Source organism: Dromiciops gliroides, chromosome 4 (assembly GCF_019393635.1).
Source record: "Dromiciops gliroides isolate mDroGli1 chromosome 4, mDroGli1.pri, whole genome shotgun sequence".
Classification (NCBI taxonomy): domain Eukaryota; kingdom Metazoa; phylum Chordata; class Mammalia; order Microbiotheria; family Microbiotheriidae; genus Dromiciops; species Dromiciops gliroides.
Genome location: NC_057864.1, coordinates 386,109,385 through 386,181,473, shown reverse-complemented (window position 1 = coordinate 386,181,473; position 72,089 = coordinate 386,109,385). Strand labels below are relative to the sequence as shown.

Here is a 72,089-nt window from a genome sequence, read left to right as displayed (position 1 = left end):
AACTGCCCCCGGTCCAACCATTCTTAAAAGCAATTTAGAATTAGGCAATGAATATGACTAAAATGTCCATACTCTTTAAGTCAGAGATTCTACCAATAGGTACATTTCTCAAGTTGGTTAATGATAAAAATCAGTGCCCCATATTCACAAGATTTTTATATATGCCCTTTGAAAATAACAAAGAACTAAAAACAAAATAGATGTCCATCAATTGAGGAATATGTAAATAAGTCATGCAACATGAGTGTAATGTAATTTTGCTATACTGTGAGAAATGATAAAATATGATAAATACATAAAAGCATGGGAAGACATATGAATTGATATAAAATGAAGTAGTCAGACCTAGGAAAACAATATAAATAATAACTACAGTAATGTCAATGGAAAGAACAACAACAAAGCAATTGAAAATTAATTCTGTGGAATAATGACAAAGCCTGCCTCCCTAAAACTGATGAGAAAAAGCACCTCTCCCCTTCTTTGCAGTGGTACATGACTAGAGGTATGAAATTCTGCAGACATCAAACTATTTTGATAGGTTGGCTGCTTTTATTAATTGTTTTCCTCACTGTTATTTTTTGGTTTAAAGAATGACTTCCTGAATTTGGAAGGGAGAGAAGGCTACATATGGAGATGTAGCCAATGTAAAAACAAAAGATATGAATATAATTTATTTTTAAAAATAAAATGAAATATGAACCATCTTTGGGGGAGTTCAATCAAATCACAATTAATTTTTTTAACCCGTATGTTGATCAGCAAGCACAAGATGTCCTTGGAATTAGCATATATTATGAACATCCTGGACAACATAAAGTATCTTTTTCTAGAAATAATTTACTTCTCAATATCTCTCTCTCTCTCTCTCTGCTGGGCAATGAGAGTTAAGTGACTTGCCTAGAGGCAGCTAGGTAGCGCAGTGGATAGAGCACCGGCCCTGGATTCAGGAGTACCTGAGTTCAAATCCAGCCTCAGACACTTACCAGCTGTGTGACCCTGGGCAAGACACTTAACCCCAATTGCCTCACTTTTAAAAAAAAATGACTTGTCCAGGGTCACACAGCTGGTAAGTGTTTGAGGCTGGATTTGAATTCAGGTCCTCCTAAATCCAGGGCCAGTGCTTTATCCACTGTGCCACCTAGCTGCCCCAAGAATTTACTTCTCTTGATAATTTTCTCTAGTAGTCATTTTAGTTTGCAGTGAACTTAATGTCTTTGTGTGAGGACAGTAGTATTAAGATTTTTGGATGACAGGTGGGGGGAAGAGTAGGGGACAGAGAGAGTTTTCCTGATTTTGGGGGATGTGGTCTAGGCTAAACCTTCCTATGAGTATGAGTAAGGTTTCTTCTAGTCTTAGGACAGTAGCTCTGGACACCTCCACCAACACATACCCCACCACTTTGCCCATTTTTCTGAACCTCTGGTACTATTTTTAAGTGTCAATATCAGATACAAACAGCTATAATATAGGTCATGGCCTTGGGCAACTAATTTTCTTCCTCCAGTAAAAAATTAACCTGACTTGAAGAGACCGTGTTGGAAAAAGTGGGAGGATGCTTTTAACATTAGTGCTCCAATAACATGAGAAGGAAAGAGTCAAGTCCACTGGATTTTAACTTAAAATGCAGCCCATTTTGCTATAAAGAATAAGATTCATGGTTCATTGGAGTTGATCAAAATTAAATTTACTGTTCATTATATTAATCAAATGGTGGTAAAGAGCAACTTTAGACTATTTTTGGCTCAATGGTATTTTCACTGAAGTTTCTTTTTTTCTTCTTCTAAGTTCAACAGACATAAAAGATTATAACATTTAATCCTGCACATTAAGTAGACTGTGATTACTCCTCATTTTGCTCATTTCATTGTTTGGATCATGTCATCTTTCTAGACATTTTCAAGTGCTGCTGTGGAATTAGACATGGGGAGAGGGCTGAGGTAGGAGTAATTCTGACACAAATATGCCTGTCGCAGGTATTGCTGAGAAAAATTGAAAGGATGCTCAAGAGGGAGGAACAGAATAGCATTAACACACAAAGAGTACCCTTATTTGCTGTCTCCTTGCCTTCTCATCTTTATGGACATGCCAGCTGCAAGTTTTCCCCATCTATCCACTGAAAGAAATAATATAGTGGAAAGAATGGTGGGTATGAAGTCAAGGATCTAGGTTTGAATCCTGACTCTGCTATTCATTGCCTGTGTAACTTTGGTCAAACCTCTTAATTTCTCTTGTCTTAGTTCCTAATCTAAAAATGAGAGTTTTAGACTAAATGGTTTCAGAAATCCATCCAATTTTCCATCTGTTATGCATTCTAGACTAAATGGTTTCAGAAATCCATCCAATTTTCCATCTGTTATGCATTCTTAAGTTACTTATATTTTCATGTTCCCCTTAACTATTTCTTTTAGTAAAGACAAATTTTTGTATATAGCCCTATTGTAAAGCCCTCAAAAAGCCTCTGAGCTTTGGTAGTTATGAGGTAGCCTTTTACGTGTGTAAGAATGGTCTCCCACAGCTTTCAACTCCAATTAATGCGACAACATTATCTATGACTCAATACATTTATCAAGCAACCAAAGGTATAAACTAGGTATGAACAAGGTCTAGATATCTCCATGAATTGATCAAAGTCATAAACTAGGAACAAATTCAATGAAAACAGATGACAGCATACTAGAAAAGTCTTGTAGTTCATTGAAGAGAATCAGGCAATGCCCTGCAGGCCTTGGATTAAGCAAGCCTGTCTAGAATAGCAAATTCCAATAGAAGTAAAACCCTTATTGTTCAACAGTTCCAGCCCCAAGACTCTGAAAAGGAATTACTTGTGGAGTACCAGAGTGGAAAGAAACATATCATTTTTCACCACCCCCATATCCTACAGAAAGATGAACTTGTGAACTTGTTGAGATCAAGGACAAAGTAGACACACTGAGGAAAGGAAGCTTCAGTTAAGCTATAAGGGCTTCAACCTTTGGAATCCAATAAAGAACTACACATACCCAAGGGGAACTTCATGAGGACTCCAGAACAGGAGAAAAGGACTTCCATAAACCAGAAGCATTGTGTCCTGGATCCAGAATGTACTGGTAGAAGACTGCATCTGAGTCTTTTGGGGCAATGGTTTTAGACCAAATGTTATTACTCCATCCTGTTTCTTTAAGTCTGGCTAGTTGGTAATTAATGAAAAGTACATTGAAATGGGCTCATGAGCAACAGCAACAAAAAACCCTCAGTCCCTCAGGGTTATCCCTAAAACACCAAGGGGGAAAATAATCAGATGTCCTAGCTTAGCAAAACAAATGAGAGGAGGGAAGTAGGCCAGAGCAAGTATATTCATGTTTACAACTGTAACTAATTACTTACTATGAAGATATTTGTCCATTTCCCTTTTCCCATAGTTCCCTCCCTTCTTTTTATCTTCATGAGATCCTAAATCCATTTGGGTCTGCTTTTCTTTTCTGAGGTTGGAAAGTAGAAATGAACAACATATCAATGTTTCATATTCTCAAATGACTGTCATATACTATATATGTATATATGAACATACAATTATTGTTATAAGAACATATAATTATTTAAAATATAAATTGCACATGAGAGCATAGGAATAAATGGAGCTTTTCTTAAAATAAGTAGTATCTACCTAAAACCATCAGCAAACATTATATGTAAGGGGGATAAACTAGAGGCATTCCTAATAAGATCAGGGGTGAAAGAGGGATGTCCATTATCACCCTTATTATTTAATATTGTACTAGAAATGTTAGCTTTAGCAATAAGAGAAGAAAAAGGAATGGAAGGAATTAGAATAGGCAAGAAGGAAACAAAACTAGCACTCTTTGCAGATAATATGATGGTATACTTAGAGAATCCTAAAGAATCAACAAAAAACTACTTGAAACAATTAAAATATAAATTGGTTGAAGGAGTGGATTCTCCACTAAAACATACTCCTTTATAAGACAAGGTCAAGTAAAAGATCTTTTCCATCTTTTTTTTTTTTAATGAGGCATTTGGGGTTAAGTGACTTGCCCAGGGTCACAGATCTCTTCCATTCTTAAAAATATATAGGCAGCTAGGTAGCACCAAGGACATAGCACCAGGTCTTGACTCAGGAAGACCTGAGTTCAAGTGCAGCTTTCTAGCTCTGTCAGTCTAGGCAAATCTCTTAAACTCTATTTGCTTCAGTTTCTTCACCTATGAATTGAAAATAATAATAGCACCTCCCTTTTAGGGTTGTTGTAAGGATCAAATGACATAATATTTGTAAAGTGCTTAGCACAGTGCCTGGCACACAATCAGTGCTATATAAATATTTATTGCCTTCCCTTAAAAAAACAAGCAAATTTGAAGTAAAAAATATTGAAGCTAACAACTATCAGGGTGTCCATTAGATCCCAGATCCTGAAATGAAAAAAGCACAGATACGATTCGGGGAGATCTTGTAATGTCTCTCAAGATCATGCCCCTCACCCACTCTCCTTCCTTCCAGGATACCCTTGGAAACAACGGGATCTGTTTAAATCTCTCACTTAACAACAATGACCACAATAACAACAACAATCATTATAATACTAATTACTATTATTAATCTTTCATTCAGATCACCTGCCAGAAGATTCTTGGGAACATCAATAACTGGCTCATTTTGCTCTCCCTAAAGGGACCCTGAGCTCTCCTACAAACATAAGGCTAACAAGACATCAACTATGGGAAAATGCTTTATTTAGCCTCATGAACAAATTCAGAATAATCTTGTACTAAAGTCCCTCAAACAACAACGAAACTCTCCTCTCCTTTTTACAAGGACCTATACAGACTCTTCAATTTATAGTGATTATAGACCAGAGTCACTAGAATATGTGCCCTTCCCTCCACCATTTACCCACTCCCCGTTCTCCAGGGATTCACATAGTCCACCTGACTCACATGAAGGCATAGGTTCAGGTTGTTCCTTTGTGTATGTTTCCCTGCTACAGAAATCTCAGCAGCACCAAAGGCAAGATCCCTAAGTTCTCCCCTCCTCCTCATGACTCTCTTGCCATTTTAGCTTTCCTTTTGACTCTAACTCCTTGGTGGTTAGGGTTCCCTGAAAAGGCTACCTGAATCCACAGGTCTCTATCCTATGTGTCCTTTGAGCCTCTTGACGTCTGTCTCTTCTCCCCTTGGTTCACATGTTCCTTCTCATATTCAGAGGCAAATTGCATCTTGCAGAAGAAAGAAGGGCCTTCTTTTCATGTCCCCTAAACAACATATGGGAACATGATGGAGGTTTTGTCAGTCTGACTCATTGTCTTTAGATCTGTTGGCTTGAAACTGATAGATAGGGAAGGGAAGTAGAAAGATAAGTAGGAGTTTAATATAAAGAGACCTTATCTCTTTTCTGCAACCAGAAGTATTAGTTTAAAATATTACTCAATACTCAGTATTTGGGGACATTTATCCAAGCTAACAAGTCTGGAGTCACTAGAAAGAAGCTACACATCAAATAAGAACCTTACAGAAGTCAAGAGATAATTTATCTTTTTTTCTTTACTGTGAAATTAACTGCAAATTAAGAAAAAATATCTGTACCTTACAAGGATATAGGAAATTTCCTTTCCCCCTGTAACCTTGAGTCCTTGTATCCAAGCCAAGTGACTATTAGATCTTATCTCATTTGCATTTCAGCAATGGTTGCCAGAAAGACGGCAAAGATTCATTCTCCAGGAATTTTTAACATGATTCATAAGGTTATAGTAGATGTTCAAGTGCCTGGGCTGTCAAAATTCTGAGCTCATTCAATGAATAAATATTTCTTGAGGCAACTCCTATATGAAAGACACTAGGAGGGCAGCACAGGAGTCTGAAGACAAACTCCTGCCTGTAAGGAGGATATAGCCTAGTAGTTCCTCAATAAAATTATGGTACAATAATCCCTTCTTCAATATAGCACAAAGACGATTTAGACTTCACCTGCAGTGTAACACCAATGTGCCCAAGCTTGTAAATATATTGGTGTCCAAGCTTGTAAATATAGCACTTCTCTTCCTCCCCCAGTAGGTGAATTTGTGATAATTCTCAGACTTGGAAAAGTCATGAGTGCTTTCAATTACCTCTAAGCTTTCCCATTCTCCTAAATACCTTTAACAAAAATAAAAAGATTCTTCTAGTGATACTACATAGCTAAAAAACATAAGATACCATGATCTCCAAAGAATTCAAGTGCAGGTCACTCAAAAGACCACAGAGAGGTCTATGGTAGACATGAATAGGCTGCCACAAATATCAAATAAAGAACTGCTTAAAGGAAATGGTGTGTTAATGATATTTTCAAAGAAATATATAACTGGAAGAAAAGACGGGTTGGTCATGTTTAAGAGCAAAGTCTAACTGATGGGGCTCAGTGGATGGAATACCTTGCCTGAAGTCAGGAAGATTCATTTTCATGAGTTCAAAACTGGCTTCAGACACTTACTAGCTATGTGACTCTGGGCAAATTACTTAACTCTGTTTGCTTCAGTAAAATGAGGTAAAGAAGGAAATGGCAAAGCACTCCAGTATCTTTGCCAAGAAAATTCCAAATGGGGTCACGGAGAGTCAGATACAACTGAAAATAATTGAACACACATTAAGGTACCACTGTAGAGCTAAAACCCCACTTCAGAGGCAACATTTCACATTTTTGCTTCAATGATAAGGTTCATATTGGAGAAAAGATCAAATTTAGAGCTGGAAAGTCAATTTTTTAACCTGGATGCCTGTGAACTTTTCAAAGAAAAATACATATTTTGATAACTGTGTTTCAATATAATTAGTTTCCGTTTGTGTGGAGAAGGAAATGACAAACCATTCCAGTGTTTTTGCCAGGAAAACCCTAAATGGGGCCATGAAGAGCCAGACACTACTGAAACAACTGAACAACAAAGTTTCCTCTGTTATCCTATATATTTTATTTTATACGTTCATAAGCATTCTGAAAAAGGGTCCACAGGCTTCACCAGGCTTCACCAGGCTTCGCTAGGCCTCACCAGGCTTCACCAGGCCTCACCAGGCTTCACCAGGCTTCATCAGACTCTCAAAGAGGTCCATGACACAAACAAGGTTAAGAACACATAATCTAGTCCATCCTCATTTTACAGATAAGAAAGCTTTTTATACTTTGACACTTCTTAGAGGCTAATTATGTTGACCCAAAGCTATCACCCACAAGAATTGTACCTGATGCCCCTCATACACTTTAATGAATTTTTGCATTGGGTAAAGGCAGGAGGCAGATGGCCTGGCCACAAAAGACAAATTGGACAGGCCTGGGTTGGCTGGGGCTCAACAGCACCCAAGGCCCATATGTATGGCACTACATAGTGGGAAAATGAATTTATATTATGAAGTGGAGATAATATCAACATGAACCAACTTGCAGATGTTGCAAGCTTCTCCCTCCCTCAAAAAAGTTGCAGTTAAAATGATTAAGGAATTGACATCCTAAACAGATGCTTTGGAATATGCTTTATGTGGAGTTGAGTATGATTAGCTTAGCATGAATTGTATGTTAAAAAGAGAGCTTCATGAGAAACCTCTTTCATTCTTTCAAATATTTATTAAATGTCTTCTATTTTCAAGTATTTTATGCTATGAGACATAGCAAGGGCTATGTCTTTCAGAAGTAAAAGACAACTGTCATATAAAGCTCTGTGACAGAAGGTGTTGAGGGAACAAATAATTGTTTAAAACAGAAATTGACTGTAAGCCTAGATTCTCCTTCCACCACAACATTTTCCTCTTTAAAGCAAATGAAACTGGTACAGGTCCCCCAATAATTTTTCTATAATGATTGAAGAAACAGCTTTCATGAAATAGGACAAGAGTTCATTTAAGTTCATTCAGATTAATGTGAGCCATGTACTTATATTTATATTGATGAACATTTGTAAAAAATGACAATTTTTTCTAAATTAAGGTTTTATTGATGACATTTTTACATCAGTCATTACTACCATATATATATATGCAAGTATACATAGGGCAGTTAGGTGGCATAGTGGCTAAAGCACCAGCCCTGGATTCAGGAGAACCTGAGTTCAAATTTGACCTCAGACACTTGGGCAAATCACTTAAGCCTCAATGCCCCGCCTCCCCCAAAGCATACAGGCCAAGTATACAGGCTGAGGAGACACTTAACTCATTTTCGATCTTGGTTGGGTTCCTAACCTTGAGGCATAATGAACTAACACTCCTACTTCCTTTATTGAACTAACTCTCCTATCCAGTCAGGATTATTCTAATGAGGGTAGATCTGGAGAAATGAGTTGACAATTTGGTCTCCAGAGTTAAGAGAAAGAATAGGAGTGTTTTGATCTTTTTGGAGAATTAATGAACACATCCTATGGCCATAATAACTCCTCGTGCAATATATCCCCTGGGGCAAACCTCCTAATCTAGTGGGTTTCTTGTCTTTTATCCTTTTTTTAAAAAACTAAGAGTTAGAACCAATACTGAGTATTCAGGTATATGTATACACACATATATGTAGTATATATGTGCTATCCACAAATTAAATGACAAAAAGGCATAATAGCCTTGTTCACATGAAAATTGTTTTCATTCTAGGAAGTTATTTTCATAAGACATTTTATTTGTTGGGTTTTTGTTTGTTTTTTGCTAGAGTTATTTCCTTTCCTCCTTCCTTTCTCCTTCTCCTTTTCTTCCTCAAGAATGAAGAAATAGAAGAGGAAATTATTAATAGTAGAAACTATACTGAGTGCCTACTATGTGAAAAGGTACTATTCTAGACATTGAAGATTTTGTAGTTTGTATTTTTCTTTAGAATTTCTGTGAAGAAATGCTCTATATCAGAGACAGCTAGGTGGCTCAATGGATAGAGCACTGGCCCTGGATTCAGGAGGACCTGAGTTCAAATCCAGCCTCTTGACACTTGACACTTACTAGCTGTGTGACTGTGGCAAGTCACTTAACCCTCATTGCCCTGCAAAAAAACCAAACCAAACCAAAAACAACAAGAAAACACTCTATATCAATTCAGAGGTATACCTTCTCTGCAATAAAGTCAGAGATTTTCCAGTGGGATTTTGCCAGTAAAGTGACATGTCCAGGATCACAAAGCAGAGGCTAGAAATTTAATTCTGTTCTTCCTGCCTCCAAAGCTAACTCTATCCAATGTATCAATCTGTCTTTCAGGTGTTGAAGAACTAAAAACAAAGGAATTTAAGGTCTACTTTAAGAGAAAGGAATATAGAGAGCAAGCAAAGTACAAAGGAAGGTCAATAATTCTATCTCAGCTCTTCTGACTTGTCCCCTTGTTCTATTATGGGTCTCTAAGATCTAACCCTTTTCCCTCAACCTTCCTCAGGAATGGCGAGGGCTACTTAATGAGTTTTACCTATAGTAGTGAACAGCAGTAGGAGAAACTCACACAAAAGATGGAGCAGAGGTGAATATAGTCTTTTCCCCTCTAAACTTTGTGTACCTGGAGAGTGTACTTCTTTTGTAGCTTTCCTATGTCCACCTCTCTTGTCGGCACCTATCTCTCCCCTGTACCAGGAAAATTAGAGCAGCCCCAGTGAGTGCTGGGACCGTATCCGTGCCAAATCCATACTGTTGCCTCACTGCCTGCCTATTCTTGCCCTTAGCTACAGCAATGAGACAGTGAACTCAAATTCCAATGTTTTTCTATCGTCTCCAGGGTAGTACAAGGGCGTAGAAAATAGTTATGATCTTCTGAAGGCTTTGCTTGAGAAGCAAAACAAACAAATGAACAAGTCATGTGACAGTATACTAAGAATTGTGTGGCAGGAATGTATATTTAAGGCAAAAAGGGAGTGAGTGAAGAAAGGTGATGTAAAAGGCAACAAACACATTAGCTAGAGGAGGGAGGGATGAAGGAAACAAGCATGTATTAAGTGCTTACTATGTGCCAGGTACTTTACAGTTATGATCTCATTTGATCCTTGCAAAAACCCTGTGAGACACCTGCTATTATCCTCATTTTCTTTTTTTTCTTTTTTCTTCCTTTTTTTTTGTGGTTGGTGAGGCAATTGGGGTTAAGTGACTTGCCCAGGGTCACACAGCTATTAAGTGTCAAGTGTCTGAGGCTGGATTTGAACTCAGGTACTCCTCACTCTAGGGCCAGTGCTCTATCCACTGCGCCACCTAGCTGCCCCTGTTATCCTCATTTTCACAGAAGGGAAACTTAGGTAAACAGGGATATATGTAAGATGCCTAGGGTCACATAGCTAATAAGTGTCTGTGGCCAAATTTGAACTCAGGTAGATGGAAGAGTCTTCCTGATTCCAGGCCCGGCATTCCTACCTACCCTGCCACCTAGCAGCTTATTTAGGGAAGGGATTATTTGAATGCATAGAATTTAGAATAAGATTCTGAATATATATATATATATATATTATTTATATATATATATATATATATATATATATATATATATATATACACACACACACACACACCATTACCTTGAGCTGTTGAGGTCCTCTTTTGTAAAGCAATTAGAAGGAAAGGAGATATTAAAAGAGACATATTTTGCTTTAGGCGTTCCTGAAGCACTTGCTGAGATGTCATTTAGCCAAAACAAACAAAATAACAGCAAATACCTCAGTTTCCTCTTCTGTAAAAAGAGCTGGAGAAGGAATTGGCAAACTACTCCAATATCTTTGCTAAGGAGACCCCAAACGGGGACATCAATGAAAATGACTCAACACCAAGAAAGTAACCCACAGGTTCCCCATTCCCCAAAGATACCACTAGGAAGAAAGCATTCTCTTGAAATTCTTCTTCCTACACCAAAACTTCTCTGTAACCCTGGACTCTGAGAGAGTGACTCTGCAGGTGAGGAGAGGCTGGGTTAGGGAAGAGAATCTTCTCCTATTGTTGAGACTTTTGTTGAAGAGAGTTCCAGGCCAGAAGGAACTCTGAGTTTTGATCCTAGCTCCAACATTCTTAAAACCTGTGGGATAACCGTGAAAAGACCCTAGACTCATGGGACCTGCATTCAAAATCCTAGTTTTGCCACTTTATACTTTGACAAAGCCACCTAATCGCTCTTGGCCTTTCTTTTCTATTTATTGTAAAAATCAATCAAAAGCATTTATTAAGCACCTACAAATCTATGATCCTATGAATAGAAGACTTCAATTTCTTTCTAGGCCCATAGCTATGATCCTAACCAATTTACTTAATTTCTAAATATTAGTTCCATCATCTGAAAAAAATGTTGACAGCATGGTGTAATGGATAGGGAACTGGCCTAATACTCAGAAAGACCTGGATCTAAGCCTTGCTTCTAACTTAAACTGACTGTGTGACCTTAAACTCCCACTGCCCCAGGCTACTAAGTTTATTAGTTGCAGATAAATCACTGATCTGTATCAGGAAGTTTGCATAATTTCACAGGTCCTAATAAAAACACAATTTGCAATTTCATGAGATTGTTGTGAATCAATCAATAATTCATTAGTTAACTACAAGAGGTTTGATTAGCTCTAATATACAAAGGATATAAAGCAAGACTATTCTAGCACTTAGCTCTATAAGGAAATGTATCTCACCTGGAGAGCAAGATGTGCTGACACCTGTGGTCTCAGGACACCCGGGGCATCCATCATGTCTGAAGGGTGCTGACTCCATGTGGGTAGGCCTTTTTTATGACCTTAAGTGCCCAGAAAGAAACCCATGTCAATACAATGGGCAGGTGCTAGGAAACTACATCAAGGGAAGCATAGTTTGAGTCTTGCTCCACCACTAGGCCAATGAAATCCTGGCTTTGTCTCCTTTTCAGGGAAAATCTAATTCAATTCAAGTCAGGAAGGGGAGAATCCTGGTAGGTCATGTTCCTGTCACACCCTCCTTCCCCTTCTTTCCTTCTCTCCTCTTTTCATCCCTTTTCCTTTTCATTGTTTCCATTCAAAACTATTCCCTCCTCCCCGTTTTTCTGTTGTGACTGGCAGTGACTCCACCCCACCTCCCAATCTGTGTTTTTCAGGATGTGATCAGCAATCTCTAGTTTCACTTTTCCCTCTGCTTCTAATGGATCTGGGTAGCTTACATTTATGATTTCTTAAAATATGGTTTCCAGGCTTTTAAAATAATAGTTTTCATGAAGTCCAATAATTCCTAAATTACCTATTTTCCAAGTTAGTTGTTTTATGAGTTACCTTACCTTTTCTTCCATGTTTTTCAATCTTTTAATTTAAAAAATAATTCTTTCTGTCATGTGGACTCATTTATATCTGTTTGGTCAATTCTTGTTTTCTATGAAGATAGAGTGCCAGAGACTTCAGAGCCGAAGGCTGTCTAGGTCTAAGCACCCTCTTAATCCCCAAGGCAAATGACTTGCTGTGATTTTCTGATGCGCCCAGAGCTTCCTTGTGCCCCGGCTGCCTCTGGGCATGGAGAAAGCCCTGCAAACTACACATCTCTGACCCATTCCGGGGTGCATTAGCAGTCAAGGCTGCAAGCTTGTTTGTATATTCTGCTGCTGGTAACCCCATTTCTTTTTATGCAGTTCTGGGGTAGAAAAAGTCACTTACCATGGTTTATCATTGGTTTTCCTCCTTTAATCAATCTGGTGTAAATTTCAGGCTTTTGCTTGAGTGGATGGATGAGAGCTTGGAGGACAGACTAATCAGGCAGCCATGATGGCCCGACAGGTCACTTTTCTTTTAAACCCACCCTTTGTCCTCATTAGTTTATTCCTGTTGAGAAAACCACTGTTTTCCCCATCACCCAGATTCTCAAATTTAATATCCTCTAGTCATTTTCCCTCACTCTGCATCTCCCATCAATTGCCAAGTTTTGATGCTTTCCCTCCACGTTTCTCTAACCACATGGACACAGTCCTGGTTATGAGATCACTTCTTACCTAGACCATACCAACAGTTGCCTTTTAGTTGATCTCTCTGCCTCCTGTCTCTCTTCATTCCAATTTGCCTGTTGCACAAGCTGCTAACTTAATAGTCCTAAGGTACTAGATTGCCTGTTCTTTTCCAACTTAAGAACCTTCAATGCTTCCCCCTATTGCCTTTTGGATAACATGCAAACCCTCTGCCTGGCATTTAGAACCTTTCAAAAGGTGGCTGATTTATCCAGGGACATGCTGGTGTCAGCATGAACCTCAGAATCATTGTTAAAGGTTCAGTCCGAGCAGTTACATTTTGGAAATCAGCAAATGCCAGAAATCAGGGCTTAATTTACTATTTTGTTGGTTATTTAGACTGAAGAAAGTGATGAAGCAAAATATTAATGACGTAGATTAAACTTAAAAGTATTGAACATATATTGAGTGGGGGGAGAGCCAACTGTTAATTATTTACTGGAACACCCCTGCCTCTATATCTAGACTGATTGATTGCATGACTACCACTCATACATTTTACATTCTAGCCAAACGGGATTGTTTGTTGTTCTATTTATGTAACATTCCATCTCCTGCCTCCATGCCTTTACCCAGAATGTCCCCACTCCCTCACTCCAGAATACAATGGTATCCTTCACTTCTCCTTCTTGGAATCCCTGGTCTCCTTAGGAGTTCAGCCCAAGTGCCAGCTCTTAAGATCTTTGCTGAGTCCTCTTTTCCCCTTCAATTGTTATTGGATCCTTATAAGCTTTAAAAAAAAGAATTACTTTTTACTTGACCACGGATAGGTTTCCTCTCCCATTATATATTAAGTTCCTTGAAATCAGGGATGATTGTATTTCATTTTTTTGTATCTGAAGTGCCTAGAACCTTTACAAGCACTTAAACGCTTGTTGAATCAAAAGGCTTGTCTGCTTTCCCAAAAGAGGTATTTAGTCACTCTCAAAACCAGTTCCAGGGGCTTTATTCACCCTTCTATCTGAAAGTTATAATGATGCATCATACTTCTATCTGGCAACATCTATCTACTACTGTACCTAAATCCATAAGATGCTCTGCTACAAGAGTTAATCCAAATTGACACAGACCCCTTCCAATAAGTAATCAAACAACAGTATTTATATAGTACTTTCAATATTTGCAAAATGTTTTACTAGTATCTCATTTTATGTTCTCAAGACAATTTTAATCCCCACAACACAGAGGAGAAAACTGAGGCAGTCAGAAGATGTGATTAGCCTAGAATCACAAAGATGAAATCTGGGTCCGAATCTGAACTCAGGTTTTCCCAACTCCTGGTCCAGTGCTTTATATACTGTGCCACCTAGCTGCCTAGACAAATCAATTCATCAAGATAGATGTATGCAAATGCAAGGGGAAAAAGAGAAAGGCATGCTTTTAATTTTAGTAACTTGCCGCAGTGCAATCCTTTAATAAAGGGACATGTTCCTTTTGGAATTTTCCATTTCGGAAGGCATTCAGAAGGGATGAATTTTAATCTTTTGGCATGCTTAGGCATGGCCCTTCCAAAGTCAGAGGAATGAATGAGATAGCCCATGATGTACTTGAGTGGGAACATCTCCCTGAAGACTATTACTGGAAGGGTCATTGACACAGCTGCATGAAAACCAAGAAGTTTCACTATGAATCAAAGATGGTTATTTCCCCTTATGGAGAACAGTGAAAGATGAGTGTCATTTAAAAGAATCATATTCTATAAAGCAGTTTAGGGCACAGCCCTGAAATGTTTCTTGAAAGAAATATCCTTAAACATAGGAAATTAGATGAGACGTACTTATTGTGGTGTGATGGAAAGAGTGCTGGTCAGAAGACATGTTTAAATCTTGATTCTACCATTTATTACCTCCGACTTTGGGCAACTCATTTCACTTTTAAGCCTCAATTTCCTAATCTGTAAAGTGGGTTTGACTAAACTTCTAAGGTCCCTTCTGGTTTAAATCTATAATCATGTGAGTCAAGAATGCATGCAATATAGAAAAGATAGTAAATTCAACTACTTTATTCATGAAGCAAATATTTCTGATCCCCATTAGAATATGATCTGTCAGCTAACAAATATTTAATTTAGTAAGCCCTTACCAGACTCTATGCTAAGCTCTGGTGCCACAAAGAAAACAAAAACATGGTCCTTTACTCTTAGCAGCTCACATTCTAACAGGGGGAATAACATGCAATTAAATAATTATGTATATTTGAGAGGTAATCTCAGAGGAAAGGGGAGGGGAAGAGGGAGCTCAGGCTTTCCCAACAAGAAGGTGGGATTTGAGTTGTTGGTTTTTTTTTGGGGGGGGGGGTGCAGGGTAATGAGGGTTAAGTGACTTGTCCAGGGTCACACAGCTAATAAGTGTCAAGTGTCTGACTCCGGATTTCAACTCAGGTCCTCTTGAATCCAGGGCCTGTGTTTTATCCACTTCATCACCCAGCTGCCCCCTTGAGTGAAGTTTTGGCCAAAATGATGATTCTCCCCACCCCCAATTTACTCAGCCTTTCTTATGAGTAACTGAAAAGTATTATTTGGGTCAGTATCTAAAATTAAAATGGTTCAAGCAAAACCCCAACAAAATTAATAGTAAAGAGAATAGTCATTTTATATTTTATTAATGAACAATGTATTTATTTTTAAAGAATGTGATTCGATCACACAACAAAACAAAATTAAGGCTCTTATTACATTTTCTCTCACATAAATTTTCAAACCTCTTGCTTGGGCTCATTCCACAATTAGTATCCATTTATTTATCGGCTTCTTCAGTCCAGATTTAGGAACAACAAAATTATCTTGATAATTCTCTTTAGAAAGGGTATGTGGGGGGGAGATGGAGGGAGGAAATAGGTGGTGAAAAACTTTGTCTCAAAGGACTCTAAATATTTCTTTTTTAGGATAAAATATACTGGTGAGTAGAGAACTGTGCAGGAAGGTTATGCCCAAGATTTTTTCTTCCTGAATTCAGAAATTATCTTTAGTTTCAAAAGACAAATATAATTCTTTAGTCATATTGTCCTAGAGTCTCCATTTCATAAGTTTAAAGACCGTCCTACTTTGGCTTCATGAAATGTCAATCTAACATCACAAGTGTTGAAAGGGAGACAGCATCATAGGGAGCATGGACAGGGTGAATGGCTAGGGAGTCAGGAAGAGCCAAGTTCAGATCTGACCTCTACATGACCTTATTATTTAGGACAGGATCCCAAATCTAGAACTGCTCTCTGAGGCCATCTAGTCCAACCTCATTTTAGAGATGAAGAAACAAACTGCGGGGGTCACTTAACAGTGACATGCCCAAGGTCACAAAGGTAGTATTACGGTAGGATTTGGACGTAGGTCTTCTGACCCAAGAGCCAGTTCTATCTGCTATACTCCACCGTGCCCCCTTAGTTGACTCTTTAAGCCGCTTATGTAATATAGACATGGTTGTTGTGAGGAAAAAGTGAGAAAGTATTTGTAAAGAGCTTTGCAAACTTTGAAGTGCTATATGAATTCGAACTATTAATCAATGAACATTTTATTAAGTGCCAATGAGGAGGAGGAGGAGGATACACTGATAGGGAAATACATTCATTTTCACTTGGCTAGTTGATCTGTGTTTTAAGTGGGTTTCAGTCAGAAGAAAAACAGCGGCTTAAATGAAATGAAGGCAGCATGATGTAGGACAAGTAGTTCTAGGTGGGAGTCCGGGAAGATCTGGGTTCGAAAATAGAAGCAGTGAGACAATAGGCAAGGCTTTTGACCTTTTAGTCTTAGTTTCCTACCTCTATAAAAGAGGGATGATAAGTTGTAATAATTTAAAAGGTAGCTGCGAAAATAAAATAAAAATGCATGAAAAAAACTCTTTGTAAAGCTTAGCAAATGCTGCTCCTTTTGTAATAACAGAACAAGGAAGCAACAAAATGCATTCCTTCTCTCTCTCTTTTTTTTTTTTTTAGTGAGGCAATTGGGGTTAAGTGACTTGCCCAGGGTCATACAGCTAGTAAGTGTTAAGTGTCTGAGGTCGGATTTGAACTCAGGTCCTCCTGAATCCAGGGCTGATACTCTATCCACTGCGCCACCTAGCTGCCCCACATTCCTTCTCTTTATGAAGGCTTGACAACACTCTAAATTTAGATCTTCAGAAAGGGAAAACAAAAAAAAAAACTTAGAGGACCTTTGCTCATGTTCTTCCTCCTAAGATGCCTCCCTATGATCAATGCCCGCCCTCCCAGTCCCACCTGTGGAACTATAGTGGAAGATATTAAAAGACCCAACTCAATTATATGGAATCTTCATATTTTCAGAGGCTTCTCCCTTTCCTCAGGCTGTGATTAACGTCCTCTTCTGGTGAACTGTCATGCTGCTTTTGACCTTTGCTTAAGCACTACGCAGAGCCCATAATAATGGAGTATGGCTAGTGTTTGTTGTTGTTCAGTCATGTCTGACACTTCATCACCCCATACTGGACATGGGTTGGTTTTTTGGTTTTGTTTTTTGGGCAAAGACACAGCAGTGGTTTGCCATTTCCTTCTCCTGTGGATTAAGGCAAAATGAAGTTAAGTGGCACGCCCAAGATCACATAGCTAGTCAGTGTCTGAAGTTGGATTTGAATTCAAATTTTCCTGACTCCAGGCCCAGTGCTCTCCACTGAACTGAGACACCTAGCTGCCCAGCTAGCAGTGACATAGAGTTTTTAAGGTTTTCAAAGTGCTTTACTTATGGTAAACAGCTGCTCTTACTATCACCATCATTTTACAAATGAGAAAACTGAGGCAGAGATAGGTTAAATGCAGTGCCTAGGATCACAGTGTAAGTATCTGATTCAGGATTTGAACTCAGGTCTATCCTGATTTCAAGTCTAGCACTTTATATACTTCATCCACTGTACCACCCAGATGCCCACATGCCTTACTTCCCCGACTTATGTTAAGCACTGCAATAGCAAGGCCTTGCATAAAAGAAATGCTCAAGGAATGGAAACACTCAAAACCCACAGATATTTCTAAATGCTGTAGAGGACTGAAAGATACTACCATGCACTCTGCTGCATTCAAACACTATACAAAAACACTGTAAAACAAATATTAAATTAATCCATCCTCAAACTCTGGAAAGACTGCTGCTATTTTCATATAGGGTAAACTGAGGCATAGAGAAAGCAGAAGGTTCAAATTGGCAAGAATAAAATAAGGATCTGGAAAGATCACAGGTCACTTGATTCTCAAGCTAGTATCATTATTTTAGTCATGCTGAATCTTTCTTAAACAGATACACATCTGAAGCAATCACTGTATTGAGTGGCTATATCTATTAAGATAATTCAGATCATTTAGTTATGAAGATCACTATCAACATTAACATGCACTTCAGAGCATTTCTTGTCTAGTGTGGACGCGTCTTTGAGATTCACTTGAGACCCCTACTTGTCTTTAGAAGACAAGTTTTGAGAAACTAAAAAGCTCTACAGGAAAGTGTTGTGGCCTATTGTTAAAATGGAAAATGTTACTTGGTTAAAATCCAAAGATTCTTTTCTATTCTGTTAACTTGAGAATCAATTTTGATATCATTGATACAGGCCTTAAAAAGTTCACTGTCAAAAAAAAAAGGGGGGGCGGCAGCTAGGTGGCGCAGTGATAAAGCACCAGCCCTGCATTCAGGAAGATCTGAGTTTAAATCCGCCCTCAAACACTTGACATTTACTAGCTGTGTGACCCTGGGCAAGTCACTTAACCCTTGTTGCCCTGCAAAACAAAAAACAAAACAAAACAAAAACAAACAAACAAAGTTCACTGTCTTTGGTTTGTGCTCATGTTCTTAAAGAACTTTCAGGTTGTACTAATGACAGACAAAAGCTGTTACACAAATTGAATTTTATGGCCTCTGACAACTGAATCCTTTTCCCAGGAAAACTGAGGCAACCCAGAAGCCGCCTTTTCCATTTCTAATCTCTCTCTCTCACACACACACACACACACACACACACACACACACACACACACACACACACACCCCTCTTCCTCTAAGTGTTCTCTCTAAAAATAATAATTGCCAACATCAATATAGGGTTGTGAGGTTTGCAAAACACTTTAACATGTTTCCTCACAATAGCCCTATGAGGTAGGTTTTATTATCACCAACTAAGAGATGAAGAAACAGAGGCTGAGGATGGCTAATTGACCTTGTCCAGGGTCATATGCCCCAAATAAGTGTATGAGGCAGGATTTTAATTCAATTCCTAACTCCAATTGCAGCACCACCTGTTACCAAGCTACATAGGGTGCACTTTAAGTTGTAACTAAGCAATGGTTATGTTACACAAGAATTCAACGACTGAACAGTATTTAAACTTCTCTTAAATAAGGCAGACATGTCTATCACAAGTCAGTTAATACTTTAAAACAAGATACTTTAATGTAAGTAGACACCAAGAAGATTTTAAAAGCCCACTAATACTTCCTTGTCACAGAACAACCATATTAACCAAAGACCTTAACTGTCAAAACATTTATTCTTTTCCAATAAGTGACAATTTCACTCAAAAAATAGGCATGTACAACAATGTGTTTTGGCCTTCAGTTTCCCTACAACTGTGTTTTAAATGACAACACAGTATTTAGGGTAGGGCTTACTTGAAAGCTTATAATGTAGAACATTTCAGTTCATTTACCAATTAATTAATTCTCCACTGACCACAATTTTTAACTTTGTCACCAGGATATTATTAGTGGGGAGGCTTATACCATTGCTCAAATCTGAAATGAGACATTTTTAGTAACAACACACACACAAGACATAGGAGAGTGAAAGAGAAAAGTCTGTCTAAACTTAACTTAAAAGTTATCCACTGGAAAGGTCTATATCCCTAGGAAGTCATCCATGATCAAGCCCAGATTGAGGAATTAATGAATACTTAACTATATTAGAAGAAGCTTGAAAACAGAATCACTGACACAAAGTTAAAATTATAGACCTTTAAAAGGTTTAATAAGTAATGCAAAACTTTTGAATATATATACATATATATGTGTGTATATACACACACACATATATGTATGTATACACACACATATATACATATATATGTGTGTATATATATATATATATATATACACACACACACACACGCACACACACAATTTAAAAAAATCTAAACACTGTCAAACAAGGAAAATGACCCCTTCTGTGACCAATGTAAGTTATAACGCCTAAATCAATGGAATAAACTACCAAAATATCCTTCGAAAAAAAATATACATAAAAACTGCTAGCAAAGTCAGGACTTTTCAGTTTTCTTCTATAGCAGTAATCTTAATAAAATAATTCAACACAGAAGTCTTTCCAAGCATGGAAAAATTATCAGCTTATATTTAAAAAAAAGAAATACAAAAAAAGCATAAACATTTTGACAGTTTAAAGAACAAGCCAAGTTTTGAACACATGTTCTACACCCATGACATGGAACAATTTACTATACATTCCATTTCCAATCAAGAAGTTCAATCATCCAAGGATACCACCATTTTAAAGAACTATCCATATGAAAAGTCCCAATAGAGCAATTCATCTGGAATGCAGTCTCAGTTTAAGTCTTCATAGGTATAAAGTCAGCCATCATTCTTTTTTTGTTGTTTTTGTTTTGTTCTGTTTTTTGGTGAGGCAATTGGGGTTAAGTGACATGCCCAAGGTCACACAGCTAGTAAGTGTTAAGTGTCTGAGGTCGGATTTGAACTCAGGTCCTCCTGAATCCAGGGCCAGTGCTCTATCCACTGTGCCACCTAGCTGCCCCGAGCCATCATTCTTATACCAAAAAAAAATAGGGGAAACATTAACAACACTGGGATTTACTCTCTGCTCTCAAAGGGTCTTGGTCCAGCTTTATTTTGTCTACATCATCTTCATTAGGAAAATTTTTATGGTTTGCAAGAATATTCTCCACCAAGAATCGAACAGCTTCATCTATGTTGATATTATCCTGAAATAAAGAAAAATAAAATTAATATTCTAGCCTTCAAAGAGTACTAAAGATGTTCAAGAGAATCAGAGAAATTATTTTAAGAACAGAATTAAGGAGACAGCTAGGTGGGGCATTGGATAAAGCCCTGGCCCTGGATTTAGGAGGACCTGAGTTCAAATCTGACCTCAGACACTTGACACTTACTAGCTGTGTGACCTTGGGCAAGTCACTTAACCTTCATTGCCCTGCCCCCCCCCCAAAAAAAGAACAGAATTAGAAGCATTCTAAGAATTTAAGACTCTGTTGAGTGCTCCAAGGGTTCCTTGTTTGAAACATTTCTTAGGTGTATTTCATTACTACAGGGAATACAGTGCTCTGTTACCCAGAAGAAGAAACCGAGTTTTGCTAACATGATCTGGCATGGCACGTATAGTTTAAAAGAGGGGATCAAATACACACACATATACATACATATACACATATGTATATACTTGCACATGTGTGTGTAGCTCAAAATGCATTTTACCATTTCCTCTAAACACTCATTAAAATTTCACATTAATGTTATTCTGGGCCCTTTAGGGTAATCTTTCTTTTTTCCAGCTCTCCCAGTTCAAATATTGCCAATGCATCTTGAAGTCCTTGAGAGAGGCTGTGACATAGAGACAAAACTTTTATTCAGACCTTTTATTTTCTGCTTACTCTTCACATAATTAAGTCACTTGTAACTCTTGGTTTGCAATCTAAAAAGAAAGTTGATCGAGAAACCTATGCTGCACTGGAGATGAATCATTAACCACTCCAACAGTTGGCATGTGCCTCTGAAGATCTTTCCTTGTTTTCTGAGTATTACTCTGTTTTGCAACAATAGTTTGTAAATTCTTGACTCCCCCATTCCCCCAATACATTTCTTAGCACTTCAGTGCACTTGACCTTTTACTTCATGGTGGGCTTGCATGAGGGCTGAAATTCTTGAATTCTCTATAAGTACTCTAATTATTCATTGAAATGTACTTTTTAAAGAACTAAAACTTTTACATATGTCCTTGGAGTAATAGTTATTTTTGTGGTAAAAACATAACAAACAAGAGCCCTGTAGAAGAACATTTACCAATGAATTGACAAAAGAGTTAACTAAAGGTGGACAAACCAGCTCAATCTGGTTTTATCAGGTCAAGATCAGATGTTCCAAGTCATTCAGTAGGAGCACATGATGAAAGCATGTCAAATTATAGTCTAATCCAATTAAATTCACACACTACTGCAGCTCTTAAATTCTATGATTTGAAAGAAGTCAACATCACACTGATTTTAGTCTTCCTATGAGCCTACTCTAAGTTTGTTGTTGTTCAGTTGTTTCAGTCATGTCCAACTCTTTGTGACCCCATTTTTGGGGTTTCCTTGGCAAAGATACTGGAATGATTTGCCACTTCCTCCTCCAGCTTATTTTATAGATGAAGATACTGAGGCAAACAAGGTTAAGTGACTTGCCCAAAGTCACGCAGCTAGTAAGTGTCAGAGGCCACATTTGAACTCAGGAAGATGAGTCTTCCTGACTCTAGGTCTGGTACTCTATCCACTGTACCACCTAGCTGCCCACCCCTCTAAGAGACTCACTTAAAGCAGAAGGAAAGAGTTCAGACAAATGCTTCATTGTGAGGCTCCCTTTTGACCTAAACATTGAGTATATGGTGTGAACCATGAGTGATAATATTTCCAATGGTCTCTTCACTGAAGCATGTAATGAGTTCTACACATAGTCACTTTTATTTTTCCCCTTAGTACAGACTGTTGTTTTTGGGTATTATGCACAAATTAGTTAATTTTGAACAGTATGATACCCATGGAGCTTTGTTTAAAAACATCCTAAGGAATTAATAGCTATCACAACATTCTCCTCTGGGATTTATAAGTTGTCATTAGAAACACAATGGGTAGTATAGAACAGTAGCTAAGCTGTTCATTCTTAGGTACCCCTCAAAGCATCAGCACCAATTACCTTTACTCATTCCTCCAATTGCAAGGAAGTAGATAGTTTTGACTTAAGTAATAGACTTGGAAAACATGCTTTCAGAATGTTTAGCTCAATGTGATGGATTTTTCTTCTGCTATAACAAATGCTTTATATTAAATTTGGCATATCAAATACCTATTAACCTCACATAGTAAAAACTAATTTCTGAAGTCAAATTATTCATGAACTTCCTGTCCTAGAGAAATCATTCATCAATAATGAGTTTCTACAACAACTGTTGCAATAATGTCCTTTTAACTAGCTTCCAAGATGGACAATGAATATTCCTCTTTTCTACATCTCCCACAGCACAAGTTTCAGGAGAAATGCCGGCAAAATACCTCATGTTTATGTTTAGGCTTACTGATTCTATTAATCAAGTCCCTATTCCTATAAGGAACTGAAATCTACAGAGAAGGATTGTTTTATTATAGTCTTACCACTTAAAATTGGTCAATGAAACCATTCTGCAGCATGTGCCAAGAATAATATATTTTCTTTTTTCTATTTGTTAGAACAGTGGGTTTTATGAAGGAATCATACATATCTGTTAGTTTACAGAATCTCAGAGAGTAAAGGGACCTCAAAGGCCACCCAGTCAAATCTATACCTGAAAAAGTATACTTCCTAACAGGAAATCCAGCGTCGTATTCTTTTTCTTTTTCTTTTTTTTTTTGGTGAGGCAATTGGGGTTAAGTGACTTGCCCAGGGTCACACAGCTAGTAAGTGTTAAGTGTCTGAGGCTGGATTTGAACTCAGGTCCTCCTGACTCCAGGGCTAGTGATCTATCCACTGAGCCACCTAGCTGCCCCAATCCAGCTTCTAAAAAAATTTTTTTTAATTAAAAATTTTTTTTTAATTAAAAAAAGAAAAGTGCTAAAGAAATCCAGCTTCTGCTTTTGAATATTTCTAATGGTTTAAAAAATTTATTTTTAATATTCATTTAAATATTTTTTGAGTTCCAAATTCTCTCTTCCTCCCCTCCCCTACTCCCACCCATTGAGAAGAGAAGCAATATAATATCAATTATACATGTGAAATCATGCAAAACATATTTCTATATGCCATGTTAAAAAAGATAAAAATAAAAATCAGGAAACACGAATGTGGAAAAAAAGTATGCTTCAGTCTTTACCCAGAGTTCCTCAGTTCTCATTGCTTTACAGCCACATAAAGATCCAGACTCTTACCTTTGCAGATGTTTCAAACCATCCTATAAAACCATTTTCTTTGCAGAACTGGTCCATCTGAGAAGGGCTATGGGCACTGTCCTTGTTCTGGTCACATTTATTGGCTAGGAGAACCGCAGGGATCCGGATGCCATTTGGAAGCTGCACCTTACTGTCCAAATCACTTTTCCATTTGAGAACCGCCTCGAATGTGGACCCTCTTGAGATGTCAAAGACCACAAAGGCGCCCACGGCTTCTTTGTAGTATACTCTTGTCATGTTGCCAAACCGTTCTTGACCTGAAAATACATTTACAAGAAAGGATCTTCAGGACAAAAGAAAAATACATCCGCAATTCAAATGGCTGTTGTTTTTTTTTAAGATACTCAAATTAAACAAATGTTTATGGAATATCTACTTTTCAAGGCTTTGTTCTAGCGAGTCAAAATAAAACAGACGCAATACTTGGCTTCAAGTAGCCTGTATTTTACTGGGAGGATAAAAACGTGTATGCAGATAAGCAAGTGCTAGGTACTTTGAAAAGGAAGAGAAGCAGTAATAACTGGCACGAGATGGGAGAGAGGGAGAAGGTGGAGTGGGGGAAGGCTGGGAAGAAAATTCAGCAAAGACTTCCACAGGAGGCAGAACCTGAGCCCTTAAGATAGCAAGTCTGTGCCTAAGAGGCACAGGACTCATTCTAATCATGGAAAACAGCCTATGAAGCAAAGGGATAGAACAGAGGTGAGAGATAGGATGTCACACACAGACAAGAGCAGACTAGTGGGGCTAGAATGTTCAGTAGGGGAAGAGAAAGGAATAAGAATTTATAGAATGCCTATTATGTGCTCCTTTATCTCATTTGATCCTTACAACAACCCTGCGATGTAGGTGCTATTATTATTCTTATTTTATAGTTGAGGAACCTGAGGTAAACAGAGGTTAAATGACTTGTCCAGGGTCACACAACTAGTACATGTCTGACACTGTATTTGAACTCAAGCCTTCTTAGCTCCAGGCCCAGTGTTTTATGTATTACACCACCTAGCTGCCTCAGTATATAAAGGGGTATTATATAAAATAAGTTTGGAAAGGTAGGTAGAAGCCAAATTTGTGATACCTTTAGATGACAGGCTGAGTTTATATTTTATATTTGATAACCATTAAAAAGATTTCCTCCCCCCATTGGAATATAAGCTTCTTAGGGGCAGGGATTATTTCAGTTTTGTCTCTGTATTTCCTGCACTTAGCATAGTGCCTATCACAAAGTATCAATCAATCAATAAACATTTATTAAGCACCTATCATGTGCCAGGCACTGTGCTAAGTAAGGGGGATACAAAAAGAGGCAAAAAACAATCCCTGGGGCAGCTAGGTGGTGCAGTGGATTAAGCACTGGCCCTGGATTCAGGAGTACCTGAGTTCAAATCCAGCCTCAGACACTTGACACTTACTAGCTGTGTGACCCTGGGCAAGTCACTTAACCCCCATTGCCCTGCAAAAAAAAAAAAAAAACAATCCCTACCCCTCAAGGAGTTTACAATATAATGTGGGAGAAAACATGTAAACAGTATATTCAAAGCAAGCTATAAATAGGACAAATAGGAAATAATTAATATAGGGAAGGCAATGGAATTAAGAGGGGTTGAGAAAGGTTTCCTTTAGGAGGTGAGATTTTAGTTGGGACTTAAAGGAAGCCTAGAACAGCTAGGTAGTGCAGTGAGTTCAGTGCTGGGCCTGGAGTCAGGAAGACTCATTTGCCAGAGTTCGAATTTGGCCTCAGGCACTTACCATCTGTGTGACCCTGGGCAAGTCATATAACCCCGTTTGCCTCAGTGTCCTCATATGTAAAATGAACTGGAGAAGGAAATGGCAAACCACTCTAGTATCTTTTCTAAGAAAACCCCAAATGGGATCAAGAAGAGTTGGCCACAACAGAAAAACAGCTGAATAACAACATCAATAGGACTACACAGTCTCTGGATTCCCTTCCAACTCAGACCTACCATACCACAAACCATATGAACTATAAATTTGTGATTCCATAAGCACTGGATAGAACACTCGGCCTTAAGTCAAGAAGACCTGAGTTTGAATCCTGCCTTAGATGCTAATAACCATGCGATAAGTCACTTAACTGCTTCTTGCCTCAGTTTCCTTAAATGTAAAACAGGAATAATTATAACCTGTAACTCCTAGGTCTGCTGCAAGGATAAAATTACAGAATATATGTACACATACACAAATATAAAATAAATGCTAGCTATTTTACGATTCATAATCACTCTGGACTAATCTAATCTGAGCACACAGAACAAGAAGATTCAAATCATACATGCCTGAAACAGTGCCAGGAACAACTGCAAATGGGAACAACTAACTGCCTTTTCTGAGATAAAGAGACAAGAGTCCTGGGTTAAAAATGAAAAGAACTCCAATAATCGCACCAACTGAACCTTTCAGAAAGATGATAAAAGTAAGGGACTGATAAACCTCGCCCGAAGATTAGAGAAGGAAATTCTGAAAAAAAAAAAATAGATATTTCTCCCCTTCTAACCCATATTCTTTAGTCATCTTCCTATCACATCTCGTCCCAGTCCTCTGGGGTTTTGCGTATTTGCTTTTTGTAAACTATGGCATAGGGTTCTTTTACTCTAGAAGCCGAGTTGAAAAGCATATATTAAGGAGCTATATTTGCATTTCAAAGTGATTCATTGCAGAGTCTCTTTAAGCAGCAAGAGTCTGTCATAGAGAGAGGGCACCAGTTCTGTAGCACCTACAGGATAATAAAGACCTGGCCTTTTATTTATTTATTTATTTTTTAACAGTGCTTTGAATTACTTTCATATCACTTAACTCATGTGATCTTCACTCTGGGGTAGATAGGGAACTATCCTCATTTATAGGAAAGCAAAGCGAAGTCACCCAAGTCACTGGGCTGCTAGGCAGGATCTTTGCTTGAGCCCAGGGTAACTAACTCTCAAGCAAGTGCTTTCCCTAGTGGTAGGTAGGTAGTGTGGTAGCTAGAGTGCTGAGGCCAGGAGTCTGGGTGATTTGAATTCAAACCTTGCTTCAGACACTTACTAGCTACATTACCCTGGTCAAGTCTCTTCACCTTTGCTTGCCTCAGTTTCCTCAACTATCAAATGTGAATAATAAGAGCCCCTATCTCTTAGGGTTGTTGTGAGGATAAAATGAGATAGTATTTGTAAAGTGCTTAGCTCAGAGCCTGAGGCAAAGTAGGCTCTCAATAAGTGTCTGTTTTCTTCCTTTCTCCATTAGAGAATGTTATCTTTTGGATTTAAACTCATATTTTTCCTTTACAATCTTATGAAGTTTTTAGTATAAAAATGTGCTGGTTAAAAACTATGCATGCTCTAAATCTGGGGTCCTTAACCTGAGCTCTATGACCTTAGGTGTTGGTTTTTTTTTTTAATTTGATAACTGTATTTCATTATAATTGGTTTTCTTTGTAATCCTATGTATCGATCACTATAATCCTATGTATTTATGTACTTGCAAATATTATTCTCAGAAGGAATCCACAGACTTCAGACTGCCGAAATGGTCCATGACACACAAAAAAGTTAAGAACCTCTGTGCTAAAGAAAATCTGCAACATACACTGTCCACAGGGCCATACAGCCTTCAAAAAACAGAGTATCAAAGCAGTTCAAATTCTTTAACAATCGTTCAGGCTAATTAAGTCTAGTTATCAGTTACATTTTTAACTGAACATTTGGACCTCAGTGACAGAAATATTTTATAAATTAAGCAGGCTAGGACAATAAACAGCTATTGAAAATGATGAAAGACCAAGACCAATGGATGCAAAGTTAAGATGATACTTAATAAAAGGACTGTTAGATGGCACTGTTGATAGAGCACTGGCCCTAGAGTCAGGAGGACCTGAGTTCAAATATAACCTCAGATCCTTACTCTCTGTGTGATCCTGGGCAAGTAACTTAACCTCAGTTGCCTACCCCAGCCCCCCCAAAAAGATGATGATAGTTAATAAAGTCTGACCCTGGGTTGTTAGCACTGCCAAAAAAATCCAAAATGCATAAATGTCCCAAATTTATAAACCTCTATATAACTTTCATACTCTTAAAAGTATTTCATAGTGGAATAGTAGAAAAAAAAAGGGGGGGCCTAATCAAGTGTGAGATTTAAAATTGGATATTAGATCATAAATCTCACACAAGCTAAGATGGCTGATTTTGATTACCTTTTGACAAGTCCCTCCTTCCGGGATTATTTGAAGCTCTGCTTGCCACAGTTGGATCCAAACCCATTATAGTAATCGGTCAAATATGTCTAATCCCTATACATGAGTATGGTCTCATTTTCATGTTCATATTTTATTACTAACTTAAATCTGGGCAGCCAACTGTTTAGTGTGTGATTTCGCTACATATGCTGACATTTTAAAACGGTGGAATCATTCCATTTTCCATTAACATTTAATATGTACCCACAGCGTATGCTGAGCTTGACACAGAACACAGCACTCAGATCAAAGGCAACTCAACTTCTCTGCAAAGTCTTACTGGTATTCACCTCTAATTCCTTCTGAAAAGGCTCACCCTACTAGCTTCATTATAGGCTATGTTTTTGAGCCTCTAATAATGGTAGAAACAAGATTTAAACTTGCCTCATTGAGAGGCCATTCCAAAATATTAGCTATCTGAAAGATTTATCTTTTATTTAGCCATTTAATGAGAGGCACATAGTAAAAAACCCAGAGAAAAGGGATAAATGTGAACCACAGAAGGTATCCAAGGCTATTAAGTCCCCATCCAGTGACTGCCATTTCACCCCTTTGGTGAGTCACATGATTGGCCTTCACACTGATGCCTTTGAACAAATTATTGCAGCTATTCAACCATCATTTAATAAGACTAAAATACTGTTTTATGTAATGGTGGAGAAAGAAAGATAATTATGGCATACGTCCTGCCTTCAATGAGCTTACTTGTTATGCCATACATGGTTAAAAAAATAACAGGTAAGGGGGGCAACTCGGTGGCGCAGTGGACAGAGCACCGGCCCTGGATTCAGGAAGACCTGAGTTCAAATCTGCCCTCAGACCCTTGACACTTACTAGCTGTGTGACCCTGGGCAAGTCACTTAACCCCAATTGCCTCAGAAAAATAAAATAAAAAAAAAACAGCTAAGGAACAAAACAGAATGAGAGCAGGGGAGGTACAAAACACTATGAAAAGTAAGAGAATGGAAAGATGATTTCTGACTGAGGAGATCACAGATTGGTTCATGGAGGACGGAGAAGTTAAACTAGACTTTTGAAGGATGTGTAGGATTTGGAACAGCATGATGGAAGAAAGAAAAGCCTATAAATAGTTGACAGTATGGGAGGAAAGGTTGGGTTTTTAATTGGAGAGTAAAACCCATACAGAAGTGGTTAGTAAGGGAAATTTGAAAAAGCTAGGTGGCACACTGGACCCCAAACTAGGAAGATCTGAATTTGAATCTTGCCTCGGACAGTCACTAACTGTGTGACTCTTGGGGAAGTCACTTAATCTCTGCCTGCCTCAGTTTTGCCATCTGTAAAAATGGGTATAATGGTAGCACCTCCCTCCCAGGGTTGCCGTAAGATCCGATGAGATAATATTTGTAAAGCACTTTGAGAACCTTAACTATTCAAAAGGTAATTATTTATGCAAGGCCTCAAATGCTGGACTAAAGATTTGAACTTCATTTGGTAAACCATGGGAAGTCACAGAATATTTTTGAGCAAAGAAGCAATGTGAATAGTTTTAAGTAAGGAAGGTTACTATGGCTGTGGTGTGAAGAATGGATAGGAGAAAGGAGAAAAGAAGTAAGATCTATTAGGATATTGCATTAAATAAGCCAGACAGGTGGTAAGGAAGAACCTCTACTAGGGGGGTATCAGTTGGAATTGAAGAGCTGCTACAGCTTTGAAAGATATTGGGAAGGTGGAATGGAAGAGAATTTAGAAGCACTTATATTTGATACCCTCAAATAGAACACCACCAATTAGCAACTTTATTACCAGTTAGGAATGATTAACATTACAGTCAGCAACTGGTTACCACCTTAAGGGGAGGTAATAATTTTTCTGAATGTATGTCTTTGAAAGCATGCCTTCCTATAAAATTAAATTGTTACCTTTTATCTTGCTATTTTACAGATGAGAAAGCTGAGGCAGAGAGCGATGAAGTTATACCATGGTCAGAAGCAGAGTCAAGAGTTCCAAGCTCAGCATTCCTGATAGTAAAATACCCTATACACCTACAGGACCTAGGTCTGATTTTTTGGGGCTAAGCCAAAATAAGTTGGCTACATTGTTGTTTGTCCTTTATTCTCAAAGAGGACCATGACACCAGGGGGTGATGTCATGACTTGCATTGACCTGGAGTTAAGTGAGAAGGGGCTATGCAAGGTCACCAACCCCACTCTCTCCTCCAGAGCCATATGGGTCCAGTGGCAAGATATACATTAGGACAACAGGAGATAGTCCCTGATGTTTTTAAGGCAATTGGGGTTAAGTGACTTGCCCAGGGTGACATTTAATGAGGTGAGATTTAAACTCAGGTCCTCCCAACTTCAGGGCCAGTGTTCTATCCACAGCACTACCTTGCTGCCCTGGTACATAACTATCAATGGCTGTTACTGACACTCTGCCTCCCCACCAAAATCTTCTCTTTTTTAGGCTCTACCTCCCCAGGTTCTTTCAAACATATCCACCGATCATTAGCAAATGAGTTGCTTGGGAGCAGTTCACAAGTGAAATCAAATGTTTCATTGATATTGTTGGTATTTTCATTAAAGCTGTTGGCAAAACAAGATTCTGAGTCTGGTAGAGACTGCTCAGTGTATACAGTAAAAATAGGCAACAAGGGCAGTAAGGTAGCATAATGGATAAAGCACCAGCCCTGGATTCAGGAGGATCTGAGTTCAAATGTGGCCTCAGACACTCGACACTTACTAGCTGTGTGACCTTGAGCAAGTAACTTAACCCTCATTGCCCCGCCAAAAAAAAGGGCAACCACTGGAGCATTTTTCCTAATGTTTCCTCTAATCATGTTATTCCTCTAATCATCAACCTCTGATATCTCCCTACTGTGGAATGAATAAAGAGTCAACTCCTCATTTTGGGCCTCCAGCATCCTGCTCCAGTCCATCTCTCCAGCCTTGACTGATGCTGTTTCCCTTCATGCATTCTGTATTCTCCCCAGTCTAGACTACGTTCTCTCCTTAGTCTCCTTCTAACATCTCCTACTCTCTGTGCAAGCCATTCCCTATTGCTAGAATAGATCACTGATTACTACTAACCTGGGTGTGCTGAAATCCCTTCCTTGTTTTATGACTCAGCTTGGATCCCACCTAATTAAACACACCTTTAAATTAAAAAACAAAACAAAACACTAACCATCTCTTTAATTATGTGTTAAAGAATATTGCCAGGAATCAAAGTCTAGCATACCTCTTATAGTTTGATTTAATTATCTTTCCTCTTAGGAAAACTGGGACATTTGTCAGTCTCTAGTGCTAAGGTACTTATTGCATTCATTTGCCAAGATCTTTATTATTTTTTAAAATTTGTAATTCAATTGATTTTATTTCAGTTTTGAATTCTCTCTCTCCCTTATCCATTGAGAAAGCAAAATAAAATAAAACTCATTACAAATGTGCATAACACATATCAACATGAGTCCTCTGGAACATACTTCCTTGACATTATTTCCTCTCCATCTCAAAACAAAGGGGTGCTTTCTCACCTCAAATTTCTTAGCACTTAGCTGGGACCTATCTTTTGTACTTTACTCTCTCTGGGATCAATTAATGGTATATGGCTCCCTGCTCCCTTATTAGACTATCAGCTTTGAAAGCACGGGCTGTATTTTGCCTATTCATGTATTCCACCAGGGCATGGCACAGTCCTCGTTACATAGTGTTTAATAAATTCCACTGAACTAACCGGGGCACTCTTCCTGAAAACTGCACGAGGTAAAAGATGGTGGGCATAAGGAGCCCCAAACTGTGTGAGTTTGGGGGAAAGGGAGGGAGTGAGCTACTATTTCCCTGAGTGGGATTCAAATACTGGCTGTGATACTATCCGTGGCCTTAATTTTTCTGGGGCCCAGTTTCCTCATCTATGTAATGAACGGGCTGAGCTTAAATTACCAAGGTCCCCCAAAACAAACAAACAAACAAACAACAAACAAATAAATAAATCACAAAGGTCCCTTCTAAAGCTAAACCCCACAAGCCTATTTCAATTAAATCCAAGATGACATTTATACAAACAGAATTTACAACTTCTGCCATCAAAGCATTTTTCTGTGTATGTTTTAAATGCACATGCATACTCTACCCGGTACCAGGAAAGCTGAAGGTCAGAACTGTACAGTGAACGGCTAACATAGTACAAATTTGATAACTAATGCCTGATTGGAAAGAGGATGGTAGAGTCAACTGGCAAAAGGTAATCTTTTAATATGGATTATGGTTTAAGTAGAACAATCCCCCCCCCCCATGAATTATAGATGCTAATTGTTTGTTTTCAGTGGTAATCCACTTAGAATACTGAAATACAGAACACTGGACTCGAGTCAGAACAGCAGAATTTGGATTCTGCTTCACTCAAAAGCTATGTGATCTGTTCCTGGGGTGAAGTTACTTAGACTATTTCAACCTCGGGTTCATCATCTGTGACATGGGGATAAATTATAGTATCTAATTCACAGGGCTGTTATAAAGATCAAATGGGGGGAGGGAGGAGAGGAAATTAACATTAATACAGAGCAGAGGACATGCAAGGTTCTATGCTAAGTGCTTTACAAATACTATCGCCTTTGATCCTCACAACTCTGTGAGGTGGGTATTATGATTATTTTTATTTTATAACTGAGGAAACTTAGGCAGATAGCAGTTAAGTGACTTGCCCAGAGTCACAGAGCTACTAAGTGCCTGAGGCCACATTTGAATTGAAGTCTTCCTGATTCCAAGCCCAACATTCTATCCACTGTACAGACTTTAAAAGGAATGCAGGAGGGGCAGCTAGATGGCACAGTGGATAGAGCACCGGCCCTGGAGTCAGGAGTACCTGAGTTTAAATCCGGCCTCAGACACTTAATACTTAACTAGCTATGTGACTTAAACCCAATTGCCTCGCTAAAAAAATAAAAAATTAAAAAAAAAAAGGAATGCAGGTAAGCAAAGACAGTAATCAAGAGCTTTTAATAAATGGTAACAACAGCTAATATTTATATAGTGCCTACCATGTGTCTGGCACTGTGCAAAGTGCTTTACGAATATTATCTCATTTGATCTTCACAACAACCCTGGGAGGTAGGTGATCTTCCTTTTACAGATAAGAAGACTGAGACAAAGAGAGGTTAAATGACTTGCTCAGGATCACCCATCTGGTAAGTTGCTGAAGCTAGATTCAAACTCATGTCTTCCTAACTCCAGGCTCAGCACTATATCTAAGATGCCACCTAGAAAAGGAAAGCACTTGAGCAAACCTGGGAGTACTTGAGCCAGGAATCAAGTGCTTTTATTACTAATTTCAGGTACAGTGATAATGTTTCTCCCCAAAGGTGGGCAGATTATGGCAAAAGAAGGACTGATTTTTTTAAAAAAATTTAAATTTATTTATAATAGAATTAACCGTGCAACATTTCACATAAAAAAACTTAATAGGCAATGTGTCCTCCTTGCTGTAATCTCATTTTATACAATCTGGAAATAAGTTTACAATGTTTTAAAAATGTAACTTTGATTTTACTTTTTTTCATTTAAGAAGCATTTATTTATTTTTTTCTCCCTTTTCCCACCCCACCATATGGTTAGGGGAGTTGTAGGGAGAGACAAAACCTTGTAACAAACACATAATTACTGCCCATGTCCAAATATGTATGTCTTACGCACTCTCTCTCTCCCTCTTTTCCACAAATATATATATACACACACACATCCATATATACATGGGTATGTGTGTGCATTTTTAAATGAACAAAAAAATGTCTCTCCAACCCACCCCATCAAACCACCTCAAGGACTGATTTTTCTAAACAAAATTAACAGTAATACATCTGCTCTCCTCTAGTTCATCAAAACAGGCCAAGGGCTAAAGCTTAAAAGAAAATTAGAAAGTCAAAGGAAAAGAGGAAAGAGATGTTTGTACCAAATTCAGATTATCTAGCCCGTCAAAAAACATTTATTAAGCACCTACTATGTGCCAGGAGATAGGCTAAGTAAAGGGGATTAAAAAAAAAGTTCTCACAGTCTAATGGGGAAGCAACATGCAAATAACTGCATACAAAAAAAGCTATTAACAGGATGAACAGGAAATAATCATCAGAGGGAAGACCCTAGAATTAAGGGGGGTTGGGAAAGGTTTTCTGGATGGGCTTGAAGGAAGTCAGGGCTGCCTGTAGGCAGAGATGAAAAGGAGGAAGAGCATCATTCCAGGAAGGGGAGACAGCCAGTGAAAATGCCTGGAGTAGAGAGATGAAGTATCTTGTGTGAGCAAGAAGGAGGCCAGCGTCACTGGATCAAAAAATAAGTAACTGACCACAAAGACCCTTACTTCCTTATCTAGAGGCAAACTGACTAGTTTTTGAAGTTAAGTACTTTTATTTTGATTCAGAGCTATTGAATACGATGAGGGGACAGCACAATTTAGAAACAGATCTAGTCCAAGGTTTCTTAACCTTTTCCCACTTGAGACCCCTTTTTACCTGAAATATTTTTACTCGACCCCCAAGTATGTAGGTACATAAAATAGGTATGCGCAACCTTTAACTGTTGCCAAATTTTTCACAACCCCTGCATACAGTTACTCGGATCGCAACCCACAGTTTAAGAAGCTTTGATATGGTCTAACCTGTTCACTTCACAGATAAGTAAACTGAGGTCCAGAAGACAAGTGCTTCTCCCAAGGTCAGAGCAGAAACTGCCTAATGGAGAGCTATCCTATCAAGTGGGGAGGGAGATGATTGATGTAAGCTTTACACATGCTCGTTCCATAGCTAACGGCAAGCCAAGGAACCAAATGTTATCCACAGCAGGAAGCCCCTTAATTTTCTATTTCGGACTTTAATTACCAAGCCTATTTTTGTAAACTTAGAACTTCTACCTAGGTTACAGGCCACTGCCAAATGAAACTTGCTTGGATGCCATATGAGCATCACAGGGCCGTGACTAACAAATCTACTTTCACAGCATCAACTATTCTGTAGGCAACTTCCAAATCTCTCCATATCCATGAAGCCTAGTCCTGAATCTCCAAATGCCAAAAGGACAATAAATGTCTCATTGGCTCAAAATTAACCCAATAAAAATGGCCATCTACTCTCCCAAAACGGCTCTCTCCACTGACAAAAGAAAAGTGCTTGGGATAGACAAAAAAGAGAGACAGTCTCTGTCTTCTGGGAACCTACAATCTATCAAGGGCAGACTGTTACACATAGAGGCAAGTACATGCTTTGTGGTCCAGTCATTTTTCAGTCTGTCTGACTCTTTGTGATCCCATTTTTTGGGGTTTCTTGGCAGAGGTACTGGAGTGGTTTGCCATTTTCTTCTCCAGCTCATTTTACAGATGAAGAACTGACTTGTCCAGGGTCACACAGCTAGTAAGTATCTAAGGCCCAATTTGAACTCAGGAAGATCAGTCTTCCTGAATCCAAGCCCAGCACTCTATCCATTGTGCCACCTAACTACCCAAGTGTTTGCAAGGAAAGGGTAAGTTAAAGTGTAATCAAATGGTGCAGAAGAAAGGGTAGCATTCATTTGATTTTATTCCACATTGATCAATCTGTTTCCAGAGCAAGGGGAGGGAACTGGCAGGAGAGGAGAAAAAAATGGTACTTCCACGGCAGCATGGCACGGAAGTGGTTTGAGAAGGGGCTGAAAGGGGCAGCTAGGTGGCGCAGTGGATAAAGCACCAGCCCTGGATTCAGGAGGACCTCTACAATTGCCATGTCCAGTAGACATCTTAAACTCAGTATGTCCAAAATGAAATTCATTTTCTTTCCCTTTAAACCCTACTCCCCCTCCTACCTTCTCTGTTATTATATAGGGCAATGCCACTCTCCTAGGCCCTCAGGCTCACAGCCTGAGTTATCCTCAACTTCCCATTATCTCTCACCCCTCCCTACCCACACTATTGCTGAGGCTTGTCGATTTCACTTTTCCAGTGTCTCTCGAATATGCCCCCTTCTCTCCTGTGATACCCCGCCCCCACTCTGGTGCACGCTCTCATCATCTCACACCTGGGCCATGGCAATGGCCTGCTGGTGAGTCGGTCGGCCTCAAGCCTCTCTCCACTCCAGTCCAAACTCCATTCAGCTGCCAAAATGATTTTCCTAAAGCACAGGTCCAACCATGCCACTCCCCCACTCAATAAACCCCAGGGCTCCCTTCTATTTCCAGAAACAAAAACAAAATCCTCTGTTTGGCATTCAAAGCCCTCCACAACCTATTCCTCTCCTAACTTTCCAGCCTTCTGACATCTTCTATCCTGGACTCCTGGATGTGCCACAAACAACACCCTCCATCTCTCAACTATGGTATTTTCAATGGCTGTCCCCCCATGACTGGAATGCTCTCCTTCCATTCCAACAACTGACTTTCTTGGCTCCTTTTATGTCCCAACTAAAACTCCACCTTTTACAGAAAGTCTTCCCCAACTCTTCTTAATTCTAGTACTTTTCCATCTCTTTATTATTTCCTTTTTATCTTGTATATCAATTGTTCGTACATTTTTGTTTGCTTGTGATCTCCCTGATTAGATTGGGAGTTGCTTGAGGCCTGGCTGGGACTGTCTTTTGTGTCTTTTAAATATTTAACACAGGGTAGGCAATTAATAAATGTTGACTGATTGAGAATGCACATAACCAAAACAGTGCTATATGAATGCTATCTATCATAACATATTCAACATCTATTTTTGAAGAATTATGAGCATAAATAGTTGTAACAGACCTTTGAATTCGAGTCCAAATGCCCTTATTTTCTTTATAAATTTGGAAACAGTCACATAACTGTTAAGTGACTTGGCCAAGGTCAGAGATCTGGTTAAGTGGCAGAAGTTGGACCCTAAGGCCTAACTCAGATCTGGTATTGTTCTCTGTGTGACGGTGTGCACTAGGTGCCAGAAAGAATACAAAGAGGAATGTGACATAGGACTTGCCCTCAAAGAGCTTACAATCTGGGAGAGACAAGACATGTACATTTCTTCAGTTTTAAAGGATCTATGATTATGTTGAAAGAAATTCAGTGATCACAGTCTCTTCCAACTTCACAGATGGTCTCAGAGAGTTGCAAAGGTCCATAAATGAGTCACTTACAACACTTCTTTTCTTAAAATAATAAGCATTTTTATTTATAGTTTTGAATTCCAAATTTTATCCCTCCTTCCCTCCCTGAGGCAGTAAGCATTATACACGTGCAATTATATAAGGCATTACCATATTTGTCATTTTGTATAAGAAAACTTGAATAAAAGAAAAAAATGAAAGAGTGAAAAATGCCATGCTTAAGTCTGTGTTTAATCAATATCAGTTCTTTCTTTGGAGGTGGATAGTATGTTTCATCCATAGTCCTTTGGGATTGTCTTAGATCATTGTATTGTTGAGAACAGTCAAGTCATTCAGACTTTTTCATCAAACAATACCGCGCCTCTGTGCACAATGTTCTCTTGGTTCTGCTCACTTCACTCTACATCAGTTCATACAAGTCCTTCCAGGCCCTTCTGAAATCATTCTGCTTGTCATTTCTTATAGCGCAATAATATTCCATTACCATCATATACCACAGCTTGTTTAGCCATTCCCCAATGGACGGGCATTCCTTTGATTTCCAATTCTTAACCACCACAGAAAGAGCTGCTATAAATATTTTTGTACAAATTGGTCTTTTTCTCTTTTGGGGGGCTGTTTGGGGATATAAACTCAGCAGTGGCATTGCTGGATCAAAGGCTATGCACAGTTCTATAGCCCTTACTTACAACAACAATCCTTTCAACCTTGGATAGGTTGATCCTCAAACACACATTGCCTGATACTGAGCCTACTCTTACTCTTAGCCCTTTCTGCTTAGTAGGACCAGCCAGCATTTATGATATGATGCCATGGCCTGGATGAACCCAGGGCCACCCTCCATTCTGTGAGGAAATATGGAAATAAGACATGAGATGGCCAGGTGGTGCAGTGGAAAACATGCTGGCTATCCTGTCTCAGACAATCACTTGCTGTGTGACCCCAGGCAAGATACATAACCTCTGTTTTCTCATCTGATAAATGGGGCCAATAATAGCACCTACTTCACAGAACTGTTGTGAGGATCAAATGAGATGACATTATGTATTTTGCAAACCTTAAAGCACTCTATAAATGCTTGCTTTTATTATATAGGTATTAAGTACAGAAATAAAATTTATGTATAAGACTGAGTGCTAACTCTGGCTCTGATTCTTTGAACATGCACCTTTTACACATGAAGAAACTGAGGTTAAGTGGTTTGTCTAGGTTAGCATTTCCCAAGCTAAATTTAGCCATAGAACAATTTGGGGCTTTAAACAACCTATAAGAAATCTGGAGAATTACCTGTCTAAAAGGAAACTGGGGTTAGGGGAGAGGAAGGTTGTATTGGAAAATATTTGCACAAAATATGAAAATAGATTTAGTTTGGGGGCAGTTAGGTGGAGCAGTGAATAAAGCACCAGGAGGACCTGAGTTCAAATCCGGTCTCGGACACTTGACACTTACTAGCTGTGTGACCCTGGGCAAGTCACTTAACCCTCATTGCCCTGCCCATCCCCCCCCCAAGAAAGAAAATAGATTTAGTTTGCTCTACCAGCAAGTATTATGGCTTGGCTACAACATAATGTACTTTAAGTAAGTTGTAGAACACTAGGTTAAAACAGTAACTTGGGAGTAGATTATTGAGAGCCTCAAATGCCACACTAAGGTATTTTGACTTTTCTTGTATAGAAAGCAGGAAGTGACAGAGTAAGTCATAATTTAATTCTTTTTTTTTTGTTAATTTTTTGAGGCAGTTGGGGTTAAGTGACTTGCCCAGGGTCACACAGCTAGTAAGCGTCAAGTGTCTGAGGCTGGATTTGAATTCAGGTCCTCCTGAATCCAGGGCCAGTGCTCTATCACAGCGGCACCTAGCTGCCCCCATAATTTAATTCTAATGGTAGCACAAGCTGAATCAGAAGGTTGGAGAGATTAGAGGAAAGGATACCAATTAAGAAGACTACTTCATGTATGAAGTACTGAAAAGCCTCCCCTTACTATGATCACTGTAAAAAATGAAATGGATAGACACCAGCAACAGAAAAGGTGAGGATGGATTGTTTTTATAGGATTTTTTCCTCACTATCCCCCACGATTCTATGTATTGATGAAAAAATATAGCAGATCATTATCTTTTCAAGTCTAACACAGTATTTGGCAAACGACGATCCAAAGTCTAAAATGTGGCCCCAGCACCGATTTTTGAATATTTTAAACTAAAACTTAATGCATTGTATTGTATTGTATTGTAAAAGCCATTCTTAGTTCAATGGGATATGAACTAAAAACAGGTGGCAGGCTATATTCTGGGCCTATAGTTTGCTGACCCCTAATCTAACACACAGAACTTCAATTGTAAAGATACAATTTTAAGTGTACAATATATTGCTCTTAAGAAGGGCCTCACTTAAATCCAATTCATGCAGGAGTCAAGACACCGACATGTGATGTCATTGGTCAAGGACAAACAACAAGAACAAAAATAATTTTGAGTAAACACTCTCTGGAAGAACTAGACATCTGCATAGGTAGGGGCAGGATAAGGGAGGAGGCTACCTTGATGTTTCAAATTCACATGACTTTATACTGTACACCAAGAAGCCAAAGCCAGGCTAATATTTTTGTCAACACCACTATTTAGAGTAAAATTCTTTCTCTTTAAGCAGCTTTGAGAATAGGGATAAGCAAAAGGATAACTCCTGATTTTACTACTTTGTTCTTACCTCCTGTGGCCCTAGTACATGAAAAAGAACTGAAATCCCCAAAAGTTAGACCATGCCCTTGCTGACAGAGTACGTAAGTTACTACATCATTTGGAATGAAACATGGACACAGTATGAGAAACAGGAGAGATGTGCTAAAAGAACTACAATTATCCAGGATGAAAAGGAAAGGGGCCCCAGGTGGACTCCCAAATCCATATAGAGGAGACTACCAATTCAAATCACCTCCAGTGTCACTGAGACAGAATGAGTGCCCAGGGATCTTTGACATTTTGCCATTCAGTGAATATGCACTCATTTTATTTAACAGCCATGTGACAAAAGGAGCCTACTTCTGCCCAAACTTTCAAGTACTTTTGATTTCAACTCATTTAACCCAAATAAGAAGTAGGTCATGTGTTAAGTAGGTTTCAGAGGATTCACAGTTATTAAGTAATTTTTAATCTAAATGATTACAAAGTTATAATAAGCTATCACAGTGCTACACAAATCATCAGTATATCACTAGAATGATGGCTTTAATCTAATTTTGAGATCTGGAGGAAGGTAGTTGCAGGGGGGGAAAAAAGAATAAAATTTCACTTTTCCTAAAACTTAATAAACTTCCCAATTTCAATAGCTTGAGCTGGGCAATTATCCCAGAAAAAGATACTCTCTTTCCCTGAAGTAGGGGAGCAAAGTTTGTTGTTGTTGTTGACTTGTTTTGTTTTTTAGAGTCCCACATTTCCAAGAAAGTCAAGCTCATTAACAAATGACTTATCTCAACACTGAAGCTGGGTGGGAAGAAGAGGATTTTGCTTAACTAAATCCAACTCAGTAGAAGAAAGGCCTGTGCTAATAATGCACACCTGCTGGGTGCTGAACACTGCAAATATCTAGTTAATGTGTGCTCCTTGCCCATATGGAACGTACAGTCCATTAGGCCCTAGCTTCTTAAACCATGGAAGGTGACCCCATATGGGGGCTTTTGTAAAATTTGACAACAGTAAAAGTTTATGTATACCTATTTTATATAACTATATAGCTGGGGCTGTGTAAAAATTTCTCAGGCAAAAAGGGGGTTGTGAGTGGAATAAGTTTAAGAAGCCCTGCTTTAGGCTAGGGAATGTGACACATATAGTTAACCATGATATACAACTTTACACTATAGGTATAAAAAAGGCCATTACCAATCTAATGTGGTAGGGGTAGGGAGATGGAAAATTAGGGAAGGGTTTATGAAAGAGGCAGCATTTGGACTCAGTAGGACAAATTCAAAAGGTAAAACAAGGGGAAGGAAAACATTTCAGTTATATGGAATAGCATGAGAAGAGGCAGGGAGGTAGCATAGTAGGAAGAAAGAAAGGAAACACCCATTTAGTGTGTGAAGCACTTTACAAATGCTGTCATTTAATCATCACACCAAGTCAGGGAGGTAGGTGCTATAATCATCATTCCCATTTTACAGATGAGTTAACTGAGGCCAAGAGGGGTTACATGACATGCCCAAGGTCATACAGATAGTAAGGGAATAAGTCTGGATTTGAACCCAAGTCTTCTTGATTCCAGGCCCAGAGCTCTATCCACTGAGTCACCAACTACCTCTATATAATAGCGTTTATCTGAGGGACAGCTAAGTCCAGTTTGGCTGGAGCATACAGAGCACAAAAATGAATAATGAGAAATAAAGAAGCTAGCTATAAAGAGCAGACTTTTAGGTTCATTTTGCTTAACTTTCTTTTCTCTTCCTCATTTTTCTTCATTATCGAGGATGGCACTCTTGGGGAGGAGGCAGGGAGATATACCGGGAAACATGAGTGATGTCCAAACAACAAAAATTTGTTTTTCTTCTTTTTTAAAGAGAAAGATAGAAAGTTAAGCTGATACCAGGTTATGGAGGGGGTTGATGGTTTGACAAAGGAGGTTGTACTCATCAGGCAAGAGGCAGGCAACCATGGCCAGCCAAGTCTATACAGAAAGAGGATTAGTTTGAGAAAGGTTAAGACAGGATAGAAAAAGGAAGCCCTAATGAGACAGTTCAGATCCCTGTTTTTTGTTTTGTTTTTTGGAGGGGGGGCAATGAGGGTTAAGTGACTTGCCCAGGGTCATACAGCTAGTAAGTGTCAAGTGTTTGAAGCCAGATTTGAACTCAGGTCCTCCTGGATCCAGGGCCAGTGCTTTATTCACTATGCCACCTAGCTGCCCCCAGTTCAGATCCCTGGTAATAAGGACCTCTATTAGACTGGTGGCAATGGGAATAAAGGTGAAGAGAGAGGATGCATAGGAAAGACACCGTGGAAACACCAATAGTAGGAAACAATATTGGTATTAACTTGCTGGATATCATAGGTGAGGGACAGGAAAGCATCCTAGATAAGCTAAAGACATGCAGACTTGGTAGTCATCAGGGGAGAGGTGATATATAAAGCTACAAGAGGGAACGACTATTAACAATACCAAGAGAAAAGAATGGAATTAAAGAGTCACGAAGGATTGGGAGAGGGGAGAAGGAGAGACCAAAGGAAAGAACAATAATTCAAGTGATAAGAGAACCTAGTTCGAATCCTGTATCAGATGCTTCGTGACCCTGGGCAAATTACTTAACTTTTATCAGTCTCAATTTCCTCATCTGCAAAATGGGCACTAAAAATAGTATTTCCCTCTCAGGGTTGTTGTAAAGATCAAAGAAGATAACAAATATAAAGAGTTTTGCAAACTTTAAAGTGCAGGCTAATATTGCATTATTATAATATTATATTAGAGGCAGCTAGGTAGATAGTGTGCCAGGTGTGGAGTCAGGAAAAGTCATCTTCCTGAGTTCCAATCTAGCCTCAGACACTTAGTAGCTGTGTGACCCTGAGCAAGTCACTTAATCTTGTCTTTCTCAGTTTCTTCATCTGTAAAATGAACTAGAGAAGGAAATGTCAAGCCATTCTTTGACATATCTTTGCCAAGAAAATCCCAAATGGGATCATGAAGTGTTGGACACAGCTGAAAACAACTAAAAAAATTATTATTTCACAAGGGAAGAAATAATATCCCAAAGATGGGGTGGTCATGGTCTATTATTAATATAAGGATAATGAGGACTGGGGGGTGGGGGGGAGAGAAGAGGCCATTAGATTTGATGGAGTAGAGGTAGTTTGGTAACCGCTGCCCCAGTGGTTGATGTAGAGTCATAAGAGGAAAAAAAGGTCATTGTGAAAAGGCGTTGAAAAGATAAGAGGTGATGAGGAAACACAGCAGTCAGACTTTTCCCCTCAAAAATTGCCAGTGAGAGAAGGGGGAAACAGGGTTGTAACTGGACAGGAAAAGAGGCCAAAGGACTTCTTAAAACCAGGTTTTAGAGAGCTATACATGTTGACAGACAGATGGAAAAGGAGCCAGTAGACAGAGATGAGATTCCTGCTGGGAAGAGGTTCTAGGAGAGGCAGGAAAACATGAGGTCAAAAACACAGACAGAAGGAACTTTAGATGACGTAGAGATGTTTGGGGCAGCTAGGAGATGCAGTGGATGGAGCCCTGGGCTTGGAATCAGGAAAACTTATCCTTCTGAGTTCAAATCTGGTCTTAGACAAGTTGTGTGACTCTGGGCAAGTCACTTAACCCTGTTTGCCTGTTTCCTCTCCCATAAAATGAGCTGGAGAAAGAAATGGCCAACCACTGCAGTATCTCTGCCAACAAAACTCCAAAGGGATTCATGAAGAGTGGGGCACAACTGAAACTAGATAGAAGAGCATCTAAGAAGTTCTAAAGACCAGAGGAGAGGAGATGAAGGAGCTCCCAACTGAATGATGACTTCAATAGCAAAGCAAGAGGGCAAATTATCTGTTGGGAGTGGAGAGGTTGAGGGTTACAGTTGGGGGCTACACGAGAGAAGAAAGGCTGAAACCAGTTATTTGTGGAAAGTAAGATGGGGAACGGATAAATATCATAGAAGAACTACCAAGAAATATTTTAAAAATCCAAAAGAGGCTCACTGTGATAACTAAAAAGTCACTTAATATGCCGGAAAATCTTTGGTCAGCAAAAGTAGTGTAAAAGATGTAGGATCAAAAATAAAATACCTCATACATAAAAAAAAAAAAAGATGTAGGATCAGGACAGTTAGGTGGCGCAGTGGATAAAGCACCAGCCCTGGATTCAGGAGGACCTGAGTTCAAATCCAGCCTCAGACACTTGACACTGACTAGCTGTGTGACCCATGGCAAGTCACTTAACCCTCATTGCCCTGCAAAAAATAAAATAAAATAAAATAAATTTTTAAAAAAGGGGGCAGCTAGGTGGCGCAGTGGATAGAGCACTGGCCCTGGAGTCAGGAGTACCTGAGTTCAAATCCAGCCTCAGACACTTAACACTTACTAGCTGTGTGAACCTGGGCAAGTCACTTAACCCCAACTGCCTCACTTAAAAAAAAAATGTAGGATCAGGAAAAATGGGCTGGTTATGTAGGAGAATAAAGGACAACACACTCCCCTAGAATCCACACAATAAAAAACAAATACAAACAAGGTGCCCGATGGCAAATTGATAGGAAGACTCAGGAGTCACACAGGACTGCCATGCATAGAAAAATTATCATCCGCATAATTAGAGAGAGTTCCAACCTTGATGAGATCCAAGATCCCTGGAAGACTTAAGTCTTCCAGCACTGACTGACCTCACCTTTATTTCCAAATATATCATTCTCCCTCCCTTACAACAAAAATTTAAAAAGAAAAAGAAATCAATTCTGTGAAATTAATTCATACATCAGTGGAATCTGAAAGAATAAGCAACAAACTGTCCCCTACATCACTGAAAAGAGGAGGTAAGCACCAAATCCTTTCCAAATAGAATCCTTGGCTATGATGATACAAAAAAAACCCCCAATTCCCAACCCAGCATGCTATAGTGGAAAGAGCTAACTCCTGAGTCAAAGCACCTGGTTTTAAATCTGCCTTTCATGCTTATTCTCTGTGTGATCTTGAGCAAGTCACCTAACTTCTAAGGTATCAGTTTATTCACTTACCAAGTGAGGAGGGTTGGACTGGATATCCTCAGGATAGATCTTCACCTTTAGAACTATGATCTTAAGAGCACCTGACAAATTTTGTCTCATTTAATCCTTATAATAACCCCAGGAGGTAGGTGCTATTATTATCCCATTTTACAGTTGAGGAAACCGAGGCAAATCTAATTTGCCTCAGTTATACAGGTAGTAAGTATCTGTATAACTTGGACCTTCCAGGCGCCAGGCCTATCATTCAAATCACTGCATCACCAACTGCCTCTACCTTACAGGGTTATTGTGAAGACTAAATGAGGAAAATAAAAATGTACAAACCATAAAGCTTCAAATGTTTGCTATTATTATTTTTGGAGTACGAAACACAGATGCAGAGTTAGTCAGTTAGGCTGCAACACACTGAGTACACAGAAGGGAAGTAGTTTGAGAAAACCAGTGAGGTGAGTCTTAGGTGACAAAATAAGGAATTTATACTTCATGGAAATTAGAGAGAATCCACAAACAGGGGCATGAAATGATCATAATACATTAGGAAACAACCAGGATCAGGCAAGACACTAAGAAATGGAAGGGAGGTCATCCAGTCCAACCTCCCTCCCAATTTTATGCTTGAGGAAACCGAGGCCCAAAGAGGTTAAGTGACTGCTCAAGGTCATACAGGTAATACATGGCAGAGCTAGGGTTTTAAATTAGTTCTTTCAATTCCAAATCCAGTGCCACTTGAAAAAGCAGATGAAATGATTGCTGCTTGAAATACCACTTGGGGTCAGCTAGGTGGTACAGTGGATAGAGCCCTGGGCCTGGGATCAAGAGGGGATCTGTATTCAAATCTAGACTCAGACACTTATTAACTGTGACCCTGGGCAAGTCACTTAACCCTGACTGCCTCAAAAAAATCCAAACATTATAGATTGTATATACCTAACCTTTATCAGATTGCTTTCTGTCTTGGGGAGGGGTGAAGGGAAGGGAGAGAGACAAAAAAAATAGAACTAGAAATCTTATAAAAATGCTAAAAACTATCTTTATATGTAACTGGAAAATAACAAAATACTTGTATTATTTTTAAAAAAAAAAAACATCACTTGCTCTTTTTTTGGGAGGGAGAGACGAAATAGCTTTAAAGCAGTACCATCAGAGATCAAGGCACTTTAAGAATCTTTTAATTAAGATGGCGTTCATTTTTCAGCCAAAAACAGCATTTTAATATTTGGTCGATTTAGGGTTTGAGTTACAAGTTGTCAAAGACAATGCTAAAGACTCATCTTCATATTTTTGTACCAAGATAGAGTTGGGAAGGGAATAAGCATTTATTAAGCTCCTCTTACCTGCCAAGTATGGTTCTAAGTGCCTTATAAATATTATTTCATTTGACTGCTATGTTTTATGTGAACAATTTTTAACATGAGCGATTTTTATACTTAAGAATGGTGACCAACTAAAAATGAACAAAAAAGCAAGATAAAGTGTTGGAAAGGGAATGCTGTAGAGCGCTAAGACATTTCTTCCTCTGTAGGTACTGGAAGCAGAGTGAAAATTCCCAAACATCAGCAAGGATACGCAAAGCACAGATGGGGGCTTGTCTGTTGCCTATGTGCCAACTGGAGAGCCAATATGGCATGGTAGATGGCATACTAGACTTCCTGCCACAGATGCAGGCTGCACAACCATGGGAAAGTCCGCTGGTTTGAGGCACTATCTGAACACTTTCAGCCCTCTCCAGGGGGCCCTATACAGGAAGATGTGGGTTTCTAGCATTTGCTTATAAATTTAGACCCTATTATTTACTGAAATTCTGTCTCTCAAAACTACCGTGTCATGCCTAAAAAGTTCACAATTAGGCTTCAACAGAAGAGGACATTTGCAAGTAGAGCTTTCAAAAGAGCAGCATGCTTATTTAAAAACATAAAAATTAGCCAATGCTCATCCTTTATACATGCACATGTAAGGACATCCCCAAACCTGCTAATAAATTCACAGTAGTTATTCGAATTAAATTTGTAAGTTTCTCTCACATACGGTGGTGACACTGCAGACATTTGAGTTTGGGGCAGGTACAGCGGAAATACTACAGAGTCTGGAGTCCAAAGATCTGGGTTCACATTCCTGCTTTGACCCTTTCTATTGTTGGATAGATCATTTGAACTCTCTGGGCCTTAGTTTCTTCATCTGAACAGTCTGATGTGTTGGATTAGATGCTTCTGTAGTCTCTTGGAGCTCACAATATATGAACCACATAACCACAGCTGAAAGGGACCTCAGCCGTCATCTATACTGGCATATGAAGAAAAGGAATCTCTGACAAGTGGTAGTCTAGACTCTGCTTGAAGACTTCCAAGGAAGAGGCACCTATCACCTCTGACATCAGCCCCTTTCACTGTTTCAAAAACTCTAATTGTTAGGAAGTGTTCTCCAACAAAAGCATAAATTTGTCTTTTTGTAACTTCCACTGGATGCTACAGGTTCTGCCTCAGGGTCAAACAACAAAAGCAAACATAAATACTCCAGCAGAAAAACAATGAGGGCAGAGTACAGGGAGACCATTGTCCCATTATTTCTGATCCTCTAGCTTAGAGGTAGCTAGGTGACGTGGGTCTGGAGTCAGGAAGGTGAGTTCAAATCCAGCCTCAGTCACTTAACTGTGTGACCCTGGGCAAAAGTCACTTAACTTCTGCCTAAATTTTCTAATTTGTAAGATGGAGAGAATAATTGCACATACCTCCCAGGGTTGTTGTGAGGATCAAATAATATAATAATTGTAAAGCACTCTGCACCATGCCTCTATATAAATGTATAAACTTTAAAAATATTTATTATAAATATAAACATTTATACAAATATAAATATTGACTATATGAAATATAAATATTAAAATATCCATATGAAATATAAATATTAACATATTGCCATAACATCAATATTGAAATGGTTATAGAAACATTATAAATGCATAAAATGTATAAACATTAGCTATTATTATTAAATACTTTATAAAAATCTCAATGTATTCCAAGATTAGCATTTCTTTCTTTTTTTCCTGGATTATTAAACTAGTAGATGAGAGCAATGCTATGGGTATAGTTTACTTAGATTTTAGCAAAGCTTTTGATAAAGTAGTTCATGCAATTCCTTTTTTTTTTTTTTTTTTAGTGAGGCAATTGGGGTTAAGTGACTTGCCCAGGGTCACACAGCTTGTAAGTGTCTGAGGCCGGATTTGAACTCAGGTACTCCTGACTCCAGGGCTGGTGCTTTATCCACTGCGCCACCTAGCTGCCCCAGTTCATGCAATTCTTATAGAAAAGGTGGAGACAGAAGGATTGACTATAGTAGATGGATTCAGCATTGGATTGGAAGGCCTGACTCAACCAATGGTTGTTCATGGTTCTCTTCATGGTTATGGCAGAAGGTATTCTGTGAAGTACTCCAGGGTTCGGGTTCTGTGCTCAGCCCTGTGTTTTAACATTTTTGTCAATTACTTGGGTAAAGGCCTTGATGTAATCTGCAAATCTGATGGGCTCAGACAGCTAACACTGGATGATGAGGTAAGGATCCATAAAAGGTCGTGACAGATTAGACCATCAGGCTGTTTAAAAAAGTCAGTAGCGATAAATCCAAAGTCTTAGACGTAGGCATAAAAAACCATCTTTGTCTGGCACACAGTTGACAAGCTCAATATGAGTCAGTTACATGATATGGAAGTCAAAAAAGCCAATCTTGGACTACATTGAGTTTTGTTTTTTTTTTTTAAATCACATCAACCTATTCTTTCAGGGCCCATCTGATCCAGTTAACCTGAATTCATAAGAGGCAGCTAGGTATTCTCTTACTATCTCCTCACTTATCTTGGGTAGCAAGTCCCCATCATTTTTGTTTGTTACACTTAATAGAAAGGCCATTTTCCTTTACATAGCAGAGCAAAATAAGAATTTAGTAGCTTGTCAGTTATCATCCCATTTGCTCCAAATTGAGGTCCTGTTCCTTTTTCAATCCTTTTTCTCTCTTTTGCTTCCTATTCTACTTCACTTTATTCGCAGCTTTAGCATTCCTGAAACTTTTTACATGGTGATGATGATGATAAAAAAGATTAGCTAACATTTATACAGTGCTATGTGTCTTACAATTATTATTTCATTTGAGGCCACATTTTGAACTCGGGTCTTCCTGACTCCAGGTGAAGTACTCTCTCCACTGAGACACCTACCTGCCCAAATGACCACATCAACATGCCTCAGAGTCATCCTCTGTCACCTAGTTTTGCTAACTATATACTTCTTTGCTATCTATATACTTTTTTTTTTTGTAACTCAAAGTTGGTGGGCGAGTTACTTGTATATCCACAATGGTATCTTCAGACAAATCTCATTTTTCCTCCTCACTGGAATTGTTTCCTTTTGGCTCTTCAAAATTCTATTGTTGAAAACATCTCCCATTCTTGAAAAGGAAGGAAATAAGTATTTATTAATTGCCTATTATGTGCCAAGCATTTCACAAATAATTATCTTATCTGATTTTTACAATAACCCTGAGAGGTAGATGTTAATGTTACCCCTACTTTATAGCTGAGGGAAGTGAGGCAAATAGAGGTTGTGACTTGCTTAGGATCACACAGTTAACATGGGTCTGCTGCCAGATATGAACTCAATTCTTACTAACTCCAGGTCCAGAGCTCTATTCCATCAGAACACCCATCTGCCTTTTGGGCTAAATTTCCCCTGATATATTTTACTCCATAGGATTTTTCCTCTGAACTCTCTGAAATCCACTTTCCCAAAATCTAGGGTACATGACATATTAAGCCCATATTTCTTCTCCTCTAATACAAACTTTAGGATGGAACTGTCATCTCGCACCAAGATTCCCATCATTTCTGCCCCAGCAATAGGTTTCTCGCTATCAGTAATAATCAGACCCAGAATAGTACTAATTATGTTATATTACTATATCTGGCTTGGGATGTTTCTCAAATTCCATTTCTTCTTTCTGTTCAGGTGGTTTATAATATATACCACTGTCAAAATTACTTATGTCTCTCTCTCTCTGAAGATCTTCACCCATCTGCTATCTCTCTCTGGGTTCTGGATTTTCGTGTGAGTCTACAATCTTAATTTATGCTACCCCACCCCACCTTTTACCAATTCTGTTTCTTCTGAATAAGGTATATCCATCCCCTGCATAGTCTTATTATGGTATACCAAGTATACCAAGTATACTTACTTCTTCCTTATGCATCTCTGCTTGTCTTCAAAGCTCACCTCAAAAATAACCCTTACATGAGAACTGTCCCAGTCACCAGTTGTTAGTATCTTTCCCTGTAAACTACTTTCTACAGTCTTGTGACAGGGACCAGTTCATTTTTTTGTCTTTGTATTATCACGCTTAGCACAATGGAAGTCCTTAAGAAATACTTGTTGGGGGCAGCTAGGTGGTGCAGTGGATAAAGCACTGACCCTGCATTCAGGAGGACCTGAGTTCAAATGTGACCTCAGACATTTGACACTTACTAGCTGTGTGACCCTGGGCAAGTCACTTAACCCCAACTGCCTTACTAAAAAAAAAAAATTAAAAAAGAAAAGAAAACCCCTTCTGATTAAAAGAGAAATTAATTTAATTTGGTTTACAAATACATTGAAGGTTATACTTAGTTTGAATAGAAACCACAATAGCATACATGCGTGAAAAATTAAAACTTGACCTTGATATGGAGATTTGGCTGGCTGAACTAGCTCAGACAAACCAGAGCAGCTAGTCATGTTTTCAGAAGGCAGAGCCATTCAAAGTAACAAAACCAAGGGAACCCTTTGATCAGAAGCCGGGGGCCTTCTGCCCTAATTTTTCATGTTTGGAACACTGTCATTGCTCAAGAAATACAATTTAAAATATCAAGTCCACATGTCACCTATTTTAGCTGGGTACTCGAAAATGGTCAGTGATATTTGCAGGTCAGTGAGGAAGAAGGAAATATGCTTAGTCACATTCTAGAAACAAGGAATATAGTATTAAAAAAACCAGTAAGCTAGCTAGCAAGCATCAAAAGCAAGCACTAGAAGCTTGTGTTGACACTTCAGTACTCCCCAGTGGCTGCTTAAAATAACACTTCCCCCTCCTCCAAATGAGCAGGGCATCTTACTTTGCCTTAAAACTAGAACTCTTAAATAATGGCTGAAATACTATACTAAATAACATGGTACTGACCTGAGTACTGCCTACCTCCTCCTCCAGAAACTTGTATCCTTGGTACTTTGGAGAAGAAGAAAGACAGGGAGGGAGGGAGGGAAGGAGGGAAGGAGAGAGAGGAGAGACAGAGAGTGTTCCTATTACTAGTAAAGAAGGAAGGAAGGAAGGAAGGAAGGAAAGAAGAAAGAGAAAGAAGGGAAGAAAAAAATGAAAGAAAGGTTTGTGTCAGGCATGGGCCATATTAAAGTAGTAGAAGAAATTTCTACCCATAGAGTTTAAACCAATATTTAAATACTTTAAAATGTTTAAATCCTAATTATGAAATGACTTATAGTGGTCTGATCAGCCTGGATTAAGATAATTGGATTTTTTTTAGATTTAATAGTAATATCTTTAATTCCAAGGAGTGAATACATCACTTTGACTATTATAAATACCTAAATTAACTAAAAAGTACATATGAAGGAAGATACTATCTGCATCCAAAGAAAGGACTGATAAATAGAAGTATTATAGAATGATGTTTATATACACATACACATACATATATAATTATGCATATATATGCATGTGCATATTTATGTATATATATTTGTGTATATATATATGTATATATATACACACACACACACACACACAAACACAAGGGGAAAAAGAAATTTATACAATAACTTTATTAAATATCTAAAAGGAATAGCAAGTTGGACATAAAAGATTTGCAGTTTCATGTGTAACCGTATTTGTTATTATACTGTTATAGAAATGCTTCTTTTGTTTTATAAATTAAAAGTAAGGTAAATTTTTTTTAAAGGATACTTCATTTAGAATAAGAGCAGACTGTCCCCTGATCAATGCTGGATGTAATATAATCTTACTCTCCAATTTGAATGTTTCAGAGGAGATTTTGAGAACTATATCCTGGCAAGTCTCACTCCCTAGTAAGGTACTAGAATCTATAATTTAAAAAGACCCTTTGAACACATACATAAGTCATTTCATAATACCATATACATACATACATATAACTTGATCAAAGTATATTATATATAATTTGATATATAATCTGATCCAATTATATATAATAAATATAAATATCTATAAAATTTGTTATACATATAATTTGATCAAATTATTCTAAACCAGGCTGATCAGACCACAGTTATTTCATAATATACATATAATTTGATCAAAGTATATTATATATAATTAGGTATATAGTTTGATCAAATTATATATAACATATAAACATATATATTTTGATCGAATTATTCTAAACTGAGATGATCAGACCACTATAAATCATTTCTTAATTAGGATTTAAACATTTTAAAGTATTTAAATATTGCTTTAAATTCTATGGGTAGGAATATCTTCTAATAGTTTAATATGGTCTGTAGTCAGTACAAACATTATTAGCAACTATATGTCAGGAATGTTTTCTGAATTAAAAAGCTTAGCAGTTCGATATTCTAAGAGTATAGTACTCATTTTTAAAGACATTTTTATTTACTCTGGGGAATAAAACGTGATATCAAAAGAGACCATGGGGCTCATATTAAAGATTATATTGAAAAGCTTCCCCCTTCCATAGGTTTTGCTATTTGTAAAGTACCAAGTTAGTAAGATATCACTTCTAGAATATCAAGGGAAATGATGAAAAGAAACGGAGCTGAAGGAGGACTAGCACTTCTAGGCCTCAAACTATATTGTAAAGGAAGAAAGACACAAACACTGTGCTTAGCGCTTTTTTATATTATCTCACTTTATCCTCACAACAACTCTGTGAAGTATCATTATTACTATCTCCATTTTTTAGTTGAGGAAACTGAGGTCAACAGAAGTTAAGTGACTTGCCCAGGGTCACACAGCTAGTTAAGTGTCTAAGGCCACATTTGAACTCAAGTATTATAACTCCAGGTTCAGAGCTCTATCCTGTGCCACCAGCTGCCTCTAGAGGAGCAGTCATCAAAACCACCTGATATTTATTAAAAAGCAGAGCAATCTATAGATCAATGGAACAGACTAGACAATGGAACTTAATAAGCCAGTATTTGATCAAATGGGAAACGTAAATTATGTAGGAAAAAACTTCTTATTTCATAAAAATTGCTGAGGAAGCTGGAAAGGAGTCAGCAAAAAATAGGGTTAGAGCAATACCTTATATCACACAATATAGTGGATACTGGAGATACTATGATGACATAAAAAAACAAAAGACATAAATAAAAGCTTACTTTATTTGTTTGGGGTTTTTTGTTGTTTTTTGAGGGGTTTTTTTGCGGGGCAATGAGAGTTAAGTGACTTGCCTAGGGTCACACAGCTAGTAAGTGTCAAGTGTCTGAGGCCAGATTTGAACTCAAGTTCTCCTGACTCCAGGGCCGGTGCTCTACCTAGCTGCCCCCAAAACTTACTTTAAAATGACATTATATTGCTATTTTATGAAGCTATTATTAACTTGAATTCAGCAGCACACTTAAATATGTAGCATACCAAAATTATACAGGTTGTTAGAATGAAAACAAGTGTCTTAAGCTTTAAGGTATCATGGCATTTCAATGGATTTGGGATCTCATCAGTGAGGATGCCCCCTCCATTGGAACAGATTCTATCCTGTCCATGCCTTTTTTTTGGGGGGGGGGGGTCAGGGCAATGAAAGTTAAGTGACTTACCCAGGTCACACACACACATCCAGTAAGTGTCAAGTGTCTGAATCTAGATTTGAACTCAGATCCTCCTGAATCCAGGGCTGGTGTTTTATCTACTTTGCCACCTCATTGCCCCCCATGCCTTTTTCATAACGTCCAAATTCTTACAGGTGTCCACCCAATAAACTGCCTTCAACTTTCCTCTCATCAAGCAGATGGAAAGCCATTATCTTTCAGGACAGAAAAGCAAGTCTTGCCAAAGAACTTTTTTGTCTTTAAAGGGATTCATATTCTACCACGAATATTTAAAAGATAATTCCTGCAACAGCCCCATCCTCCATTTTAACTTGCCTCCTACAAATGTATTATTATCTATTTGAACTGTAGCAGTTCAGGTTAGATATGAACACATTTAATAGCTCGATTATACTTGCAATGAAATGGGTAGGGAACAACCATTTATTAAGCACTTACTATATGCCAGGCACTGTGCTAAGTGCTAAGCAACTATTATCTCATCTTATCCTCATAATAACCCTAGGAAGTGGCTGCTATTATCATCCACATTTTACAGCTGAGGAAACTGAGGCAGACAGAGATTAAGCAACTTGCTCAGGATCAAACAGCTGTGCCACCTGAATCTGACTGAGGCCTGAAGAGTTAGGGAGCTAGATGGCACAGTGGATAAAGTACAGGACCTAGAGTCAGGAAGATGAGTTCAAATCTGGCCTCAGACACTTATTGACTCTGTGACTTAGGCAAGTCACTTAGTCTTTGCCTCAGTTTTCTCAATTGTAAAATGGGAATAATAGCAGCACCTATCTCACAGAACTATTGTGAGGTTCAACTAAGATAATATTTGTAAAGCTAAGACTTAGCCTAGCATGTTATCAATGCTATCTAAATGTGAGCTATTATTATTACTGTTATTATTATTGTTCTCTCATCAAGGCAGGCCTCAACATTATACAATTCTAGCCTTAGATCAATCCATTCTGGATTGTTTGTTATTGATTTGAGGGAGTCAGATTTTGTGACCTTTGGAACATGACCTAAATTCCTCCATATTCAACTATTTATGTCTTTCGGGCTGAATGTGGAAGGAAAACTGGATTTGAAGAATATGACTAGAAAGGGGAAGGAAACTGAGTTATTGCCTTAGTTATTGTGTCCAAAGTCACAATCTTCGGAGGGATTTACTTGTTGATGACTGCAAATAAAAGCTGACAAGAGGCTTCTCACACCCTATGAGTAACAGGGGTACAGACTTCTCATACTGGGAAGCCAAACACACCCAGTATATCCAACAAGCCATGCTCACACAGTAAAGCATGCAAGGAAGCAGCAGTAGCATTGTTAATAAGTGATATGTGTAAGGGCTTGGAAACAGGAACTTGTGGGGGATGGGGCAGTTGTTCAGTTACAGGACTAGCACGGTGGCTGGGGGGGGGGGGGAATGGGTCAGTTGGTAGGAGGCCTTACAGTTTATAACCAGCTTACTCTGGTTGAAGAAGTACCAGTTTTTAGAGTTCAAAATTGTATTCTCCTTCCATTACAGAAGAAAAGATTGCTGGGTTTGTATATGAGGGAGGGGGCAGCTAGGTGGCACAGTGGATAGAGCACTAGGCCTGGAATCAGGAAGACTCATCTTCCTGAGTTCAAATCCAGCCACTTACTATCTGTGTGACCCTGGGCAAGTCACTTAACCCTGTTTGCCTCAGCTTTCTCATCTGTAAAATAAGATGGAGAAGAAAACGGCAAACCTACTTCAGTATCTTTGCCAAGAAAATACTGTCACAAAGAGTCAGACACGACTGAAACAACTCAACAACAACAAAGTGTGGGGGAGAAGGGCAGGAAAGACTTGGGGAGGAATAGAGATTGGAAAGAGGAAGGTAAAGGGTATTATAATTTTGTAGAATTAAGGATATTATAACTTGTACAGACTTGTAGAAAATAAAGCAAAAGTGTAGATATGAGAATATGCTGGGAGAACTGGGATCTGGCAATTCTAGAGGGATCATGACAAAATAGGCAACCCATCTCCCAAAGAAGAAGTGACAGGCTCAGGATGTGGACTGAGGCATGTTTCCTGATCATGGCCAACGTAAGAATGTTTTATTTGACTATGCACACTTATTGTAAAAGCTTCTTTCTTTCCTTCTTTCCTTCTTCCTTTCTTCCTTCCTTCTTCCCTCCTTTCCTTCTTCCTTTCTTTCTTCCTTCTTTCCTTCCTTTCTTCCATAATTCCTTCCATCCATCCATTCTTCCTTCCTTCCTTCCTTCCTTCCTTCCTTCCTTCCTTCCTTCCTTCCTTCCTTCCTTCCTTCCTTCCTTCCTCCCTCTATTCTTCAATGTCAGGCAGAATAAGAAGTGGGAGGAAAAAAGTGGATTTTGTTAACTGAAAAAAAATAAGTTAAAATCTCCCAAAAGGAAGAAAATAAGAGAATTGGAATCAAAAATGCAAAGGCTGATATATCATTTGCTTTCAGAGCTCGAAAGAACCTTAGAGACTGTCTAGTCCAACCCATTTTTTTTTTTTTAGTGAGGCAACTGGGGTTAAGTGACTTGCCCAGGGTCACACAGCTAGTAAGTGTTAAGTGTCTGAGGCCAGATTTGAACTCAGGTACTCCTGACTCCAGTGCCGGTGCTCCATCCACTGCACCACCTAGCTGCCCCCCCAACCCATTTTTACAGACCTGGAAAAGGAGGCCCAGTGAAGTAGAATTACTTGTCAAAGATCACATACTGAGAAAATCCTAGAACTATGATGGAGAAGACAAATTTTCTGACTCATCATTCAGTGCTCTCACTAAGATTTATTTAGCCACCTCTAGGTGCAATGGATAGAGTGCCCAGCATGTAGTCAGGAAGACCTATGCTCAAATTCAGCCTCAAACACTTACTAGCTGTGTCAACCTGGGCAACTCACTAAACCCTGTTAGCCTCACTTTTCTTATCTATAAAATGAGCTGGAGAAAGAAATGGCAAACTACTCCAGTATCTTTGCCAAGAAAACCCCAAATGATGGAGTCATAAAGAATCAGACACAAATGTGTGTGTGTGTGTGTGTGTGTGTGTGTGTGTGTGTGTACACACACACATATATAAACCAACCCACTAAACAAAAAAAGGCAACTAGCTGAAAAAAGGGAAGACAAAGAACAGAGTGACAATAATGAAGACGTTCAAAAAAAAGGAGAGGACTTGACAATGGGCTGGCTCTGAGTTTTAGATGTCAGATACTTTACACACCATAAAAAATTCAAGGAGAGAATGGCATGCTATGGAGATCTTTTCCTGATTTCTTCATCACAGTGATGTTCAGAGCATGTGTCAATACCTGGTAGAACTGGCTATTTATATTCATCTTCTCTCGTGTTAGTTTGGCAGCTCCTTGAGGGCAGGAGGCATATGTCTTATTAATGTCTGGCTACCATGATGTTTTCTCCACAGTTCTCCTGTAGAGCAGACGTTCAATAAGAGTTTGTTGAACGAGTGAAAGCAAGGTCTAGACATGCCATTTTAAAACTGTCCTTATACTACCAAAGTGATTTTCCTTGAGCAAAGATCTGTCACTTCCCACATTCCACAAACTAAAGTGACTGCTACTGTTAGAATAAAATACCAACTCTCCTACTGAGCTGTGGAAGTCTTTCACAAATTGGATCCCAACCTCTTCGTACATCTCTTCCCTTCTAGCATTCTTCAGTCCAGAAAACTTGGTCTTTTTTTCCCCTTTCATCATATGCAAAAAAGCAGTCAATGACTCTGTCATAAATGGGTTAATGGGAATAAAAACCCAAACTTTGAAAACATTTTTGTTCTTTTAAACCTGTTTTTCAATAGCAATGTAATGAGTGTACTTTAATGGTAGCTTTTAAACTGTAAATTTTAGAGTTCCATGAAGCATCTTTTGGGGTTCCCTGAAGGGATAGGTGGTCATGATAAACATTAACTACTCTTCTGGCAAATTACCAAATTCTATTCTCATAGCTCACATTTATATGTTAATTTGTTGTTGTTTGTCCTTCATTCTCAAAGAGGACCAATGACATCAGGAAGGTGATGTTATGACTTGCAAGTGAATTAAATTTAAGTGAGGCAGGGCTGTACAAAGTCACCAGCCTCAATCTCTCTGTGTCCAGTGGCAAGATATAGATTAGGAGATGGCCCTGGATGGAGTGGGAGACCTTGGCCTTTTTTTGCGTGGAAATGGGGGTTAAGTGACTTGCCCAGGGTCACACAGCTAGTAAGTGTCAAGTGTCTGAGGCTGGATTTAAACTCAGGTACTCCTGAATCCAGGGTTGGTGCTTTATCCACTGTGCCACCTAGCCGCCCCCAACCTTGGCCTTTTTAAACTAAGGTCTTTCCCAAGACTCAGTTTGTCAGAAAAGACATCCATTCAGTGATTAAAGCTCAGTAAGAAATGAAGCAAACAACAGCTTCTTTTACCTACTCAAAAAAAAAAAATCAATCTGGGAGGAAAAGATGTTCAGAGTTTCTGGCCCCATCAGAAACAATTGCTATTTACATTCACTCTGAGCCATAAAAACCCAAATAATGACCAACAGAGGCATTTACTAAGGAAGATCCCACTGCTCCCTTTCACACCCCCACCATCCCCACAGACAGAATCTGAACAGTTGCAGGAAGTTATCTTTACTCAGCTGAACCAAATTCCCATATTAGAGTTTTTATAGATACTTGACCTTTCTTCTCATTTAATTCTCACAGTAAACCTGTCAGTAGATGGTGAAAATATTATCCCTAATTTACAGATAAAGAAACTGAGGCTAGAGGTTAAGTGACTTGCCCGAGTTCACACAACTATTAAGTATCACTGCTATGATTTGAACCTCAGTTCCCTGTGTTAAGGGCTAAAATTCTGGCTAGACTGACTAAAATCTAATGAGTGGTCGCCAATAAATTATAAGCTTTAGCAAGAGTTAGACTTTTAAGCATTTATTAAGGAGAATAAGAATTTGGTAAAGAGAGAGAGAAAGGCCTACATTCATCTATCTATTAAAGGGAGAGCACATTTCTAGCTCCGCTCTCCACCAGAGTCCAAAGGGAAGAGAGCGAGACAGAGCGCTAGTCCCTTCCTTCTTCCTCTCACTAGCCAACGTCACTTCCTGATGCCCAAGAAAAGACTCCTGGTCTTGCCCTCAAAGACCTTTGCTTCATGGGCGGAACTCTTCTACAGTAAGTCTCCAGCAGGTGGCGTCATTCCGATTGTTACACCTGATGCCATCCAATATATTTAACTAGTATCCAGTAATACCATAGCAGGAATTTCAGCATTTTATAGTCTTGAGTGGGGTAAAAAAGTTTCACAGGGTCATCATTTAACATAGTCTTGGACTATTGATATAGGAAGAAGAAAAGGATGTTTCTCCTCTTTTTATATGAATATCTAATAAATTTCTTGATGGTCATTTACTTTCCCAGAAAAGTAGCATAAAGAGGATATAACTGCATAGCATTCTGGGCAATATAATATGGCTTCCTTTCTGCAAAATTAATCATTTAATCAAAGGCCAAAACTACCATCTCAAAACTGCTTGTATCATCTTCTATTTAAAAACAAACAAAAACCCCTTTCCCTGAGGTCATCCCTGCACCTTGGCTTTTCATAATTCAACACAGAATTTCTATATTAGTAGCATTGTAACACTTCAACCCAGTTGTCAGCTTCAACCCACTCTCTCCCACTTTCCCTAAGTTTACTGATTGGATGTGAAGGCGTATTCTTTGCTACTTTCAGGAGGCGGCCTAGGAACCACACAATATAAAGCTTTCAAATTCTCCTCCACATCAGAAGAGTTCTGCAAACATAGCTCTAAAGACAACTTCCTCAAAGTGCTCCTGAACATTTTGCTTTTGGAAGAGGGCTTGTTAACCTCTTCTGAGTCACAGACCCTTCTCGCAGTCTGATGAAGCATACGGGATCTTTCTAGGAATGTTTGCAAATGCATAAAATGCATAATAGATCTACAGAGGAAAACGTTCATACTGAAATACAGTCATCAAAATATTTTTTTTAATAAAGATCCTGGGCCCCAGTTTAAGAAACCCCTTCTTTTATTTTGATAACAATTTGTCTTTTTATTTATTTAGCACTTCTATAAATTATGCCTTAACAGCAAATTCCCGAAGAGGGTACAGGCGTTCCTTCCTCTGCTGTTTTTTGGTCTTCAGGCTTTCCTCGTCCTTATTAAGCCTGTGGCGCATGGCGGGTCTTCTTGGGCCGAAGGTCCAGGGACTTGTATTTCTTTCCCTTATAGAATTTCCTGTGTCTGGTTGATGACAGCTAGGACTCGGGCAATAGATTTTCGGACAACTCAGATCTTAGATAGGTTGGATGCAGTTCCTCCAGTGACCTTAGCCACTCTCAATTGGGAAAGTTCCACCTTTAAATCATTTGTTTAAGTAGCTCCTCCTTCTTCTTCCCACGAAGATGCCTGGCCTTGATTTTTGCCATGATTGAAGATGCACAGAACTCCTTCTTTTAAAAGAATGCTAGGCACCAAAGAATGCTAAAATTTAAATCCAAAATTGTTTGAAGATGTAACGTATTCTGGGGTAGCTAGGTGGCACGGTGGAAAGAGCACCAGCCCTGGAAGTCAGGAGGACTTGAGTTGAAAGATACTTGACACTTACTAGCTGTGTGACCCTAGGCAAGTCACTTAACCCCAACTGCCCCCCCCCCACATATAGTCTCAGGCCTGTATGAGTAACTGGCTTGCTCTTGAGGTTTCTTTATTCATTTTTATATGTGTGTGTGTGTGTATACACACGTATATACATATATCTACATATACATACATACACATGCATGTGTATGTGCATGTATTCATTAATATGTATTTGTGTGTGTTCAAATATACATATGCACATACCTACATGTGTATGTGTATATATGTATATCTATTTACCTATCTACCTACCTACCTACCTATCGATCTATCATCTAGCTATGTACCCACCCCCCCCCCATCCATCCATCCAATGTGAGCTATGAAAGTAGAATCTGGTTCTTATCAGGAACAATGCTTGCCCCAACCTATGAATTAGTCCATAAGGTAACATTTTAAGGTGGTCTCTAACAACAATTAACTAGCAAATCACTCAGTTACCTTTAGGTAAGCAGGTAATTTTCCCACGATTGGTCTACAGTCTCTCAATTATATTATACTAGATCAACAACCAGAAGGTAATAAATGTTTGTTAGTAGAAAGATCAATATAAAATCTGTTGGATGGATGGAAAGTAAAAGAAAATCAACAGCTTTATGTAAATCAAAGCTTGCAAAACCTCTGGACACTGCCACCAAGCTGTAGACTGGCTAATTAACATGTGAATTAAAACTCTTCTTTGTAGGCCTGGAAGTCAAAAGATGTGGGTTCTAAATCTACGGCTTCCATTAACTTAGCTTATGATTCAGGGGAAATTCTTCATTTGTTTGCCCTCCGTTTCCACATCTATAAAATGTGGGAGTTGGAACTCTAAGGTCCCTTTCAGCTCTAAGAAATTCTGACAAGGCAGGAATGGCTGAGATCAGGGGCATGGAAGGATAGTAGAGAAAAATTAAGTAACTCATTTATATATCCCTTTCCTCACTTCTTCTGGGTGCAGATTTTATCACTCCTGTTTTATAGATGAGCTGACTGGGACCCACAGAGGTTAAGTGAATTGCACAAACATGTACAGCTAATAAATAGCAGAGTCAGAATTTTAAACCAGGTCATCTGACTCCAAGTTCCTTCTTCTCTACAAATACAAACACCAGTTTCTATGACTCAATGAAGAAATCATGTTATAATGGTCTGTGTAAAAACATTCAAGCTAAAAAATAAAACAACAAAAACCACACACATTCAAATACTTGGCCAATGGGTGTTGGCTCAATCTACTAGAATCATGGCCAGAGTCCAGTTAGTTGCATTATACCTTAAAGAGATGAAAGGTGGTAGGCCAGACACCATAATGTTCTATTTGCTTTAGGCCACAAAGGCTTTTTTCCTAGAAGATTCATAAGCATAATAACTAGCCAGAAACAAACATATAAGACCATGCCTCAATCTAATCCTTGAGACAATTCAAAATTGAAAAGGCAATATTTCATATTTGCTCTTCAAGTCTAACATTGAAGTTGGGTAGAAAATTCATTATACAGGAAAATCTGTAGTGTTAAGACTAGGGAACACAAAAGACTGGTACAGAAACTTAGCAAAGAATTTGACATGTTGTTAGATAAATGCTAAGGAAATTGATAGAAATGCAAGGCTATTTTTAACATACTTATGGGAATATTTTTAAAAAAGGTCATGATTTAGTCACCCCAAAATAATTGAGATATATGTACTTTTACATTTCATTAATATATTTCTTACTCCGTTTGTGTGCACAAACACACACACACACACATATCTCACAAAAGTTAACCCCACCTCCACTTCCCATCTTTTATAATTTTTTTCCAATCTGACCCTTTTTCTTTACACAGGTAATGACACTTCCTCAGTGTACTACTGCAATGGTGTTCTGATTGGTCTACCTCACGTCCTCCCTTCACCTCTTCAATCCATTCTCCAGCTACCACAGTGATTTTTCTTAAGCACAGATCTGACAAGGTCACTCTCCTATTCAACAAATGCTATTAATGCTAGGGTCAAATACAAACTTTTCTGTTTTGCTGTGGAACTTCTCCACAATTTGGTCCCAACCTCTCTTTCCAATCTCATTAAAGATTACTCCCATCAACTGGCAAAATTGGCCTTTTCTCTTTTCCTCACAGGCAACCTTCCATCTCTCACATCCATGCCCCTTTATCTAGAATGTACTTCCCTCCTCACTCTTGCATTAAGAAGCCCTCATTTCAAGACTCACCCCATGCATCACCTTCTACATGCAATCTTTCCTGATCTGTCCTCTGCCTGACTGCCAGCACCCACCCTCCCTCCCTAGCACAAAGGTTTCTATTTATTGTGCATATACTTATATATGTATGTGTTCTTTCCCAATAAAACTTCATTTGGTGTCTTTTTAACCTCATTACCTGACATGTAAGCAGGTGTTTAATAAATACTTGCTGACTGATTGAACAGTAAGCTAAATTCTATTTCTTGTAAATAAGGAAGCAGCAAGAAATGATTAATTGGGCTTTTTGGTCTATAAAGCACATCTTATACCATCTTAATTTAGTGGGCATCCCTATAAGCTCACCCCCCTTCAAGATAAAGTACCCTCAGGCTTAAGAATCTCTCTACAGGCTATGTGCTGAATGGATTAACCTATCTAGTGAGAAATTATTTTGTGGTGTAGACACTGCCCATGTTTCTACAGCAAAAACACTGTCCTCACTTTAAAATTCCACACCAATATTCTCTGCCCAAACTGTTAAAGGCTAGTAGTGTTTTCGGCAACTGGATATCTATTTAGCAATAGTCAATTGCTCTCTTGGCAGACTGAATTCCATAGAATAAACAATTTTGCTGGGGAAAATAAAGAACCTCTCTATATCCTATGGAGTGGATAGCTCTTACCTTGTGGGGAATAAAGACCTCAAATAAAATGTAAGGTACAGCAACAGCCTAACAGGGGATTTAAATTTACATTATAAATCTAGGCTCTTTTGGATGCAGTGGGGAAGAATTTACAGGATTCATATCAGAATGACTCATAACTTTGTTTACCCAAATTCTTTCCTGCCTTCTTTCACAGGAGTTCAGATTAATCAGCTCTGATAGTTTACAGAAAATATTAAATGCTGAAGCTCTGCCACTCAGCATTAAAGCTTTCAAAGACAAAAAAGCTTCTTGCCACTTGATTTCGTTAAAAAAAATCCCCCCTCTCCCCCCAAAAGACCTAGATCGTAGGAAACTCCAAAACTAGTCCCACTGCCCCCTTCTGTAGATTAGTCACTGTTTCCGTGGCAGACTCCACCTACCTACCCTTTTGCAATCCAATCCACACTTCTTTTGAGGGAATCAATCAAGCATCTGCTTCATACACCACAGGGGCCCAAAATTCAAAACTTGAGGAGTCCCAGGTATAATCTGACACAGCAGGAAGAGCTCAGGACTTGGCTATTAAGGGACCTGGGTGCAAACCCTTCCTCTGATACTCAATGAGTATAACCATAGGGAAGTCCCTTCACTTGTGAAGTCACCACCCATCTGCACAAATGAACTATTACTTGGACAGCCTACAGGAAGGGCCTTAGTGGAAAAAGTGCTTTGAGATCCTTAAAGAACTACATAAATGGGAGCCATTATTACTACTCCATTCAAGTGGCCTGTAGTCAAGTGATTTAGTACAAAATGTCTTGGGTTCCAGTAAGTTTTGTTTTTGTTTTTTTTTGCAGGGCAATGGGGGTTAAGTGACTTGCCCAGGGTCACACAGCTAGTAAGTGTCAAGTGTCTGAGGCCAGATTTGAACTCAGGTCCTCCTGAATCCAGGGCCGGTGCTCTATCCATTGTGCCACCTAGCTGCCCCGGGTCCCAGTAACTTTTGCTTCTCCATTACCTTGCAAGCAACTGAGTGCCTCACTTTAAAGTGCATACACACACACACACACACACACACACACACACACACACACACACACACCTATCAGTCTCAATGGATCCAAGCATCTCAGGGGCAGGACTGTCCCACTTTCTCATTAGTATCACTACCACAGTGTCTGACCCATAGAAAGCTATTGCTTTTTAATTAATTGATAGAACAAAACTAAATTAAAGTAGGTATGGCCCATATTAACAGTAGCCAATATGGCACAACTGTATCGCCTGCTATTTCCATTTTTCCACTTAAAATATAACTGAAAACCTGCTTTCCTTTCCAACAAAGTTCAAGTTTATTGATTTTTAAGGACTGTCCTTAAGATTCAATTTCAAGTCTGATTAAAATTTAGCCTCCTCCACCTCAGGTTAATAATATTGAAGGAAGACACCTTAAAGCTTGGTATGGATCACTGAAGGCCTACTATGTATCTCTTTTCAAATATGAGCAATATACTATGAACCTTAATAACAGCTAGCATTTGTTTAGTACTTTTCATTTTATTTCATTTGATCCTTACAATAATCCTGGGAGGTAGGTTCTATGACTATCCCCATTTTGCACTTGAAGAAACCGAGGCTGAGAGACACTAAGTGCCTTGTGCTAGTTCAAACTCAGAAATCAAGCTCAAGTGTTTCAGAATCCAAGTCCAGCACTCTGGGACTATACCACTTTTAAAAAAAAATCTAGTTATGTATGCTAAAGTTACTCCCAATAGTGGTAAAGGAAGGCTTCCCAATTTTACTTCTAAAAAGGGTCAATCAACAAGTTTAAATTCCATTAGACAGAAGACCACAATTGAAAAGAAGCCTCAAAAAGAATGACAGTCACATGCTGAAGCATCATTTAAAAGGCCAGATTTTGTTAGGAAGCAAGGCAGTTATTGAGTTCTGGGCATCCATGTTCTGTGCAATCACAGGAAGTGTTTCAAAAGAGAAATATCTGGCTTACAAAGACGACTCTTCAACCGATGGCTTCAGAAAAGCCACTGACAGGAAGGCTGAGCCAAGGTCTGGAAACTTCATTTCACCTTAATCATTGACTGACTCTAAGCAAAGCACAATTTATACAAATGTTTCTATAACCAAGATTTAAAAAAAAAAGAAAATGTTTCTTTAACAAAAAGTATCTTTAGGCTCAGACTCTTAAACCATACAGGGCAGGGGCCTGAAGTTGTTGCTGTAGTTAGCTGTGTAACCTTGGAAAAATTATCTCTATGGGCCTCAGTTTACTTATTTCTATGAGTAAGATGGCACAGCAATTGACAGATAAAGACCCACTCAACTCTATCAATCTCCAGTTCTTTCCTGTTGTTAAGTGTTAATGTGCATATAAAAAATGTTTACCCTCCCCCCAAAATATAACTTCTTCTTCCTTTTTTTTTTTTTAGTGAGGCGATTGGGGTTAAGTGACTTGCCCAAGGTCACACAGCTAATAAGTGTTAAGTGTCTGAGGTTGGATTTGAACTCAGGTACACTGACTCCAGAGCCAGCGCTCTATCCACTGTGCCACCTAGCTGCCCCCAAAATATAACTTCTGAAAAGAATTCCTGCACCACTTCAACCCCCAAAAGTTCACTTTAGAGCACTCTATACATTCAAATTGTGTGACTTAGAGTTAGATTAAATTTAAAGTTATTTGTTCTTGCCTCCTGCTCCTTCAAAAATAAAAAAAAATTAAAATTAAAAATCCAACCAACCTATTCTACCAAGAGTGTCTCTGAACATATTTAAACAGGTAAGCCCCTTGAGGGCAGGGACTGTCTTTTGCCTCCTTTTATATTCCCAGTGCATGGCAAAATGCCTGGTAAAAAGGAGACACTTTAGGAACTTTATTGATTAGCTGTTCTGTTACGGGCAATGAACCAGGAAAAGAGGATGTAAATGTAATGAAAATGGAAGACAGTCACAGCCCTCAAGGAAGCCTGCATTTCCCTCTCTTCAGTTATCGTTCCTGCCTGGCACATTTTAAAATCCCATTAAATACTCAATTGTCACCCAGTTTTTCTAAATTTGTGAAGAATTGCTATTTAAAAGGGCCAGATGACTATCGATTTGCTGCTGATCCTGTACTGGTCAACTGCCAGTCAACAGGTATCTTAAAGTACTCTATTTACTGTTTCCTTCTTCTACCTCGTACCTGGCAGGAAGATGGGTATACTTGGCATGGCGATTTGACTGATTCCCATTTGAAAAAGGTGAAGTTTCAGTATATTAAAAGTGTGGTGCTTCCCTACCGACCTGTGATTATTGTCGTTTTATCGACTAATAAGACTCCTAGGGATATAGAAACTCAGCATTGATTTTTATTTATTTATTTATTGTTGGGGGTGGGGAGGAGAAAAGGATTGTATTTATGATTTCCTTCGCACCGTGAACACCCAGTGAGAAAACTCTATCAAGGCAGTTCACTGAGCACTAGGGCTGCAACTTTTGTCTTAGAGAACTGACTTAGGCGCTAAGGTTAAGTGACTTAAGTGATTTTAAGTGCCCAGGGTCACACGGGCAGTATGTGCCAAGCTCAGAATTTGAACCTAGGTCTTCCAGACCCCAGGCCGCTATATCAAGCATTAATTAAAGTCTTTTAATTTCAAAACTTGGAAAACTGAACATCTGCAGCCAACTCCCTTCTGGGTCCAAGTCCGCAGTGGATGCCCCCAACCAAGCTGATTTTCCCTGAGGGGAAGTACTTCAGACAATCAATTAATCCATAATCAATCAATACACATTTATTAGGCACTTTCTATTCGCCAAACACAGTACTGAGCGCTGGGGGATAAAAAAAAAAAAGAGGCAAAAGACAGTGCTTGCCCTCATGGAGCTTACAATATAATGGAAGAGATAATATGCAAACAAATATATATTAAGAAAGCTATATACAGGATAAATAAGAATTAACAGTGAAGGCAAGGGAATTAAGAGGGGCTGGGGAAGGCTTCCTGTAGGAGGTGGGATTTTAGTTGGGACTTAAAGGAAGCCCAGGAGGTCAGTAGTTGGGGGTGGAGGAGGGAGGACCCTGGTAGGGTCCCCCATCCCTTACCTGCAATATCCCAGAGCTGCAGCCGGACCAGGGTCTTGCTGTCCCAGTTGAGGACTTTGAGAGCGAAGTCCACCCCGATGGTGGCCCGGTAGTGCTGGGAAAAGAGCTGGTGCACGTATCTCTTGATGATGCTCGTCTTGCCAACCCCAAGTTCGCCGATAACGAGCACTTTGAAGAGGTGCTCCTGGGTCTCGGGCACCGCGGTGCCCGCAGCCGTCCCCGGGCCGGGCTCCCCAGACGCCCCACCAGCCATCTCCGCCGCCGCTCGGAGCCCCCAGTCCAGGGTACCCTCCGGGAACCTCCTGTTTCCCGATCCAGACCAGAGCGCACACAGCTCCCCCGCCGGGCGCGCAGTGCAGAACTCTGTTCTAAAGCTTTCAACTTTCTCGGGACAACTTTCCACTCCCACCCCAGCTCCTTACTTACCACCTGACTTGAGTCACAGGACCCGGAACCTTCTGCTTTATAAAGCACCCTCAACGGGGCGGGGAAGGGGCCGGTTGGGGGAGGAGACAGCCCCTTGGCCCCTCCCTCCTTGTCCAGGCCCTGGTCCCGGACCACTGAGCTCCTCTGCTGCAGTTTTCTTTCCCCTCCTCTCTTCTCTCACCCCTTGGGTGGTAAGTCAAGTTCTGAGCTCATTTGGAGACACTGACACTGTGCCCCGCCCGCCAACGCACCGCACCCCACCCCTTCTTCTGGGCAGGGCAGAAATTAGTAAATCTGCAAAACCGTGCATTCGGTTCCCACTCTAGGCAGCCTCGCACTTCCTACCTGATGTACCCCCGAGCCGTCTGGGCTATACTGTGAGCATGTCCACGGACAGACCGGGCTCAAAGCCGTTCGGGGATTTGCATTTTGTCCCCAGGGTTGCTTAGAGTCCCCATGGGGTGCAATATGTAAAGAAAGGGGTGCCTGCCTCTCTGCCGAAAGAGCAAGTAGGTAAAACTCTCTGCTTCTAATCCAACGTTAAGGAACTGACCTCATCCCCTTTCAGCCCTGGACCCAGACGTTGGGTGCAAATGGAGTTGAAGGCCCAGGGGAGCCTGGTCTCTAATGAGAGAAAAGTTAGTATGTCTCTCATTCTTGCCAACTCCTTATTTGCGGTCCAGGACAGTTCAGGGAGAGATTATTTAAAGATTGGGTTCAGGACTCTAGTCTAAGTAATCCCCAAAGGGAGGAATATAAAAGCACTCAGTTTACAATATGATTTAAGTATGAGACAGACATTTTATTCCTCCAGGCAAAAGAAATGCTAAGCACAGTTGAGTTCTCAGCAAGCCTATGCTGAACAACTTCAAAACAATTCGGCCACACTTTTAAGTATTATTTTGGCTGGGAAGCCGATACTTCAATGTCATCTGAATCTAAAACAGTTTGCAGGATTGTTGATTAGACATTTTACATTTCCCCTCAGCTCTGCTCAGCTTCCCTCAAAGCAAGCCAAGTCAGGAGCTTAGTCTCCCCTTTTCATGATCATTTTCTTCAGTTCAGAAATTCCAGTCAGCTTCTTTAAATGGACCCTGGACCTCTCTAACTCTCTTCCTCCAAGCTTAGATATGTCCATCTTGATGCTCAGTCAACTACTCCAGTGAAAAGAGACACAAAGGCAGTCAACTAGCATTTATTAATCACAGTACACAGAGGTAACCAGAGGCCTAGCTGCAAGCTTCCCTAGTGGGAGTCCCCTTGCTCGAGTTGCCACAAGGGAATGGTAGTTGTAACTCTGAAAGAAATCTTTGAGTTAGAGGATGCTGCCTGGAGGGTCTCAGGAGAGCCCAATACAGAACTTTTCTCTCCTTTTAAAAGGATCATTAACTCATCAGTTCCTCCAGCTCAGCATCCAGTAAAGGGATGGCTTTATCATATCAAAGCACCAAGTCTTTTAGCCTTTTTGGCCTAGAGCCTCCACTTGGCTGGAAGCAGCCAGGGTGTTTATGTTCTCTGATGAACCAAATGCTGTGACTGTGTTCCTGGAGTCTCCAGAAATTTCCAGAGGATCTCTGAGCACATGTTGGCTAAGATAGCCATCATAGGCCTCTGATAAACTGATTCTAGCAACTGTTTTAAGAGGGAGGACAAAAGACAGAGGAGACTGAGATCATTAGTTTTAACAAAGCTTTATTGTTCAGCTAAGTTGTTTTTGCAAGTGTTGGACTCTTCCTGATCCCACTTGGGGTTTTCTTGGCAAAGATAATGGAGTAGTTTGTCTTTTCTTACTCCACATCATTTTACAAATGAGGAAACTGGGGCAGCTAGGTGGCACAGTGGATAAAGCACAGGCCCTGAAGTCAGGAGTACCTGAGTTCAAATTCGGCCTCAGACACTTAACACTTACTAGCTGTGTGACCCTGGGCAAGTCACTTAACCCCAATTGCCTCATCAAAAAAAAAAAAAAGGAAAAAACCAAATGAGGAAACTGAGGCAAAGTGACTTAAACTGAGGATTAAGTGACTTTCTAGGGATCACACAGCTAGTAAGTATCTGAGGCCTGATTAAACTCGGATCTTCCTGACTTCAGGCCCAAGCGCTCTCTTTACTTCACCACCTAGCTGGCCCAGGCCCTCATGCACAAGCTTACATGGGAGCAAAGAGGTGCTAAAATTTAAGCAGAAAACGTCAGGGTAGGGGGGAGGAAGAGATAGTTGATTTCTTTTATAAGGATGTGGGGATTAGGCACAAAAAGGTTACCTGGCTTTTAATCACACATGATGATTAGGAAAGCTGGCATTTCAATTCAGACCTTTTCCCAATACATGCTAGCTTTGGCCAGTTCCAACCCTCTGCCTTCAGGAATGCCCATGTCTCAAAATTATGTACTGTCTGAAGCTGCCAGAGCTGTTTCCATGTCCTTAAAGAGAGATTTAAAAATACTAATTTACTCAGAATGAGACTTAAAAACACTAAGACTATGTATTACTAGAACTACCATAACTGTGTCTGCCAAGCAGAAAAGTACAAGGTAGCACCTCAAACTTCTCTTCCCTTAGGCTCTCTTCTGATTCTCCAGGAGGTCTGCCCTCTCTCCACTGAGTTCAAAGATGCTGCAGTGGATGAGAACATTTTGAGGACTCCTCTTTTGAAATTGCTTTCAAATCCTGCAGTATGTCATTTGGAATATCTCAATGGGAATATAAAGGCTAACTTTATCCTTAAAGGTAAGATTTGGGGTTTTTTGTTTGTTTTTAAATAGACATTCAGGGTCAAGTCTGTTGCTAGAAGTAGGTTATCAAATTCAGTAATGTTTTGTTGGTTAGTTAAATCAAAAAGTATGAAGTAGCAGGAGGGATTTTCTATTATTGCAGATGAACTAGCTCATTTTGATGAATGTAATGCTCTTTTAAAATAAACATAGAAGGGGCAGCTAGGTGGTACAGTGGATAGAGCACCTGTCCTGGAATCAAGAAGACCTGAGTTCAGATCTAACCTCAGACCCTTACTAGCTGTGTGACCTTGGACATGTCACATAACCCTGATTGCCTCCCCAAAAGATTTAAAAAAATAAAATAAACATAGTTTCCTCAATTAACTACTTTGAAGAAAACAGTATTCATTTGTCTGTATGAGTCCTACTAATCTTTTTTTCTAAAGGTAAGAGTGAATAAGTATAGTAACTCTCATACACCCTCTTCTCTTTAAGTTCTGCTGTCTTAGTCCAGGCCCACATGGTCTGTTTGTTTTTTTGTTGTTGGGTTTTTTATTGTTGTTGTTTTTGGGGTTTTTTGTCTTCACTATGAGAGATACCGTAGCATAGGGGAAAGAGAGCTAACCTTGCCTTGAAGCCAGGAACCCTTTTCACCTCTGACATCCACTGGCTGTGTGAATCTGGGCAAGTTATTTAACCTCTCAATTTTCTAGGCAATTAACTCTGTAAGTTGTATAGAAGGTACTCCCCTGTATTGGAGGAGGAAGTTTCCTTAACTTAGACCAATGAAATCTCAAGTGCAGTCCCTATCTCCCTTAACTACAATAATTTCCTCCTAACAGATGACCTTGCCTCCAATCTCTGCTATTATCAGTCTATCTTTTATACAGCTATCAGTGACTTGACACAAATGGGCATATAGTATGTGCTTAATAAATCCATATTGACTGACTAACTAGCAAAATACCTAAGACACAGATTTGCCCACATTACTCCCTACTCAAAACCGTCCTGAGTTCTTTAATGCCTATAAACCAAAACCAGACAGACAGACAGACAGACAGACAGATAGACAAGAATCCAGCCTAGCATTGAAGGTCTTTTCCAACTTGGCGCCATCCTTCCTTTCTAGCTCTAGTTTGGACGACCTCCCATCACACCTTCTACATTTCGGTCTAATTAGCCCACTAGCTTGTTCCCTAAATCTTCTCACTTCTGTGCATTCCCACAGACTTCCCTCAGGTCTAGAATATGTTCTTTCCTCATTTCCAGATGTTGAAATCCTTCTTTGCTTCAAGGCTCAGCTCAGGTATTGCCTCCTCGGTGAAGCTTCCCTCATACTTCTAGCTAGATTCCCTCCTTCCTCACCTGTTCCTAGAACACATTGCCTGGATTTGTTCTTTGCACCTTTTCATAATCTACCTTGTATCATTATTATTTCTGCACATGTCATATCCTGCCTAGAGGAGTTCTCTGTTTTTATTTTTGTATTACCAGTCCACAGAACAAAGCTGTGCATCCAGA

At 39.1% G+C, this 72,089-nt stretch overlaps 1 protein-coding gene and 1 pseudogene across 1 annotated transcript; both read right to left on the bottom strand.

Moving 5' to 3' along the window:
• Window positions 1-18,891: 18,891 nt before the first annotated feature.
• Window positions 18,892-67,852, bottom strand: RAB32 (RAB32, member RAS oncogene family). Its single transcript, XM_043999286.1, has 3 exons — window positions 67,424-67,852; window positions 24,019-24,296; window positions 18,892-20,832 (listed from the first exon to the last, which is right to left on the bottom strand). The coding sequence occupies exons 1-3, from the start codon at window positions 67,674-67,676 to the stop codon at window positions 20,686-20,688; spliced, it is 678 nt and encodes a 225-aa protein (XP_043855221.1). The 5' UTR covers window positions 67,677-67,852; the 3' UTR covers window positions 18,892-20,685.
• LOC122752484 lies at window positions 59,948-60,299 on the bottom strand (annotated as a pseudogene).
• Window positions 67,853-72,089: the final 4,237 nt, after the last annotated feature.

Excerpts from the sequence above, each read along its gene's own strand:
- RAB32 (XM_043999286.1), bottom strand. The coding sequence starts at position 67,676 with ATGGCTGGTGGGGCGTCTGGGGAGCCCGGCCCGGGGACGGCTGCGGGC. Across the intron at positions 24,297-67,423 it reads GCAGCTCTGGGATATTGCAG|GTCAAGAACGGTTTGGCAAC; the intron begins GTAAGGGATGGG and ends ATGTATTTTCAG. Across the intron at positions 20,833-24,018 it reads GGTTTGAAACATCTGCAAAG|GATAATATCAACATAGATGA; the intron begins GTAAGAGTCTGG and ends TCTTTATTTCAG.